The sequence below is a fragment of the Camponotus floridanus genome, unplaced genomic scaffold, assembly GCF_003227725.1.
Source record: "Camponotus floridanus strain SB8 unplaced genomic scaffold, Cflo_v7.5 scaffold319, whole genome shotgun sequence".
Lineage (NCBI taxonomy): Eukaryota > Metazoa > Arthropoda > Insecta > Hymenoptera > Formicidae > Camponotus > Camponotus floridanus.
The window spans coordinates 1-72,089 of NW_020229458.1; the positions used below are offsets into that span (position 1 = coordinate 1).

General features: G+C 31.0%; 4 protein-coding genes and 1 pseudogene across 7 annotated transcripts in view; 1 reads left to right on the forward strand and 4 right to left on the reverse strand.

The window, feature by feature from the left end:
- Positions 1-736: 736 nt before the first annotated feature.
- Positions 737-3,631, reverse strand: LOC112638526 (hybrid signal transduction histidine kinase D-like). Of its 2 annotated transcripts, XM_025410403.1 has the most exons (9): positions 3,468-3,631; positions 3,211-3,390; positions 2,947-3,033; positions 2,737-2,820; positions 2,371-2,598; positions 2,231-2,299; positions 2,004-2,072; positions 1,741-1,934; positions 737-771 (listed from the first exon to the last, which is right to left on the reverse strand). In XM_025410403.1, exons 2-9 carry the CDS (start codon positions 3,275-3,277, stop codon positions 763-765), a joined length of 807 nt encoding a protein of 268 aa, XP_025266188.1. In that variant the 5' UTR covers positions 3,278-3,390; positions 3,468-3,631; the 3' UTR covers positions 737-762. The 2 variants fall into 2 exon arrangements, with proteins under 2 accessions (XP_025266188.1, XP_025266189.1); XM_025410404.1 differs by lacking the exon at positions 2,737-2,820.
- Positions 3,632-3,655: 24 nt separating this feature from the next.
- Positions 3,656-6,819, reverse strand: LOC112638527. Of its 3 annotated transcripts, none has more exons than XM_025410406.1 (3): positions 5,746-6,819; positions 4,858-5,049; positions 3,656-3,684 (listed from the first exon to the last, which is right to left on the reverse strand). In XM_025410406.1, the coding sequence occupies exons 1-3, from the start codon at positions 5,926-5,928 to the stop codon at positions 3,673-3,675; spliced, it is 387 nt and encodes a 128-aa protein (XP_025266191.1). In that variant the 5' UTR covers positions 5,929-6,819; the 3' UTR covers positions 3,656-3,672. The 3 variants fall into 3 exon arrangements, 2 of the variants coding, with proteins under 2 accessions (XP_025266191.1, XP_025266190.1); XR_003123061.1 differs by lacking the exons at positions 3,656-3,684; positions 5,746-6,819 and adding exons at positions 5,133-5,317; positions 5,403-5,437 and having other exon boundaries at positions 4,767-5,049; XM_025410405.1 differs by lacking the exon at positions 3,656-3,684 and having other exon boundaries at positions 4,767-5,049.
- Positions 6,820-16,391: 9,572 nt separating this feature from the next.
- LOC112638525 lies at positions 16,392-21,918 on the reverse strand (annotated as a pseudogene).
- A 25,010-nt stretch (positions 21,919-46,928) lies between these two features.
- On the reverse strand, positions 46,929-52,046 carry LOC112638523. The gene has a single exon (XM_025410399.1). The coding sequence runs from the start codon at positions 52,044-52,046 to the stop codon at positions 46,929-46,931; it is 5,118 nt and encodes a 1,705-aa protein (XP_025266184.1).
- A 1,633-nt stretch (positions 52,047-53,679) lies between these two features.
- Positions 53,680-72,089, forward strand: part of LOC105258049 (putative fatty acyl-CoA reductase CG5065) — a 26,920-nt gene continuing 8,510 nt past the window's right edge. Inside the window, 3 exon segments of the mRNA XM_025410402.1 lie at positions 53,680-54,009; positions 64,897-65,099; positions 67,196-67,393. Of these exon segments, the coding sequence (XP_025266187.1) occupies positions 53,982-54,009; positions 64,897-65,099; positions 67,196-67,393 (429 nt within the window). The 5' untranslated portion in view covers positions 53,680-53,981.

A 72,089-nucleotide genomic window follows, 5' to 3' on the forward strand; every position in this document is an offset into this window, starting at 1 on the left:
CTCAATTAACGCTACTTCAAATAATCATATATTTAAATAATTATTATTTGAATAATTATTATTAAATAATTTTTAAAAAATGACATTAAATTTGTAATGAAAATTTTAATGTCATTAAATGATAACTTATAAGTTAGAATTTACTTTTACAGATTCCTGTAGAAAGAAAGCAAGCCATTTATATTAGAAACATATTAAACTAATTTTGTATCACTTATTTCAATAGCTATTTTGAAATAATATACTTAATTTATTTTAACAATTATTTATTATATACATATACATACACATACATACATTCATACATCCAAACATACATACATACATACATACATACAGATATAGATGCATATGTGTGTGTGCGTACGTACGTGCATGTATGTGTGTTACATATAATCACTTAAAAAAAATATTCAGATATGCTTGACATAAAATATGTAATTTGTATATTGACATAAAATATGGTAATTTGAAATTTATAGATTCATATTATTGATATTATTAGAATTATTATTAGAATATTTATTAGAATTTGAATATTTATTAGATCATATTAAGTAATATCATAATTACGTAAGTAATATCATATTAAGTAATATCATATTACTTAATATGATCTAATGAAAATCTAATCTTATCTTAAATGCTTATTTTTATTTTTTGCTTGTTCTTTCTTCTTTAGGAAGACGATCGCCAGCATGTTGTAACCATGATTTAATAACAGCTTGTATTTATCAATCGTAGAATCTAATCGAGAATTAATTATAGTCTCTGAAATAGAAAAATAAAATAATTAAAATATAAAATATTTTTTAGATTATATAGATATTTAGAACATATAGATAGAATATAGATATATATTTTATAAAGCACTAAATTTTTAGTCTCCACAATTTTTGAAATTATATTAACGAACTTCAAATAGAAAAATATATATGTACAACATTAATTTATAAAAAAATAAGAAAGAATTTCATTATAATCATTGTCATCATTATTAAATATGATGATAGTTATAATGGATAATAAAGGAGTATGCTTCAATTTTCTTATTGATTTTTTTTTTGAATATTGTTATATTCTAAAAATTTATTTTGTATAAATAAGTAGTTATAAATAATTATTTAACTAATAAAGGTATACAATAAAGATAAAATTTATATTATAGTAAACTATTCATATATAAAATAATATAAAAAAAGAAAATGTAAAATGTATCACTAATGATTACATAAATATGTAACATAGAAAAGAAACTATGTAAATTAGAAGCAAAACATCTTTGTTTTCATTAAAAGTTAATATGATATAAATATCTAAGCGTATAAATATCTAAATTTTAGTTTTAACATACTCCTTAAAGAAAAATGAAAAATAATAAGCAAATAATAAAATAGTATGCAAAAAGATAAATACCAATTATCAAATCCATAATCTTCATTTCTTTTACCATTAGCGAATTTTTTTGTCCTGTCCATGACATTTTATATGCCATTTGATCAGTTAAGGTAGCAGTTAAAGCATTTCGTACATGTTTTTGGAAAGTTGTACCACCGATATTTTTTATCATTTTTTCTGTGATGCAATGATATTTAACTTTAATTAAAATATGTAAGGACATTTTCAATGTAAAAAATTATAGCAAAATACATTAGAAATAATTGATAAAACATAGTTTAATAAGAAATATATACGCTAAAATGTTACATAAATTTTGAAATACAATATGAAATCACTCACATATTGTGACCGAGCTGCAGCATCTTCTTTTAGTAATATTTCAAAGTCTTTCAATTCTTTTTCTGATGTAATAGGCAAGTTTAAAGCAAGATTATTGGTAGCATCGCGAGGTGCTTCATTACTCATATCCAATACAAGAAGATAAACTGAATTTATTGTTTTTTTAATTGTCTGAATATCTCTACGACAGGATGCTATAAAAAGAAATCGGATATATTACAATTTAATCAACCAACAGATAAGAAGTTCATAATTATTCTTACCGCAACATAATTCATGATGTTCGAACGTACGTCGTTCGTTTTGTCGGTCAGTATTATTTTGTATACGTGCTGCAGAGAGAATTTTTATAGAGATTAATACTTGATATTTTTTTTAATACATTAATTTTTAGAGGTAATGATAATCTTACATAGAATAAGTTTGTTGTATGTAATTCATGTTATATCAATTTTCATTTATTGAATGTATAAATGTAAGTAATACCTACTAGTTTCAATGACATTATGAATAATTGAATTATTTTTTAATATTTTATCGTTATCCAATTGAGCTGAATCTACGAAGATAATTATTTTGTTAGTATTAATTAACATAAATTTATTTCAATTTTCGTTTTTTTTAACTTACTAAGTATATTTTGTTGCAACGATATTTGTTCGTCGAGTTGATTCGTGTCATTTAGATCATTTAATGTTTCAGATATATATATTTCATTATTTGATTCAACATTATTGTTTGTTGGTTCAGATTGTTTCGTTAGAAGTGGTTCCTGACTAAAGAAATTTCCATATTCCAAAGGTTGACTTTCAAAACCTATGTTATTGTTTTCATTGTCAACAAAACACTTTGCTACACCTGTGAAAAAATTGATTAAATGCATTTTTCCAAAATTTAAATTTTAAGTTTTATTGAATAAAGGAATAATAAATTTAATCAAAATTTTAAAGTGAATAATATTAAAATAATCGATTATATTCCAAATTTTGTTATTACATGCTTCATCTTCGCTTGTAAATTTCTTATTATTATTCTTTGAAATATAATTGGTTGGAGGTTTTTGGAAACTCTTTTGGATATCTATAAGAAAATGAGAGTCTATTAAATTAATAAATTAATAAATTAAATAAACTATTAAATAAACTATTAAATTAATATATTATTATTAATTTATAATTAATCAGTTAATTTCTTGTAATGATTTACTGTAAGGTTTTAGAATTTGTTCTGCAGCTTCATCAGATTCTTCATTAGAATTTTCATCAGATTTTTCATTAGATTCTTTATCTTCACCTAGAGAAATATTATTTTTTGAAGTTTCGGAAGTCTTTTATTTTTAACATCTATAAAAATATATACATATATGAGAAATAGAACTTTATAACATTTTAAGACAAAATATTAAAAAGTAAAATGTTTTTATTTCTTAATGTAAAATTTTGTAAAATTAAAATGACTTTAAATACTTACATGATTTCTTATCATATTCTTCATCGGAAGAACAAAGTCGATATGGTTTTTTGATTGCACGTTTCATGGGAAGTGGCTTACAATTAGTTGCTTTATTTGTGATTGTTTCAAATGCATCTTCGTCATTAGTCGAAATATTAAGAGCTTCGATTTCAATACTTCTAGCTTCATTATATGTAGCTTCAAAATTATATATATATTCAAAATAATATATACTAAAAATCTGAAGATAAAATACATTGATATTTTAAACCTACCAAATGGTCCTATAAACCTGTTATAATGAATTGTACTCCAATTTTCTTTTGGCAATGTTGCTTTAATGCTTTCAAGTGTAGGATTTTTAGATTTTGGTGGCCACTTAAAAATTTTAGACTCCTTAAATAACCAACAACTTGGTATGGTAGCACACTACTCTTTCCAAAATACAATAAAATACATATTTGTCGAATTAACAATTTTTTAAGAAGTAATCTAGAAAAAAAATTCATGTAAAATTGATAATTAATAAATTTACTTATGAAAAAGATTACTTTTTTAAAGTAATTTTAATCAGTTTTACATGATTTTATCAATGGAAATATTTTTTTTTAATTTATCACAATATCAATTGCAAACGATATATAGTGACAATTTAGTCATGTTAAATAAAAGTAATTTATACATAATAATCTACTGTTGAGTCAAGTGTTGAAGACAATTACAACGGTTCTTTATTTACTATGAATAAAATATTTAATAAATTGAAAACATATATCTTATGATTAAAATTAATTTTTAAAGAAAGAAATAGCACTTAATATTTAAAACAAAACTGTCTAAATATTTATATTAGGTGGTAAACTTAATTTCTGCCGCTAAATATTACATATACAATATTTAGCGGCAAAAATTAAGTTTATCACTTAATAATAATAAATTTGCAAAAACTTAAGTGTTAAGCATAACCTTAAATATAGGTTATTTTATTTATTCCTTCACTTTAATTAATCCGTTTCTTATTTGCATAATTGATTTTAGTTTTATTTTTCGTAATGACAATAGCACATTATAGTTTTATTTGCATATGCGTTTAATACCGATATTTTAAGGAAAATTATATTATTATAATTATTTGCAACTTTGTTACAGCTACACAAAAATACATTCGTAAAAGCACATTCATATATACCTGTAAACAATTAAATTATTTAAAACTACGGTTATCTCTCTAATTTTAGATCTATTTTTTTATCTGGATTGGTTCAGAATTTCTCTTTCTGGTTTCAACGTAGAGTGGAAAAAATACTAAACTAGTACATCTAGTTCAGTTTAAAACAACAGATTTTTTGATAGCAGTATGCCGCGTAAATTCAAATAATGATAAACAAAATTTGAAACTTTTATTGATCGATACATAATAAAAATAAAATGCAAATGCAAATAAACGAATATTGTTATATGTATTATGTTACATATATATTGTTATATATATTATGTTAATCAATAAAAGGAATAATTAATACTAATTTATAATAATATAATAATAAAGTTTTAAATTCTTAATTTTAGATCATTATTTTTTATACTGTGGATTGAAAATAATAATCAATTAGATGAATGTAGCAAGGGCAAAAAACAATAAGATTTGTTATATGGAATACATACAGCCTTTTTGCTAACGTTATTTGCATTGATAATTGTCTGTTGAGACCATTGATTCCCGACTGCAATATCAAACTCCTTTGAATCAATAGGATAATTTGGAAAAGCTACAGAATTCATCAATAATTCTCCAATTAAAATAGGTTTTTCATCATGATCTAAACAAATATTTTTAATGCGTACGATAGTCCTATCCTGCAAATAACAATATTGATCTGCTTTATTCATTATTGATAGTGTAAATTTATTAAAATGTATAATATTATATGAGGTAATACCAAGTTCTTTCGATATTTTATGATTTTTACATGTCACTGTAGGTTTTTCGAAAAATAAATCTTTCTTTTTTTCAAAATTACATGCAATACGTTCTACAATTCTATTGTGCAGCTGCTGTAAAGGTTTTTCTGCCTTTTTTAGTGTTTTTTTAATATTATATAAGTAACTCTCAAATGAAAAACAACTGAAAGAATCAAGATGACCAAATTTTAAAACATCACTGGCTAAATGAATTAAATTATGGATATTATATATCAAAAAATCGGTACCATATAATTCAGTACATTTCTCTACAAAATATTCCAATAAATCTGCAACATATTTATTATTATCTTTGCAATCTGTTTCGTGACAAAGAATCCTGATTGCACAGTGTAGAGAAATAAAATGGATGAAATATTTCTTTGGTAAATAATTTTGAAGAACAATTGGACCTACATACAATAAAAATAATCTCAATTCAGTCGCTTTCCATCGATCAAGATATTCTAATTCCCGAGTTTTTCTAGCAAATTCAGATGGAATCCATTTTGTTATGATTTTTAAATTTACAGATATTTCTTTTATCGTTTTAGCAGAAAATTTAATACATTTATGAGATCCTTTTGTTACCTTTTGTAAGATTTTTTTTACAGCTCCGAGACAAACAAGATGCATGTAATCAAGTGGGAATTGCGAGACCATCCCTAAATCTGCTTCTTCAAATAATGATGTTCCAGTATGATGATTTTCATCAATACGTTTAATGAAATTTTCATCTGTTCTTAAAGCTGCACTCGAATTCAAAAATAACATGCGATGATTGTAATAATTTCCTTCTTCTCTACATTTTCCACATCCAAAGTAGCCATTGTGACCTTTTGTACATGTAATGAAAGATCGTGCTGGACTGTCACAAATTACAGCTCTAATTGTACAATAACAGTAAAAATTTGATTGCAATAGTTAAATCCGCTTCTATGTAAAATGTTATATTCATCAATAAATTCTCTCAGAAATGTATTACAGGAGTTAGGCTTCTCATATCCATGATAAGCTCCGATTACAAATGGCTCGGAAATTTTTGGATAAATTTCTCCCAGAATGGGATAAAGTTCACTTTTTGAACTTTTGGCTATTGGCAATCCATCAATATTTACATTTATCTGGATATCATGAGATATTTTATTGATACCAATCATTCTCAATTGATCAGTTAAAGCATTTTTTAAACCATAATGAAAATATTCACCTGGTGGTACACTACGAATTATTGTTGATTTTGGTGTTCCAAGTAAAGTTCTTGGATCTAAAGGTAGATTGCGAAATTGATCTAATTCAGCATTTCTTAATATTTTTAGAAGAGCGCCAGTTGCTTCATGAGTTATGCCATGATTGCACACCCATCGTGCCATTATTTTATTAAAATTTTGAGATTTTTCCTGTAATACATTTTTATAAAATCCATTTGTAACCTGATTTTCATCTATTGAATTACTTTCACAATCATTGTGATTATTTATGAAAATATTGATAGTATTTTTGTTATTCGATTCTTTCAAGACATAATTCATAAATTTATCATCTTGAAATTCAGAATCACTTGTAGTTTCTTTTGTTACTGTTTTGCCACATTTAATACTTTTGAATGTAGATATTAGACTATTAATATCATTTCGATTATTATCCAAAGAATTACAAAGTTCCTTGAGGCGTCTTTTTTTGACTTTTAGATAAATATTTAAATTTTCGTTTTAACATTTTATTATTTAATCGCATCACCTAAAAAATAAAACAGCTATATTCTATTGATAATTGAAATGTTATATATATATATATATATGAGAGAGAGAGAGAGATTTATGAAAAGTTTAATAAATAAAGAATGAAAAATTGAATATAAATGTATTTAATCTTCTAAAGATAATAAATTTACCTGTATTTATAACCTTAAAACCTTCGAATTAATAATGCAGTCTTAATTATTTCTACATATACGTTTTTACATATTGTTACGTCGCGGGCGTAACAATATATGTAGAGTTCACTCCGCGACAACGATTCGTTCCCTGGTCCCTCTCGCGGGGCAAGGGAAGCGTAGCCTCTGACCAATCTAAAGCCACTGCCACGCTGCCAGCTGATTGGTCAATTCTACGCTCTCTTTGCCCCGCGAGAGAGGGGCTACGGAACGAATCGTTGTCGCGCAGTGTTCAACGTGCTGATTTTCTTTTATAGACACGAAATATTTAAACTAAAATATTATTATAACATTTCAATATATCTTTAATTTTGAGGATAGAAACATGCTTTCTCACTATACTGCTTATATGCACCGCAGTGCGCGAGTGTGCATACGCACATGTACTACAAGTTTACTGTCATTTTCAAGATGACATTTTGATATCGATTTAAAGAAAATACATCTTATATAAAACACTTCTTAAATAAGATGTCTTTTAGACCTCTTTCACCTTTTTATAACAGATATCTTAATATATTTATCTAGTAGATATCTTCCTTCATTACTCAAAAAGTTATCTTTAAAAAGATAGCTTAAAGAAATCTTTCTGACTTATATGCTGTGTGGGTAATAATTAGTAAAACTAATTATTAACTATTAATTATGAATTATTAACTATTAACAATTAACATTATTCAATTGCATAAACATATACACATAGATAATTAAGTAATTGATTTATACCGTAAACTATTATTATATCGATATTAGCGCCAATTATACACAACTTGTAGCTTAAGATAGTCGTTAGTCAATATTTGACTTGATAGTAGAATTGTGATAGTTGAACAAGTAACAATAGTCTTTAATTAATTGAAAACAATATAGAAAAGGCAATGTTTTCGCATAACCAGTATATACATAGATTTATTTGTTAAATAAAATTTTTAAAACCGATTTTTCTTATATTACATAATTAATAAAAAAATGTAGTTTATAAATATTTAAAAAAATTTTTGTTTAAAACATATATATACAAAAACATCAAATAATATAAATTAATAAGATAAATCAATAAATATAACAATGCATAACTAATATAATAATATAATAACGTCGATATAATTATGAACGATAATCGTTTACAACTAACACTCTAATAATTAAAATGTATATCAAGCTGAGATATTATATATAGTACTTTTTAGAATTATATATGTGTTATAAATGTATATCAAGCGGATATCGAGCTGAGATATTATATATAGTACTCTTAGTATATAGTACTCTTTAGAATTATATATTTTTCCATTTACTTGAAACATGTTAAATTATTCTCGGAAGAAAGTAAATCCCGAGATAAAGGAGAAGTATTAATTCCAACCATAAAAAGTATAATACTAAGAATTCCTATGATGAACTGAAAGTAAGTATCAAATAATATATTATAATTATCGCTATTATATATTTTTGTACATAAGCCTAACTTCTAAACTACATTTTGCTTGTACAAATATGAATAATATTAAAAACTAACCTTAAAAGTGAATTTGTATCCAAAGCAAAACAAACCCATTCCATCGAATTTTAATGGCTGAAGTAATAATTGAAAAATAAACTGGCAAATCTGCATTATAATATTTGTTATTTAAAATTGATTAATGAAAGCTGTTTAAAATCGAAAGATTTTAGGCTAGAAGATATATCTTACATCTTCGCGTATCTGGTCAAAATAAACAAGGTTTGTCAATTTATAGATTATGTCCATAGTTTTCTTCGCCTGAAATAATATAAAATTAATTTGACGATAAAGTTGGTTTTATTTAAGATTTATATTTTTATTCATAATAATTACATGAATTTCGAGAAATGCAAATTTATTTGAATAAATTATTAATCATTATAAAGAAAAATTTCTCAGATTTTTTATTAAAAAAAATGAGAAGTATTTATTTTCTTATTTCTTTTAATTTAAATACTTTCCTAAGATACTGTAGATTTAATATTATTTATTGGAAAGATTGAATATCAGACCAAATCAAAATCGTATACATATACATATCATAATAAATAATTTTTTTAATAATTTATCTAAAAATTACGACTTACCTTGATGCTAACGCTTTCGCAAATATAATTGAATGTTACGAACTTTATTACTATTAAGTTGCAACCTATGTTATTAATTACAAATAGTATTATATTGTGTTTACGAACTTCATTGTCTTTAGAAACTTTAGTGAAGCATAATAATATACGATATTCAAAATAAATTGATGTGGTCAAAAGAATAAAATGGAATATCGTCTGTAGGGTCATTTGCGTTCCAAAAAAATCATTTATATTGCGAGCTATTCGGCAAAGTTCCAAATGAAGATGCCTAAAAGATAGTATATTATTAGATAAATATATTTAAAAGACTTCAAGAAAATATAATCACTGATCTACTTCTTCTAAGAGATGCATGCATATAATGTTTATTTATTTAAAATTAAGTACGATCAGAGATATATAATCACAAGGATTATTAAAAATCTACATTTATTACTTACATTGAAATAATTATTTTGTCATAAAGCTCAGTAAAAGTAATGTTTATTCTTACATTACGTAAAAAAATTTGAAAATTTGCAATTATATATATTTTGAGAAAAAAACAGATTTTTTTTAATAGATACACAAAATTACCACAAATTAAATAGAAATTGTGTTAATAAAATTAATAATACATTAAGATGCAACATATTTATATATTTATACATTAATAAAATTATCCTCTTTTTTATTAAAATAATTTCTCCAATTTTGCTGATTTTCATTTTAAGATATATCAATTTACATTGAAATCCATAATATATGCTCGCGATTTTTACTGCTTTGGACATAGTAGCGATTAACAGAAGATTTTTTCCAAGTGCCTCTCAATCCACATTTTTCTATCTTTGACAATTGTTCAATACAATCATTGATTTTATCGAATTCAGTACCAATGTATCTGTAATTTAAAGAAATAAAGAAACATTCAAGAATATAAAATGCTTAAACTGTTTTATTTAATATATATTTATGTCACAAATTAAGAGCATGTTTCAATTCTTATTAAATTCACACTATATTATTTTATAAAAATAACATCTTTTACGACATTTTTACAATAGCACTTTTACACACAATTTATATACATTTAAAAATTAATAAAAGTAAATTATTCAAATTTTTTAATAATGCTTACATAATTAAAAAAATGGAACTTGTACAAACCTTAAAAGAAATATAATCATTATATCTATCAATTCATTGAGAAAGAAAGCATAATCTATAATGCAAGCCATAACTGCGAGTTGTGTATCTTGAAATTTTTTTATGTACCATATAGAAATACCTATGCACCAAATGCAAACTATCATAAACCATATAATCAATATCCATTTTACCGAATTTTTCATTTTACAATATTCCTTTGGTATTCTAAACAGATCCAACGTATCATCTATGAGACCGAGTTTTCTCACACTCATATAGAATTTCTAAGAATAGCAATAACAAGAAAATATATAATATTATAAATGTCTTTCTTGATATGTGCATAAAATATATATTAATGTATTTAGTAACAATATAATATATGTGTGTTATGTGTATATATTGTGTGTGTGTCATAAAATCTTATCAAATATATATTCTAGTTATTTATATGAAATATATAAGATATATACAAAATCTATTAATATACAAAATATATTAATATACAAAATCTATTAATTAAATATATGTAGTTTTGGTTTCTGATGATCCAATAAGTGAAAATAAAATTATATTTGAGAAACATAAGATTATTTTATACACATTACGCATTATATACATTATACACATTATATAAATATACACATTAAATAAAAAAAATAGATTATTTATTTCATATTTAATCAAATTAGATTTTATCAAATATAATTTAATTTGACTTTACCAGATAATTAATAACAAAATAACGAATAATAAAAATTATTTTGAATTTAGATAAATCGTATTTCGTGTTATTTACTTCACTGTAAATATTATAGTAAGTTATAATAAGACATTCATAAAGAAAAAATGTGTACCTCATGTTTGCAAATGGTGGTGATTGTAAATATTATTGTCATAAACAAAATTGTCCCTATTAAGAAAAATCTCAAAACACCTTTGAATAAACATCTGGTTGTAAGGAAAATCGACATATAATAAAAGGCATAGGCATAAACACTCCACGGAATTAGTACAGAAAAGATGTTCAAGCAAAATCTTAAATAACTCGAACTTTTCTTAAAGATTCCAAAAGGAAACAAAAAGTTAAAAAAAAGGTGTTAAAACGTTTTCTATAGTGTCGACCATGATCGCAAACTGTGACAATTCTATACGTTAATTATTATATAGATCCCAAGTTGAAGATGATATAGCGTGCTAACGTTACATGTACATACATTAATAATATAATAAGACGACATTTGATTAGACCATTGTTTGGACAGCGTTAAAATATTAAACAGCAATGTAGATGTAAATAATTAAGATAATCAATACTGCAATTATTATATTTTTAGTTTCTGTATTTTCTCTCTATTTCATATCTCCTTATTAGATACAAAATGTATCCGTATAAACGCACATAATACGTTATAATTAATATAACATAATTTGTAAGCAATTACAAATAACATAAAAATTACTACAAATAATTACTAACAATCCTAAATAAAATGGTATAAATAATTTAGAATCTTTGAAAAAATGTTTGCAACGTTCTTTTTAGTATTTAAATTATTGTATCTTGTCCTTCAAATGATGTCCTTCAAATGACGCAACTTCATATGAAAAAAAAATAGAAGAAAAAGAGAAACCAAAATAAAGAAAACGTAATAATCATATTGTTGCAATCTTTTAAATTAATTGATAGCACATCTGTCTTTATTTTCCGATTATTTTCCGATATTTGCTCAAAATTCATCAAAATAGCATTTCATTAAAATAGCATAATATATACATATTTGAATTACTGCATTACTAGCATACATTATTTATTTTCTCGTAAATATAATAAAAAATAACATAGTCAATCGATATCATTAGATAATAAACAATATTAGTTACAATAATTGCTAAGCAGCTTTTACTTTATTGACAGAGTTATAATTTTTTAAATATTTAATATTGAAATTGTTTAGTAAATAAAAGTTAAGCAGTAATATTTTTTTATTGTACCAATTGTACCAATCGTATCATTTAAAAGACCTAAATTAATATCGATATTTCTTTTAATCATTATGTGTATATGTTAATTATACAGTTATGATTCTTGCTAATTCTAACTGTTTGAAAACTATCTTCATCATCTTTATTTAATATCTTCATAACTTTTTTCTTTAAATACACATTCTGCCAGATCCTAAGCAACAAGTTTTATCTCATTTGAAGAAATATGATTTAACATTGCAATATTTAAAATATTACATAATGCATAAGTTAGAAATAAACAAACTGTATTTATTGGTAAGGTTTGCAAATAATTACATAATTCTTGTAATAAGCCGTCAAAATTAATTCCTCTAAAATTTACATTCCTGTTTCTAAAAAATAGATACATTTAAGTATGTTATCATTCCAACTCTAACTTTCGTTAATATAACTCAATAAGAATTATCTCCTTGTAGTCGTTATCTCCTTATAGTCATTAAATCATCATAACTGAAAAAAAGATAAATACCATTAATTTATAGAATTCACTGCACCAGTATATTTCTCAACTTCTAGTTTTGATAATTTAATAAAAGACGGATGTACTCATGTACAGGTGAAAGTTGCAACAAATCTCCAAAAAGAAATACATGTTTTTTGCCGAACTATCCATTATCACAATCCATAATATTAAATATCTCTGTTAATCAATGATATATGTATTAAAGTGATATGTAAAATATCTCATTGAAACTTTATCGATAATTATTGAAACAATATTCTTAAGTTGCTTTCATATAATTTTAAGGACTATATCAGAAAAATTATTTATACTTGGCAGTATAGCCATATTCTGTTGATAACTGAAACAATGAATAAGTCAATATTAAAAACTGTTATCAGTTGATGCAGTTACCGTTGTGTCTTTTTCAATATAATCTTTAACTCAACATCTAATAGTTTTTTATCAAAAATATATTTTCTTTAATCAAAGAAATATTTGTAAAAATTAATCTATTATTATAAAATAAAATAAAGTTAGCTGTGCATTAAATATCACCTGATATGCAAAAATCAATAACAAATAATTACAAATCACGTCAAAATTTGCGTACAGCGCTTTACGCTGCAAAACACCTATAAGACATCAAAAATGACGTTTTGACAGCCTAAATAACACGACTGAGAATTCTTGCGTGCAATTTCATTATTATTCACTTTATACTAGTTCTGTGACGTGCAACGTGTTTATGAAACCTATAAAATGTTTCGAAAATTAAATTTAGCAAGAAATATAATGTAAAAAAACATTTTCCACCCTCTTCAACAGTTGTCAAATCATTTAAGAGCTTTCATTCTATATAATAATTAGTGAAATTCGAAAGCATATTTTATACAAAGAGAGAAGTATTTAAAATATTTGCAAAATTTGTATTTTTGAAACATCTTAATGTTTTATAAATTCTTGAAAAGAATCATATTGTTAAATTTTATGCATACATACAACAAATAATTACTTTAAAAAATTGACGAAAGTCAAGGATCAATTTACTGCTAAATATAATTGATATTATATAATATAGTACTTAAAATTATTTTATATATAATTCTTGAAGTCAGAGAGAAAGAGAGAGGGGGGGAGAAGGGATGAAGGGGGAGAAGAGAGAGAGATTATTCGTTATATTTATAATTTGTGAAGCTAACTTTTTGTGAACAAAATTAATGTCTCCGTCTCTGAAGAATTCTATCATTTTCGAAAGAGTTTTATAATCTTTCTAATCGTTAGCAATGTTAGTTAATTCTTTTACAATCATATGTAAGATACATATTTCCGAAACATCATACGCGAAAAATCGTAATATTTTTTAATAATTCTTTTAAAATATATAGGTGTAGCAGTTCGATTAAAAGATATTTTTAGAATTCGTAGAATGCCCTAGAATCTAATGTAAATAGAATCTAACCAAAAAGTCAGAAATGAGAAAAAATTTTTTATTCTTAAGATAAAAAATAATTAGTAAAAAAAAATAATGTGCAAGAATTACAATATTAATATAAAATTTATTTTTATAGCAATGTTTATACATGTCATTAATTTTATTTTGTATTACATATATATATATATATATATATATATATATATATGTATATATATATATATACAGGGTGGGCCATTTTAAGTGATCCACCTCAATAACTTTTTTATATTTGAATGTATAACAAAATGTTTCAAATAAAAGTTGCTTGACTTCGAGGGGGACAGAAGATGGGTGGCAAAAATTTGACCTTGGATAGTCATTTGAAGGTCACATAAAGATTACCTTCAATTTTTTTAATGGAACCCCCTATTTTTCATTGCATATTCTTGTAGCTTATCTCGAGAGCTTTCTAAAACACTATAATTAAGTATCTTTTTATTAAGTACTTTTTGAGTTATAAGGCTTGAAATAATTTCTTAATTTTACATAAACCATAAAATATCTAGTAAACCATTTATTTTTCGATTATCTTACCTTCATACTTTTATATACAAAATAATGAGAGGAATCAATTGGTGTAAAGAAAACATACAGTTGTTTTTAAGAAAAAATATGGAATTGTTAATTGCAAATTACATATTTTTTCTTAGAAACAACTATGTGTTTTCTTTACACCAATTGATTCCTCTCATTATTTTGTACATAAAAGTATGAAGGTAAGATAATCGAAAAATGAATGGTTTACTAGATATTTTATGGTTTATGCCTTACGTGTTAAAAGCTACTGAAACGCGTGAAGTTTCACGTGTGAGTGTGTGTGTGTGGAGCAGGATAGGCTCACCGGGAGTCCAGGTTCGCATAAATAAAAAAACACGATTTTATGTTATAAATGCATGATAACTCGAATTCGGTATTGCTATTACCCTTATTTTCGGAGTAATTTGCGTGGTGGTTTTAAAGCTAAAGTAAGGTTAACACATGTAAGCAACAGCTTTTGAGTGCTTGTTGAATATTTAACCTTGAATTGATCTATTCAAGGTCACACCAACAAACTTTAAAATATTTTTTCTGACGTAAAATTTTCCGCTCTTTTCGAATCCGGTGTCAAAAATAAGGGTTTCCATTTATAAAACTCTCTCTGACCTTTAAATGACCTTGAAAATTGACCACAAGGTCAAAATGGTCATGGTCGTTGGCACATTTGAGCTTGATCTACCTGCTAAAGGTACCTTTATAACGTTTATTTCGCCTATAAATTTAAATAAACAGTCAGCAAGCAGTTTTTCAACATTTGACCCTGATTTGACCTTCTCAAGGTCACACAAAAAAAATTTAAAATATTATTTCTGACGTAAAATTTCCCGCTCTTTTCGAATCCGGTGTCAAAAATAGGGGTTTCCATTTTAAAAAATTACTCTGACCTTCAAATGACCTTGAAAATCAACTGCGAGGTCAAAGTCAAGGTCACCCTCAATTGGCCCCCTTTTAATCCTACAACGTTTGTTAAGGTCATTTTTTGCTATCACCCTTATCTTCGGAGTAATTTGCGTGGATGTTTTATAATGGGACACCCTGTATATGTATATTTTATTCCCGTAAATACATATATTTCTCGGATAACATAATAATACATTTATCAAAAGAATAACACATATATTTCATAAAAACTTGTATATTTATTTTAAGTATCTTAGGAACATTTATGTTATATTTATATTTTTATTGAGGAATTAAAAATATTTTAGTAAGGTTTACTTTTTTTTTTCTTTTTATAAGTGTCCGCGATATATAGAATCTAATCTTTGTCTTCATATTACAGCTAATATTAATAGTATATATTAATCGTAAGAAGATTTCTAATAGTAATTCTGATAATAATTAGTAGATTATTAGTAGATAGATAATATATTTTGCTTTCACTCTATAATTCATATTCCAAATCGATTCATATCCCTTGCGCATAAGTGTAAGTAGTTTAAAAATATAAATACGTACGACAGAGAAAGATAAATCGGGCAATGAACGATCAAGAGACTATAGTTTCTCGTCTTCTCATCTTCACGTTCCACAAATTACGTATAGTGCAATAAACAAAAATACAGTACAACGTTTGCTTTTCAAATAAACTTTTAAACATGCTTTATGAATCTGCCTATAAACGGTATCGATTTTATTTTTTCAGTAACGTAGTCCAAGAAAAATCTTACCGTTTCAACATTGTTGTAAATAAAATATAATGCACCAAAGTGAAATAATAATATCGTCGTGATATGAAGAATGTACATCCTATAATCTAATAAAGAAATAAATAAGCTTCATAGAATACGATAACATAAAAATTTTTAACAAAAATATATTTTAAATATAAAATATATTTTAGGACTTCCATTTCCGCCGGTATAGCTGGTGTCACATGTAGCGAGAGAGAGTTTATTCAAGCGATGAAAAAATGGGTTGGAGAGTATTAGTTGAAAGAAGGAGAAGATTTGGAGGAGGAAATGGAGACGAAGGAGCGTGTGAAGGTGAAAAAGGCAAGGGAAGGTGTAGGGGATAGAGGAAGAAAGATAGGAGAAAGTGCTGTGTGGAGTCAATTGGACGTAGACTAGCAGTGTGTAGATAGGCGAACGCAGGGACGGAGCAGCGACGGGCGACATAGATTAAGTGGTGGAAGTAAAGAGGCAGCGAGAGAGGATAGAGACAAAGGAATGGAGGAATATGGAAAAGATAAGAAGAGTAAGAGGAAACCGGGGTGGCCATGCAAGGGAAAAGAGATATCAGATAGAGAGAGGAGTGCAAGTATTAGTAGCATGAGAAGTATGGAAGAATTTGTGAAGAGGGAAAGAGAGGAGAGAAAAGAGAGAAGAAGGAAGGAGGAAATAATCTTCAAGAAAAATAAAGGGAGTAAAGGGAAATAAATGAGATAAAGAGAAGAATGGAAGGCAAGCGCGTTTATATACGCTTATGATGCAAATGGGTTAATACACAAAGATTCTGCAAATTTTATAATCAAATGTTATATATCCACTTCTTTCTTCTGCTTATTGAAACATTTATCTTACTGTTTGTACATGTTTTGAAGATCTCTATAAAATATTTAGCAGATTTTATTCCTGATAGTTTTTATTATTTATTAATAAAAATACAAAGTAAGTTTGCGATGCAGTAAGTAATGAGTGAGTTGAGGTTATACAATATATAGTTAGGTAACAGAACACGAAAAAAGTTATCAATTCACAGCGCCAACACGCGGTAATCCTGTGAATGCAAAGTCTGAGAAGCGCCAAATTTTAACAATTCCTAATATGGCAATGATATTGTTTGATTGTATGAAAATATCGCGAAATTTAATAAATTTAGGTAAAGAATACTTACATTTTTTGACGCCGACGGGCTTTCGGCAAAGTAGATAGATCTTCTTTCATGCAATATTGCCGTATGCCAAGGATTAAATGCTTAAAGTATTTCATCTTATCGAAATTATAAATCATAGTTGGAAATATTTTGTTATCTAATGGTGTTAGATCGTCACATAAAGTAATTATATTTTTATTATAAATTATCCATTGCCTCGTGATGAAATATCGCAATACTGCGAGATTGTTTAACATTTGTTTCTGGATTCTGACCATACTGTTTGTAAGAATAACGAAAAAAGATAATAATTATGGAAATTTATACGTTTACATAATATTGTGTAATTACATGTGTAATAAAGCAAAAATGTCAACAGATAAAAATGGATAAAACATATATAATGTCTAAAAATATTTAAACAGGAAACTTACAATCTTTCTTGTCCAAATATCAGCATCAGAAAGTCGATGAAGTATGCGGGTATGATTTGGAAGAATAAGACGATAATATTATGCACAAATTTATTGCACAAATTTATTGCATAAATTTATATAGTAAGGTGCCATCTGGATACCAAACTTGTCCCTCGAAAGGATATTCGTGAAAAAGTTGTTTATTTTTCTTCCATACCTCGCTCCATGTGATACGCATTGTATCGATTTGCGATGTCATATTGACTACGAGTATACTTTTCGAACTAAAAATGATAAATCAAACAGAAAAAAATTAATATTTCTTTCTTTATTTATAAATGAAAGACAATTGTGCAAATATAAAATAGTTAAAGAATGCAATTCAGTTAAAGAATATATAAAAAGCTTCTGAACATTTCTCTCTATTGCATATTATTAAATAATTTAAAAATTGTAGTAAATTTATTTTTAATAAATCACGACAATAAATTTAAGAGAAGTTTAAAATTTAAAAAAAGATGAGATACTTTAACAGTTTACGATACTTTAATTTAGATATTTTATAACAATTTAAAACATTACATAATTTTGATATCAAAAATGTTTTAAGGAGCACTAATGACAAAAAGATTTGTTTATATTACGAGCATATTAGATGATTAAATGTCACTTTAATTTAAATTGTAATATATTTTACTATTGCAGAAGAAAAGTTTGAACAAAATGAAAACTTACTTTCTCAGGCTAGTGGCTATTTTGTATGCAATTATTATTAAATCGTTAATTGCAAGATCAACTGGTATAATTTCGATATTAAGATTGCCGTTGCAATGTATTCGATTTCATAATACCCTTGCCTACACCGACAAATAATCTTATAGGTCCATTTAAATTGTTGACCCATCCTGGTAACGGTTCCTTGTAAGAAGGGAACACTGCGACGAGATTCATTAATTTTTATATTTTTCTTTGTCTATACACAGTCTCCGGGATATTATATTTAAAAATTTTTGTAATTAATAAGATACACTGATAATTACCGATTGATAGTCTAGCAATGCAACAAGGCAGTTCAGGAAATTCATTGGCTACCAACTTTTCAGTCAGATGTTTCGAATATGTATAAATATTTGGGTGCGGATGTATTAATCTAAAAGAATTGCAAAGATAAACACGATAAAATCTTATATATTTTTCTATGCACAATTAAGAGAGAGAACTTAATTTAATTAAATTAATTTAGTCATTTAATTAAACATTATAAACATTAGTTATAAGCATTATATTTACATATTACTAATACTGTTTTTTAATATTCCTTCATCAATATATAGTTAATTTATTTTATTAATTTATATAATTATTACAATAATTTTTAAATATTTAAATATTTAAAATTTCAAATATTATAAATAGTTGAGAAAAATTATAATTATAGAATATATTATTAATAAGACTAAATAAAATATATTTGCGCAAGTCACGCTTATACTGAATGTTGTTAATTATTAAAATCGATTTTAAGATGTCGTTAATTATTAAAACCAATTTTTAATTACTTTGGCGTAATAAGATCGATAGTATCTTCATCTAAGCATTGAACGAGTCTCATGATATCCTCAGGGTCATTAGAGATGTCATATATACGCTCGCCTACTTCCTTTTGATCAACGTGACAGAAGGCTGTGCTTAGATGTATAAAAGCTTGTAGATGCTTCATTTCGTTTCCCAAGTTTAGTATCCTTTTTGTACCATTCTTGAAAAGTAAGTCAAAGTCTTATGTCTTATAAATCATTAAGAATATTATAATATGCAAAATTAAGTCTAAAAAATATACTATGTCTCATTATTTATAAAGGATTCCGCTCAAATCTTATAGAAAAGTGGTTTCAGTGAAATTGTCTGAAAGTTGGATATGTTTTAATTTATGACTTCTTGATCAAAAGTCCTAGTGGGCACGATCTTTAAAAATGGGTAAATTTTTCGTTACAGACATTCAAAACGGACAATTTAATTTACGCTGGAGATGCTCTTCGACATTACATGTGGAAATATGTTGATATATTCGCGCGTATATACATACAGTCTATGCGGATGTATATGCATATACAGAATGTGCCGTTTTAATTGTATCTCGATTAACATCGCAGAAAGTGGTCGGATGAAAAAATAATTCGAAAAGTACTTAACAAAGAAATACTTTATTTTAATGTGCTTTGGAAAGCTTTCGAGATGTGCTATAATAAATACGATAAAAAATGAGGAGTTTAATTTAAAAAAACAAAGTTGAATTCGATCACTTTCTACATTGTTAATTAGGGTGTGCAATTAAAACGCTCTGTATATACATACGAGTACACACACAAAGCTCATGTATACGCGCGAATATATCAACACAATTTCACATGTATTGTCGAATACATTTTTAGCGAATCTAATTGTCCGTTTTGAATGTCTGTAACGAAAAATAATGTTTAAAGATCGTGCTCATTAGAATTTTTGATCAAGAGATCATAAACTAAAACATATCCAACTTCTAGACAATTTCACTAAAACCACTTTTCCATAAGGCTCGTACGGGGTCCTTTGACTAATTTTTATATTGCTTTAACACGCATACACACATATAAGTCTTTCTAAAAATAAATATCTTTATCTAGATTTTTATATAAAAATCTATTGCGTGAGCAAACAAAGTTTAAAAATAATTATACTAATCAAGTATTTTACATCCAATGCAAACAACTAATAACACGTTATAGAAAATATAAATTCAATTGTTCAAATCGACTAGATTGATAATTGACTTAAATTGATTAGATTTAAATTTCTTTATGGAAGCTAATATCTCACCATGTTCATTTCGACGGCATCTTTCAATTTTGCATTCATTCGAAGACACGCGGCGCAATGAAATATTATGTTTACTTCATTTATTAGTTGCTCACGTTTTTCATCAGTAAGGCCCAAGTTGTCCGAACATATGTCACCATTAAACGGTATCACTTTCTTCAAAACTTGAGGCTGCTCAGTTCATATTCTTTGAAATAACTGCATAAAAATATCTGTTCTATTTGTTAATCTCGTGCATATATTACCATTCATTGTTTATAAACATTTTATAAACATTTTAGTTGAATAACCTTAATTAATATTAAATCTATTTATATTTAAAACTTAATATCTTTATAAAAAAGGTTATATGCATTTTTTTCATAAACTTACTATTTTAGCTGTTATATGAAAAAATAATAATTTTAAATACAATTAAATTTATATAAATTTAAATTTATATAGAATTTAATATAATTTAATGCAATTAAAATATATCACAAATGTATGTGTATGCACAAAATTTTTTTTCTCAAATCAATATTTTCAGAGATAAAAAGCATTAAAATTGTGAAGTTCTTTTGTTAATATGGTTTTTTCTTATTAATATTTTTTAATAAACAACGAGCGACGGCTAAAATCTTTTGAATATTACTCAGGACAGTGACCTTGACATATATATGTCAAGCTCAAGGTCATCAGAGGTTGCTCCCCTAAAGTAAATAATTACCTAAAATATATAGCAACATTATCTTGTAAAGGATAACAAAGATAATATGAGTCACACAATATTAAGGATAACAAAGATAATATGAGTCACACAATATCTTACAGGTAATTTGAACATATCTTCAAGTCGATTGTCGCAATTATAACTCTTCTTGTCTCGCATTAAGATATAGATTTTATTGAGATCTGAACAGCTGTATAGCAACTTTTCTATGAGGACCTTGCCCATAAAACCAGAAGCACCAGTAATGAAGATGGTCTTGTTTTTGTAGAAGGATTGGATCTCAGACTTTGATTCATTCATAGCTGAAATTGATCATATATTGCAAAATTTGTGATCACGACAGACAAAAAAAGAAAATGTATTTTACTACGCGGTAAAATATATAGGAAACCACACAAATTTGCTTTGCAGTATAATATTAATAGTGTTCGTATTATTATACAACTTGACGCGAAATGTATATTATTACATTATTTTCAAATCACCGTATTACATCGCAACTCATAATTTTCATGGAAAAGCTTGCGACGTAATATTTTTACAATCCTCGGATGTTCAAACGTCGTCAAAAACACAAATAACGAAAAAATAATATTACCGCTTGGAGGAACAGAGATGGAGGTTGTACTACGTTAACCGCGGCGAAAAAAAATAATAGTAACATAAATTAGAAAATTTTTGAAGCAACGAAATATAACAATATGATTATGATCCGCTATCGAATTATTAATTATATATAATTAATAATTCGATAGCGGATCATAATCGTAAGATAATCTATCAAAATTCGCAAAACGTGAAAATCAAGAAGATCGAATATTCACGATACCGAAAATCTAAGGCAATGCTATCACATTCCTGATATTTCTTATCCTTTTTTATGGCCAGACTTAGCAAGACCGAACGACCTATCGAAAAATGTATAACGATATTTTGACAATCAAATCGTCGCCTTACTTTATTTTTCCGTAAACGCACTTCTACTTGCTCTAATTTTTAATCTCGATATTCTGAAAGCATTCGGTTCGAAAGAATACCTAATAATCGAGCGAGAATGATTAATTAATTCGCGAAGACGTGATAACTCGCTTGCGATGAACACAGTTAATGCGATCGATAATCGATAGCCGTCGAATGCCGCTTACGTCTCTCTTACTTTACTTCTCGATATAACGCTCCTAACATACGCAAATCTTTCGAAATTTAGCAGTTTCATATTTTGCCGTAATTTATCACGCACCAGGACACGCTCACACACGCGGCATATCATGAATTAAGCACGAATCATACAATGTAATAAGCGCGGAAAAAGCACTCACTCGCAAATTCACGAAACGTAAAGCTCACACACACACGCTAATTATCACACGAAAATTGCACGAAAATCTATTTTGCAGTAATATGTTTGACAATGTATGTTAAATGTTAAAAGTTTAAATTTGAAGCAATTTTCATGAATAGCAATGATGATGTTTCAGCGGTTATACTTCCCACTTGTTTGCATTATTTCAAAATAATGGTGATAAAAAAAGAGCGAAAAATTTGACTGACATTGATGATACAGTGTCAATCAAACTTAAATATATTCAGAAATTGCGAAATAGAAATTTCTTATGTTGTGTAATTAGTATGCGTCAGTTAAAGATACATAATCTACATTACGTTTTGCTCATAATACACCTTTCTTATTATACAAACTTTCATTTTCAATTAGTTTTGTACGAACCAAATTATTCAAAATAATGAATGATAAATGAAATTGTTTTAAATCGTAAAACTGTATTTTGTAAAATGTACCGTTCCTTTAACATATTTTGTTCAATTGCATTTCGATTCGAAAGGAAAAAGAAGTTGTATCTGCAAATAAACGTTTAAGGTTTTTATAAAATCAGAAGTGACAGGTCATAATGACGGTGATGGCGTAAAAACAAATATTTAATTTAGAATTATTAATAATATTTTTCCCTTACTTACTTAAAAGAATGTAGAAGCATAAGAAATATTAAAATCAAGTAAAAAGATTGTAAACTGAACACTAACAAGTTTAAAAATTTATAAAAGTTATAAAATTTAGTTATAAATTTATAAAGTTATAAATCTATAAAATTTATAAAAGTTTACTAATTTTTTTAATCGCAGAATTTCTATCATCTAATCCTATTTGTTTCGAATGATTAATAGTTATCATTTCTTAGATTTATTCAAAAACACAATAAATATATGTATAAATTAAAGTTGTGATTCTCATAATTATAATACCATAAAATAATGAAATTTTTTGTGCAATAAATATTATGTGCATCACAAAAATATGCATGCAATTTAAGCGTCACATTCCCTATTAAAATTTGTACGTAGCGTAACGATAGTTTACAAAGAAAACAAAAATATCATAAAGTTAGCGAATTATTCGAATAGATAAATTAATACACGCATGTATAGTATCATTAATAAACGAACAAACATTAACATGATTAAAATACACCATTATTCATACACATTCATGTATTAATGTTTAAAATAAATTAATTAAATTAAAGCAAATAAAAATAATAAAACTGCAAAAAAATATGTGTATGTGTGTGTAAATGTGTGTGTGTGTGTGAAACGTGTCATGGAATAAAAATAAAAATTATTTGATATAATTATTCTTATTTAAACGAAAAGTATATAAGAAGATATAATATCAGATCAGAGACATTTAATTTGATACCATTTTTGAAGCAAAAACTCCAATCAGCTTTTATAGAAACCCAAATAATTATGTAATTTATATTGCGCATAGCGTCCTCTAAAGGTGCCATTCAAGAGAAATATTGCATACATGAATTCAGCTTGACAAGACCTTTCAAACGATATATAACACATATCCATTCGCGATTAACACTTCGTGCACTTCCCTTGTAAGGAACAACTAAACACTTATATGAATACTTATATGAATAAGAATCGAGAATACTACAATTCATGTTTATATAGGTTATATATATTATAGTTCCATCTACATGGTATCAATAAAATTTACATTCCATTTATAATCCTTCTTATGTTGATAACTTTTCAACGAATCACGAGCGACGGCTGAAATCTTCTGAAGGTTACTCTTATTGTTAGAAGGATGACCACTACAACATATGTCAAGGTCAAGGTGATCAGAGGGTGCTCTCCTAAAGTAAATAATTACCAAAATATGTTATGGTGTTTAATGGTACGATGTTTAGAAAAAATTATGAAAATATTTTTTTCCAAAAAAACCGACTGAAAAAATTTTCAAAATATTTTCGTTTTTTTATGGGATGTACTTGAGATACTATTACCATTTTTTACTAAAAAAATCCTCAACTCATCTAGTATAACATATTTAATTTTCAAAACGATCGGAAGGGCACATTATAGTTAAAAAAAAATTGAACAGTTTGAGCGTATAGCGTATGGTTTGCCGAGCGCTGCCTGTATCTCGCTTTTATCACTAACAGTCACTTACGACCCATAGCGAATACTATATTTCAAGCAAAAATTGAAGATAGAATTTAGTTTTAGAAGAAAAAAGGTTTTTTGAAACTTGACAAATCAGAATGCTTTATTGTGAATTCCCTCGCCTGTTACAAATTGGGGTGCTTGTTTAACGTGGGTCTCCTTGCCTCTCACTAATCGGAGAGCTCGTTTATCGTAAATCCCCTTGTCTCTAATAGCACAGTGTACAATTGCAATGTATCCAATTGTACTGTGCGCCAATGAACCACTCCCATTTGTAACAGGCGAGTGAACTCACAATAAACGAGCATCTGATTTATCAAGCTTCAAAAAACCTTTTTTAATATTGCTATTTGCTTGAAGTATAATACTCGCTATGGGTAAGCTACCGTTAGTGATAAAAGCGAAGTACAAGCAGCGCTCGACAAACTATACTCGGCACGCTCAAACTGTTCAATTTTTTTTAACTATAATATACCCTTCCGATCGTTTTGAAAATTAAATATGTTATACTAAATGAGTTGACGGTTTTCTTTTAGAAAAAAATGGTAGTAGTATCTCAAGTATATTTCATTAAAAAAACGAAAATATTTTGAAAATTTCTTAAGCCGGTTTTTATGGAAAAAATATTTTCATAATTTTTTCTAAACATCGTTACGTTTTCTAAACCATTAAATTCCATAACATATTTTTTTTTGTCGGCTTATCCATTGAAGAGAAAATTCTTTTTTTCGATTTTCAATTTAACTTTCATATAAAATGTTTTTCAAACATGATATTTTGCAAAATTCATTTTTACATCACTGCTAACTTATGATAAAAATCTCAACGAGATTTGTGCGGAGGCAGCACACAGTATACTCATCCTGCTATGACCTATCGTTAATATGTATTAAATATACGTAGATATGATTTTATATGAAATTTTTGTATAAAATATTTTTCGATATTTCGAATAATTTTTTAGATATATTGAAAAAAGCAAAAGATTGCTCTACATACAAAGAGTGATTTCACTCCTTAGAAATGTTTTCAAGCAGCAAGTGAAAATTTCCTATTTACCTCTTTACTAATTTATCTATTTACCTCTCCACATATGTGCAGTTTCATCGAAATCAAAATTTCCGGACTTTTCGGAGAGATTATCTTGTTAGTTTTATTACATTCATCAATTCGACGGATATTTAAAAAAATATTTGATTTATTATTATTTTAAATATTTTAATGTCTTCGACATAATTACAAAGCCTATAGTATTTTACATTTATTTTTTTTTTTTATTAAAATAAAATATTATTCAGAATTTTTATACATTATAACATATTTTTCTAATAATTTAGCATTTTACGGAATACATTTTATTCTCTCTCTCAATTCTATCTAAAAAACCTTGCAAAGATAAAAAAAAATACGCCAAGTACTTAAAAAATATTTCGCTTTGTATGCAACAAAACGTTTAATAAAAAAGTGTCTAAAAATAAAATATTTCGCTTTGTATGCAACAAAACGTTTAATAAAAAAGTGTCTAAAAATAATTTACAAAAATTTTTCCGCAAAAATTAATTTGTAGAAAGGATATAAAATTTTACAAAAAGATGTGATATTTCTCTAAAAAAACCTTACAAAGGTTAAAAAAATACGTCAAGTACATAAAAAATATTCTACCTTATATGCAACAAAATGTTTATTGAAAAAAGTCCTTAAAAATAATTTATAATAATTATTCCTTACAAAAAAACTATTTTTCAAAAAAACAAAACCTTAGCGAATTATCATAAAAAAATATAAAAAATAAAATATCAAAACTAAATAGGAAATCAATAATTACTATTATACAAGAACAATTTGTAAATTTGATATAATATTTGCCATGAAATCAATTTTACATTGCAGAAATATTATACACAAATTCTTCCTAAAAAATTAAAACGCATTTTATATTTATTCAGAGAAACTTGATTTTTAAAATATTTAAAATCAACACTAAATAAGAATTAGGATTCTTTTAATTCCTAAAACATTTTTCATATAATGTATATACTTAAAAAAAAACGTTTTACGCAAGTTTTAAATCGCACAGTCTTTAAATCCAAGTAAGTTATGAAAACTTGGCGTGTCCGGATCGTTTACATTATAAACAAATATATTCCCAACAAAATATAAAATTTTAAACATTATACAATTAAATATTAAATCTGTGCTGGATTATGATCCGGGCACGCCAAGTTTTCATAACTTATTTCGATTTAAAGACTGTGCAATTTAAAACTTGAGTAAAACGTTTTTTTTCTATAAATTATATTTAGGAATAACTTTTTTATTTTTGAAAATTGTTAGTGTACGGTTAATTAGTTTTTCTACAAGTCATAATTAACAGATTTTACATTTTTGTGGTGCACCGTTTCTAAAATAATAAATTTTGGTTTTTAAATGATGTTGGTTAAATTAAATGATGATGGTTTTTAAAAATTATTATTATACGCTAAGTTGGTCTTTGTAGAAATCTTAACTAACACAGGTTTATATTTTTGTGGTATACCGTTTCTGATATTAGATTTCACCTCCAAGGGGTGGTTTTTAAAAATTGTTATTAAACGCTTATTTAGTTTTTCTACAAGTCATAACTAACTTACGCTTAATTAGTCTTTGTAGAAACCTTAACTAACGGTACAGGTTTTATATTTTTGTGGTGCATCGTTTCTATTAGATTTCGAAATATTAGATTTCAAGGGGTTGTTTCTAAATTATTACTATTTTTCAAAATTGTTATTATATGACAATTTTTTTTAGAAATTTTTTTAAATGAAATGAGTTCCATATTTTTACGTTCCGAGGTATTAACTTCCATCTCCCAAGGGGTGATTTTTGAAAATTATACGAAATTAAATTAATCTCTCACACGTATGCACATACATACACACGTGTATGCACGCACATATACATATAATCTTATTTCTTAAGACGTATTTGCACATTCGACACAGTAATCGACATAAGCGCTGTAAACGTGCTTTGAACGACAAACTCGCTTTACGTGTGTGCGTGCGAGCATGTACGTGAGTCTGAACCTGGAAATGAACATGATGAAAAAAGAAAAATGTCACAATTCTGATATGAGAGCATTATTTCTCGGGATTGACTGCACCAATCTTATTCAAACTGGTCGCAATCAAAAGTCTTTACTCATATTATAAAAGTGCCGTTAGATTTATGATTACAGCTTTAATTCTTGAAATATTTTAATCGAAAGTTTATAGGACCCAAAATTCCGGATAAGGTACTTGGTAGCGCCGCGTCGAGAACAATAACTCTCAATGCTCGGATCCAATCTTTTATTTAAGAGAACAATGACTCTTAATGCTTGGATCTATTTTTTATGTACTTGGCGTATTTTATGTATTTAAAATAAATAAATAAAAAGATATAAATATATATTTTGAAGTATATAAAACATAGTATTTCTTTAAAAAATTATATATACTATATATTATATAGCATCTCTTTAAAAAATTTTTTGTTGTGTATTCTACAAAAAGTAATTTTTGTCTTACCATATTTTATTCATATAAACGGGCAATCACATGCTATTAAGTTTCCAAATAAATTATGATGAAATATGAAATATTAAGTTCATAATTTTGAATTATGATAATTATGATAATTTTGAATTATGTTTAAGTACTATATACTAGGTACTATATACAAAATTTCAAAATTAGAATGATTGATGGAAACTAAATTAGCATATACATATAATCAGTTCATTTCATAAATGAATAAAATAAAAACATTTTAATAATTTCTAAGTAAGTTAAAATAAAAAAAATCCAGCATTTTTGATGGATTTGCTTGTTTTAATGTTATCAAAACATTGACATTAAAAAATATTAATAAAAATTTATTTTTTAATAATAATTTCAAATTTGTTATATAGTATTAGTGAAGTGTAAATAAAAACATTTTATGATTACGGAAATACAAATAAATTATGTTATAAAAACAGCTTTCTTATAATTGTTATTATGTAACTTATGTTATTATGTAACTTATGTTATTATGTAACTTAAATATACTAATATGGTTATAAAAATAACTTTAAACTTTATTTTATTAAAAATATCGTTCCAGGAACTGCGATTAATCCTTTGCCGAAAATTGGTTCCGTAAGTTTATATAGTATACTAAACTTTTATCCACACTGTTTTGTAAACTTGCCTAGAATGTTGTGTAAATATTTTTAAACATTTTGAATATATATCTGTTGCGTTATTTAAACTCACACAATTAATATATACTTTAGAAAATTTCTTTTTCTTTCTTTCTCTTTGACTCTTTCTCTTAAATTAATGATATAATAATGACATGCGTAGCATAGTTTGACACGCCCTACGGCGTGCAATAAATTTTTATCGCAAATCTCATACTAATTACAGTAAAATATGGACTTCTCCCTACAAATAAAAAAAGAAATCTGTACGATTTTTTTCGCAGAGTTATGGCGTATCAAAGTTACCCTTATTTTTTCAGTTATCGCTAGCATTAGCATTATTCAATAAGCACAACGAAGAAGTTGCTAGTCGGATTTGGCGCATCATGTATGTGTGTGTGTGTTTTGTGCGCGCACATTCATGCGCATTTGTCACAGCAGAGATAAGGATCTTCTGGTTCGTCACTTTTGCGGTATTTAGTGACTTCAAACTATCTCTGCTATGATTAATACGCACGAATGCGCACGGTGCACGCACACACGTATTGAGTAATATTAGTACTAGCGGTAACTGAAAAAGTAAAAAAGTAATTTTAATATGTCATAACTCCATGAAAAAAATTGCACGAATGTCTTTTTTTTATTTGTAAGGAAAAGTTTCATTTTATTATAATTAATATGAGATTTGTGAATTAGAACGTGTCAAACCATGCAAATTTTTAAGGACAGAACATGCTCTTTTGGAAAAGTGGCGAGAGCGGGTGAGGTTACATTCAAAATTTCACAAATGTTTCTTAAAGTGCAGACTTCAAGCAGTTTTGTAAAGTGCAAACTTGAAAATGAAATAAAAATTTTTCAAATACAATAATTTTTGATGGAGTTATGCTAATTTGAATTTATGTGAAATTTTTACATAAAGTTACCTACGCGATAATTTTGTTGAGCAGTGTATATAGGGTGATTCAAAATAACCCTATTGTCCTTGAAATGACACATTCTTGAGTTAATTCTAAGACGATTTTTCTTTTGGCAAAATGTCGTCCGACGCTTAATTTTTGACTTATTAAAAGAAGTAATATGACAGGTCGGCTACAAAAGGCAGGCAAGGGTGGCGTGATCCATCGTGAGACGTGGGTGCTTACGCGGAGCGCCTGCTGCGATCACCTGATCGCTACAGACATACACCCACATACGAATACGTACATTCCCTCTCTCTCTCTCTCTCCCCCCCTTCCTCCCCCTCTTTCTCCCTCTACTTTTTATTATTATTTATTTTCGCTTTAATTATTTTTAAAAATTTTAATGTGTTTTTTTTACGAGAGAAGGGAAAATGCATTTTATGCATACTCACCGGGCGATCCGGTGCATTATGTGGGACTGGAGTACTAAGTCGAATTAGCAACTCGGTACTCCCTACCCACTAAAAACCCAAATCTTTCGCAAATTTTCTCTAACACTGTTTATTTGACATCCCGAAATCTGTTTCCACACAACACCAAAGCGTAACATATTACAGATTCGAATTAAAAAATGCCTTGTTCTCCTAAAAGAATTCAACTTCCGATCTGGATGGCGTATTTCTAGTCGGAATCAAAAGTTGAAAATATCATTTGATAAAGCGTACCCGATTTACTTAAAAATTGTTCGTGATTTTTTATGAAAGCCATTTATTTTCATTTTAAAAGGGATGTACGGGTGGTCTGCGACAATGGTGACCTTCATTATTTTATCACAGTTGCTTTCAAGGTCAATTTTAAGATTGACAGAGGCACTTTTAGAAAAAACGTTTGATACAAAAGTTTTTTACTCTTTCACGTATAATTCGAATCTGTAATAGAAAGTGCTATGTTTCCTTACAAAAATTCAACTTCCGATTTGGATGGTGTATTTCCGGTCGGAATCAAAAGCTAAAAATTATCATTTGATAGAGCGTATTTACTTAAAAATACGATTTATTTAAAAATTGTTAGCGATTGTTGATAAAACCCATTTATTTTCATTTTAAAAGTGGTGTACGGATGATCTGGGACACTCTGTACATATACAACGTCCCGCATATCAAAAAATCACAACTTTTTGTATACGTATTATAGTTAGAATTTTCAGAAATCGATTTTTTGCTTTTAATTTACTAAAACTATTATATTATATATTAGTATATTTGACGCAGAATTGCAGAACTATTATAAAATAAACTACAATTCTAAAGATATAATTGATTTTCATGACTTGCAATGCGTGAACTTTAACGCACTATATTTTTGGATTTGATTTTTTGTATTTAATCATCACAATTATTTAAAATGTTTACATAGAACTCTAGAACTATTCAGAAGAATGTTAAGAATTTGAAAAAAAAATTTGATTTTTAGGTACGATGTCTATAAGTTTATAAGAATCACTTTTACTTCGTTTTTCGCTGCTGCCCGATATTCACCGTCGCGAGCTGTCGCTGTTTCGGATAGACGGTGGGCCGTCCTCGCTAATGCACTAGAATGATCGATTACCTATCCATCTGGTTCGCACTCTTATTGGTTAATCTTCTTTAATTAATATCTTGAAATTTTACGTAGTTGTTTGCAAAATGATACAGGACCTTTTAGTTCAGTTTAGCGAGCTCTACTTATGACTTTTTTAACAAACGATGGCTGAGACATCTTGTATATATTTATATTTATAACAAAACACAAAGTTATCTTTTTACCTGTATTTGATCTGCTTCATATATTACAATGAATAATTTGTTGCCTATCCAAAACTTAAATGGAGACGAATAATCTCTTGTCAATTTAATTATAATATCTAAAAATTCTGAAAAATGTTTTATGACTTATAATATGTGATAATTTTATATATTATAATATGTGATATTTTATGCATGATTATAATTTATCAACATATTATTTCGAATTAATGCAATATTAGTAGTGGTTAATTTTTGGTAAATGTTTTTATCTCTTCATTATTACCTTTAGAACTCTGCCGAAAAAAATAATAGGTTTTTCCAATGAGCGGATATGATTTTGGACCAGACATGGTATTTCATATTTTAATAGAAAATTGTTCCCGCCGGTAATTTAAAATGCAGCATTTTATGGCCATGCATGCCAGTATAATTAATAAAATACTTACAAATGCCATTATATTGAATAATGATAACGAAATAATAATATGTTGTACACGAATGAAACTGTTGTCTTCAGATTTTATTGATGCTTTTATAATGTCTCTCCTACCCAAAAATACTGACTTAGCTCCATCCAGTAAAGAGTGGGAGTAAGTTGATTAGCTTATTGTTCTTGATGATTTAACGATTCAGAGAACGCTTGAGACCTGTCGAATGAGTGCACTATCAATTTCAAGAATATTACTGTATGTTTAGATTTTGACAATCTTCCCGAGAACCAGATCTTCATTTTAAAAATTCTTTAGATAGAGAGGCTGCGAACATAAAGCCGTACCAATAGATATGGGACAGTTGGAATTTCTTATAATAACTTTTCGTCTTACAATTCGCGAATTTATTTAGAATTTCGTTAACGCTATCTCGACTGGGCATTCTCAGTATTAGATTTGTTAGGTTTAAATGGTTATATACGCGGGTTAGGTTCCGTTTTTCTATGCGCTATCATTTTTCTGAAGAAGGATTGCTTTGTGTTTCAAATGCAAGCCGATCCTTGATTTTTTTTCTTCCACGATATCGTTTCGAGGAAAGAAAAGAATCATGGAATCCACCGGATGTAACACTACATTAATATTGGTATTTTCCAGGGCTTCCCATAATTTTTCTAGTGGTACGCTGTCGTATGCCTTTTTGAAATCCACGAAGTAGTAAGTGCAATTCTTTATTGACTGCTGTTACCTTTTTTATTACTTATCTCACAGTGAATACATGGTCGATCGATCGTTGATTTGTTCGCTTAGAAACCCGTCTGTTCTTCTGCTTCTGCTTGTTCATATTCCTTTTCCATCTTTTAATTATTTTTCAACCTTTTAGTTGTGTTGGTTACCGCGATCCCTCGATAATTCTTGCATCTCTGTTTGTCCCCTTTCTAAAAGATAGGTGATATGTAACTTTTCATTCTGCCGGGACTTCCCGTCCGTTTAAACAGTTCTTAAATAATTCCGTCTATCGTAGAGGTGGCCACAAATGCGAATTATAATTAAACCGACAATAGGTGGTCAAGACATGGTCATCATCAAACGTCGCGGATGACACTTGCGCTCGCAATCGATGTCGCACGTTAACGAATTCAAAGTTTTAGACTCACACTAATTAGTATAAAAATACTACTTTATTGCAATGACACTTTCCACAAAATCGTCTCTCGCACTGGCACTCTTCGGTCGTTATTTTAATCGAAAAGAACTCTCTCACTTAGAACTTGCGGTTTGAAATTAAATTTCTTTGTCCTCAATCTTACGCAGAAAACGAGATCTAACGACCGTTCGTAGAGAAAATCGAGAGCTTCTTTTTTAAGAGGGGTGAAAAAAATACGAGTTGCGCAATACCTTGATTTTCGGTAGTCTCGCCCAGACTTGTGACAGACAATTATAAAAGTTTGAGGCAAGACGATTACGCGATTACATAAAATTAGCAGAGAGAAAAAAAAGAACATAAATTTTCTTGTAAATTTAAACAGATGTAAAGTATTATTAACTAGTATAAGTTAAACTTTAGACTTGTTTGTGCTACATTTTTTGCTTCATTAAATTATTACGATACACCTTATGCTTGAATTATATTTAAATTGCATTGGAGTTCTATTTGATCTTGCATTGGATAATCATTAATATCACATTATATTTGAGAGATGTATTATAAAATCAACGACATATTTATATAATTATTATTTTTTAAAGTATTAAAATGTTATTTTTTAAAGTTTTTAATTTACAATTACATAATAAATGTAATACGTATTAAATCTATTTCTTGCAGTTTATGAACGTTGATTAGTATATATTTTGTAATCGTTCTCTCGCATGTTATAATTTTTTTTTACAAATTGCATTATATATATAATATTATAGCCTGGAATGTATTTATTAATATCGAGCGAGTTATTTTTAAGAATATTAATATCGAGCGAATTATTCTTAAGAATATATCTCTCTCGAGCCTCGAATGCATTTATTAAAATTTTTTACAATTTTCTCAATAAAAAATAACTGCGAATTATTGAATATATATTCTTAAGAATAACTTACTCGATATTAAAAATCATTTATATAAGTGCAAATGTATTCTTAAAATTTCATGAACATGACCTGACACAACTGATCTTAATTAATCTTTTTTATAATTTTTTAAATCAAAAAGTAAGCGTATAAGTAATATGTATATATGTATATTTGTGCGTATTTGTATATGTATATTTATAATATGTATATTTGTGTACGAATTGATATTGAAAAGCTTAAATGGTCAGTATAGATTATAACAAGTGATTATCGAATTAGAAATGCGAAAAAGGACATCGAAATTATAAATAAATACAATGATTTAATATAAAGATTTTTGGAATAAAACAATCATTATTACTTTTAATAAGAATTTATATCATCATGTACAGAAATCGCGATATATTTTAATTAATTTCTCATTCTATTTGACTAAATTCCTATCTATTGTCGTCTTCACTAATAAAAAAATGAAAATCGTTATAAAATGCAAATTAGATTGCAAAATTATAATCATTTGAATACAATAATCGATCTATCGTCAATTTTCTTTTATTATGATTCTTATTTGCGCACAGATTTCTGTAGTTTGTGACCAGAAATCAAATCTTGATGCTGTTTTTCTGCAAGTGCAGTTTTTCTGCTAACGGCCGAGCGTCACGAAAAGCAGTATCGTCTATGCCGATCTAGTGAGGGTAGCAAAGAGGGCACCGTCGCGTAAAATATATATATATATATATATATATATATTAACATAGAATATTATTTAATATTATACATAATATATAAAATAATATAATAAATTATTATAGTTTCTTTTTCTACGCGACGGTGTCCTCTTTGCTTTTCGCGACGCTCGGCCGCTAGCATGCACTTACAGTGGAAAAAGCGGCACCAAGATCCGGATTTAAATTGTGATGCGCGTCCATCCGCCCCGAAAATCTTAACGAGGCGCGAGCCGAGCTGCCGCGCTAGATAGGATTGCGAGAGTCATATCGAGATCTCCGGAGAGACGAACTATTATTATTATTTCGCGTTCTTAATTGTTATTTTTTTATGTTATATTCATTTCGTATATTAGGCAAACCGTCGAAGCATATCGGGAAGAGGACGAAGAGGAATCTTTCACGACAACCGAAGCGGCGCTTCCATTCCAGCCACAGATTCGAATGCGGAGATAGCGCCCGAGGATCTTCGAGGATAGCGCAAAATCATGGGTGGCGTTCGCTCCAGCAAAAGGAGAAAGAACATCCCTAAAAGCGGCTGTCTAGACCCGAGATTACAGGGCTCGGTCGGCGCCTCCGAGGACGGAGACAAAAGATCGGCTAGAGAAGATCATCGATAAAGAGTCCCCAAATTTAGAAAATTTAAATTATCGGTGCTGTTACAATCTCCGAGACGGCGTTGTCACAGGGCGTCGCGAAATCTATCATGTAGCGGTGCGATTGGTCGCCTGCGCGCAGAATTGACACTGTTATCGATCCTGAATCGCGAGATCCAGGGAGACACTCTGGCGCGGGCGCTAGTCTCAAGTGGTTGTGTTGTCGCTATAGTTTTGTCGTTGTCGTGTGAATTTCGCAGAAACTGAGAAGACGGAGCCGAGGATCATCCCGTTCCACGACAAGAAGCGAGCATATCAGTGAGGTTGCCCATCTTTAATTTATGTGCTATGCCAATTTATGTGTACGCGATTCTGTCCGTTATTTCAACGTTCTGTCATCGTCTCTGACGATGTCCTCTTTGCTACCCTCACTGGACCGACATAGACGATATTGCTTTTCGCGGTGCTCGGCTTTTAGCATGCACTTGCAGTGGGAAAAACAGCATCAAGATCTGGTTTCTGGTCACAAGCAACATAAATCTGTGGGCGAATAAGAATCATGATAAAAGAAAATTGACGATAGATCGATTATATGTATTCAAATGATTATAATTTTCTAAACTAACTTGCATCTTATAACGATTTTCATTTTTTTTTTATTAATAAAGACGACAATAGATAGGAATTTAGTCGAATAGAATGAGAAATTAATTAAAATATATCGATTTCTTCAGATTATGATATCAATTCTTATTAAAAGTAATAATGATTGCTTTATTCAAAAAATCTTTATATTAAATCATCGTAGTTTATTTATAATTTTGATGCCCTTTTTTGCATTTCTAATTCGATAATCACTTGTTACAGTCTCTACCGACCATTTAAGTTTTTTCAATATTAATTCGTACACAAATATACATATTATAAATATACATATACAAATATGCACAAATATACATATATACATATTACTTATACGCTTACTTTGTGATTAAAAAAATTATAAAAAAGATTATTTAAGATCAGTTGTGTCAGGTCATGTTCATGAAATTCATGAAATTCATGAAATTTTAAGAATACATTTGCACTTATATAAATTATTTTTAATTTCAAGCGAGTTATCCTTGAGAATATATATTCAATAATTCGTAGTTATTTTTAATTGAAAAAATTGTACAAGACTTTAGTAAATGCACTTGGAGCTCGAGAGAGATATATTCTCAAGCATAACTCGCTCGATATTAATAAATGCATTCCAGGCTCGAGAGAGATTTATTCTCAAGGATAACTCGCTCGATATTAATAAATGCATTCCAGGCTCGAGACAGATTTATTCTCAAGGATAACTCGCTCGATATTAAAAATCATTTATATAAGTGCAAATGTATTCTTAAAATTTCATAAAAATGACCTGATACAATTGATCTTAAATAATCTCTTTTATAATTTTTTTAATCACAAAGAATTTTTATTTAATCTGTAATCTTAGCAATAAACTTTTTCGAAATCAAAAAGATCACGAATATCTAGGATAATTACATTTACCAAAAGATTATGTAAAAAGATTTGGTAATTATTTACTTATATGGACCATCTCCCGATTTCAATATATCTCACATATGTTATAAAGATCATCACTCTGAGTAATGTTGTAAAGATTTTATTCGGTCATTGTTTATTAAAAAGATATAAACAAAAGAAGTTTCAGAAGTTCATTAATACATTCACCCGAAAAAAAACGGGCCACTAAATTTTAATGCAATTTTTTCACATTTTCAAATAGCGATAAATCAGCAAATAATCACCGATCAAGATAAAGTAGAGCTCAAATTAAAGCTTGAACATTTTTCTTAACAACCAAGAAAACCAAATTTAAATTACAAAAAATATTGTATAAAATGGCAGACGTTGAAGATAACCTTCGAAAAATGGGAAACAAATTATTTTTTTCAACTGTTGCGTTACTCAGAAGAATTTACACGCTAATACACAAATGTATGAATTTTAAAGCTCATTTATTTCTTAACAAATCCACATTTTAAACAATTTTCTACGACCTTTTTTAATAAATCTTTTTTTATACATCTTTTTTTAATAAATCTTTTTTTATACATCTTTTTTGAAGAAAATGTTGCAAAATAGGTCTTTTCGCCGCAACGATTTGCAAGAGGAATCAAACAATTTAAAACAAGAACAAAATTGATTAAGAGTATATTCCAACAAATCGAAGGATTGATAAATGCGAAAGGAGGCAATACGCATTACTAAACACACACGCGCACGCACGCACACACACACGCACGCACGCACGCGCGCGCACACACACACACACACACACGTGGGATCAGATTCCTTTCACGTCCACGTCATTGACCCTGGATAATGCCGAGAGCAGGATACATACATATGCATATGTACACGCATACAAGATTTAAATCCAACCATATCTCGGATCATCTTGGATCGAGTTATACTTTAATTTCTTTTATTGAAAAAGTTTTTCTCCATAATTTATTGTTGAATTGCAGATTTTACAAGAAAAGTCCCATTTTGCAACATTTTGTTCAAAACGGTATAACTTTATTAAAAAAGGTCGTAGAAAATTGTTCAAAATATGGATTTGTTAAGAAATAAATGAGCTTCAAAACTCATACATTTATGTATTAGCGTATAGATTTTCCTGAGCAACGCAATAGTTTTTAAAAAAATTTGTTTCCCATTATTCAAAAGCTATCTTCAACGTCCATCATTTTATAAAAAAGTTTTTGTAATTCAAATTTGGTTTTCATGGTTTTTAAGAGAAATGTTCAAGCGTTAATTTGAACTTCGTTTCATCTTGATACGATGATTTTTTGCTGATTTATCGGTATTTAAAAATGTGAAAAAATCATGTTAAAATTTAGTAGCCCTTTTTTTGCGGGTGAGTGTACATTTATCGAAAGAAAAGTCAGTTGTTACATATTTTCACATAAATTTATAACTTTCTATGCAAGTGAAGTGTATCCTGCATCACAGGTTGGGTTAAGTTATCTTCTGAAAGAACATACTGTACCTATGCATGTACTTCTCAAGATGAAGCAACATTTACTCTTAATGGAGATCAAGATTAAATGAATGCTGCTTTGCTTTATCTTGGAAAGTACATGTGTGGACAGTGTGCTCCGCCCTCCTGCGGGAGGCTTCACTTTTAAAAGATATAAGCTAACCCATGTTTGTGATGCGGGATACACTTCACTTTGCATACACAGTAAAAAATTTTGTGTTAAATTTAACATATTTTACATGTCCCAATTTATCCACTCTAATTTTAATGTTAATTTAACAGAAGGAAAGTATGTAAATAAATAACACAAGTAATATATTTAAAAATTAACACAAAAGTGTAACACTTAAACTTTATCTGGAAATAAAGTTTATGTTAAATTAACATATTTATAATGTTAAATTTAATTAAAAGAAAATGTTATTCTTACATTTTTATAATAAATACCAGAAGAGATATATCGATTTAACATATGGAAACTGTTATAGATAGAAAAATAACATAACTTATCTGTTCATTTTAATATATAACATATTTCATCAAAAAAATTCGTGCATTTAGATATTAATTGTGTTGTTTTAACTCTTAGAAACAGTGAATATTAACTCAACGCACAAATGTCAAAATAACGCAACGATAATATGTTACATTAACATAAGAGTATGTTAAAAATTTAACAGAAACATTTTTACATGAGAAAATTTTAACAGAAATACAAAATGTTTTTTACCGTGTACAACAATCTGTCTTGTACTAATTCACCTTTTTTTAAATATTTTTAAAGTTATAAGAAATATCAAATACATAGAAGCTTATCATTGTTCCACTGATTTCAATACAAGAAAGATAAACAACGTCAAGTGACAACAGTTTCTACACAATGTCATAAAATTACATGTTATTCATTAGACATTTTTTGTTTATAATTTTTTAATAAACAATAACCGCCGACTAAAACCCTCACAACATTACTCAGAGTGATGATCTTGATAACATATGTGAGAATTATTGAAATAGGGAGGTGATCCGTATAAATAATTACCAGGACTTTGAAATTGTAATTTTAACAAAGGCATCTGAAATTAATTTTAACATTGACTGAAATGAATAATGTTCTTTTATGTAGTATCCATTTAAAAAAAATTTAAACATAAGATATAATCTCAAATAATGATAATAGTAAATACTATAAATAATTTTTACCACAAACTTATGAATAACATAAAATATCATTGCATGCTATTTTCTTCTTTTTTCTAGTCCTTCGTTCAATTCTGAACATGGTGATTTCTCTTTCATATACCTGTGTTGCATACCAGATCACATGTATATGGGATCTACAGTTTAATGCCGAACGGCTAGATTAGAGAAATTCTTTATTTTTTTAATAAAATTAAAAGCCACGAATTACATAATTTATATTTTTTTCTTAATAATATTTATTCTGTAGTAATATGTTTGTCAATGTATGTTAAATGTTATAAGTTTAAATTTGAAGCAATTTTCATGAATAGCGATGATGATGTTTCAGCGGTTATTCTTTCTTCTTGTTTGCATTATTTCAAGGTTGTGATAAAAAAAGACAAATAAGACAGACATTGATGATACAGTGTCAATCAAACTTAAATATATTCAGAAATTGCAAAATCGAAATTTCCTATGTTGTGTAATTAATAGTATGCGTCAGTTAAAGATACATAATCTACATTACGTTTTCGTGCTCATAACGCACCTTTCTCATTATACAAACTTTCATATTCTATTCTTTTCGCACTAAACAAATTACTCAAAGTGATGGGGCATTGATAAATGAAGTCGGTTTTATAAGTCATAAAACCGACTGTATTAAAATGTACCTTTGTAAAATGTACCGTTCTTTTAATATATTTCCAATTGCATTTTGATTCGAAAGGAAAAAAAAGTTGCATCTGCAAATAATCGTTATGAAGTTTTCATAAAATCAGAAGTGTCATAATCGGTGATGACGTAAAAACAAATACTTAGTTTTGAGTTATTAATAATATTTTTTCCTTATTTACTTAAAAGAATGCAGAAGCATATGAAATATTAAAATCAAGTAAAAAGATTGTGAACTGAACTAACAAGTTTAGAAATTTACAAAAGTTAGAAAATTTAGTTTTAAATTTATAAACTTATAAATTTATAAAATTTATAAAAGTTTACAAAATTTGGTAAATGTTTACTTTATGTCATACAGGTTGAAAAATTTTTATTTTCAGATATGTTGTAGACGACACATTCCTAAGTAATACGTTTGAATTTTGTAGCGATCTTTCTTCGTTCCTGAGATATGCAATTTTGAAGTTTCATATTTACTTGTATCTTTTCGTTACTTTCTAAATATGTTTATATTTTTGTGTTTACATTTTCCGAAGTCATCTTTTCGAATAACTTTCAGAAGGTTTCAGCCGCTTATTGTTTTAAAATAATTTTGATAATTTAAATTTCATGTTTTAAATATTTTAAAAAATAAATTTAATTTAATTTTTAAAAATAATTTTAATTTGTTACGAAAAATTACACGAAAGTCCAAAATATATGTATAATATAAAATTTATAAAAAATTTCTATATAATACAAATAAAATTAGCAATGATTAATTAGGCGATATTTATTATTAATAATTGACATACAATAATAAAATTTAAGAATAGAAATTAGTTTTATATAAATAACGTAACGTAAGTATTAACGTAAATAATCGCGATTAAAAGATTATTAAAATTATTGATCGTTTCTTCAATTGTAGAAGAAACTATTTGCATTACTGGTACATTTTGCGATAAATTATCAAAGATAATATTTCAAAGGTAATTATATTCAAAACGCAAAAAAGATAGAGCAAGCTTTGATATAAATCAATAATTAAAATACAAGATAAATAGCGATTTAATATTCGCAAGAAAATGCAACGAATAATTAAATCGATAATATTAGGAAGATAATTATGACATGCATAATCAAAATTAATAAATAACGCCCGACATATAATTATTATCACACAAATGTGAAGATATTTCGAAACATTTGCTGTAATATTTGCGGATATAAAATTTGTTGTCCGTTATATTTTATATAAATGTCGCGATTGAGAAAATACATATTGCATCTCATGCATGATTAGTTAAAGGAAATAAAATGAATCTTAAGACTCTACAATTTTAAATATAATTAGTATATAATTAAAAAATTGCATTATCGCTTTTAATAGAAAATAACGAAACGAAGCGCATATTTCGCGTAATTTATTTATTTAATCAAATAAGAATCGTAGAAATAGAAATTTAAAATAATAAATTATAATTTTGATGTAAAATCAATTTTTAGAAGAAATTATTACTTTAATGATATTTATAAAATCAAATATAATTCGACCGCGAAGCTTTATCTTTTATTTTTCAATTATTTAAATAGAATTTAGATTCAAAACGCATAGAGCAAAAAACAATCGAATCATAAATCGAAGTAATTAACATAGAAAAGCTTTCTGATACATCAATCCTTTAATAAATATTATTTAATTAATCTATATAATCTAAAACACTCCTATAAACTTTAATATTAAATGTAAAGTAAAATGTAAAGTACGTAAAAAAATATTTCGGCAATAAATGGACAATAACACGTTCGGACCATTGGGGGCGTATGACGCGCTGTGTTTACATGTCACAGCCTTGATATCATTCGCACAGCAACATTTGAAGAGTAAGGGGGAGGGAGTGCAAAATACTACGTATATTTTCAAATTTTCTTTTAACAATAAAACGAAATCGCGATTAGTATTGAAACATAATTCGCTATAATAATTATAATACTTTATATAATAATTAATACTTGCTAAACTTTTAATTGTAATTATTACGCGATCGGGAATGTTGTGCAAAGTGCCTCACGATCGTGGCGTATATAACTAATCTTTATTAATCTTGTTTTCGGGAGTGAATGTGAGTGCAACGAAGAAATAGCAAAGGAGAGGAAAAGCAAGTCTGAAAAAGCACTGGGTAATAGGAGCAACTCATTCCTTTGTTCACTCCTTTGTTCGATTTCGAACATAATGATCTTTCTCTTTGATAAACTGGTGTTGCGCACCGTATATAGGACCTACAGTTTAATGCCGATTAGAACCCTAATGGCTACCCTGGAGAGATGCTCTTGGCAAGATTTTTCAGTGATTTGCCATTGGCTTCCGAGAGAGGAGTGAACGTATACAATTTTTCGGTTCTACCCGGAATTGAACCCAGGACCTGGAGTCTTTGGCTTTATAGATTAGTGCGTTATCTACTATGCCACGCTTCCCTCATTTATATTAGATTTATATATATATGGATTGCTTAAAAAAACAAATCGTTCTATCGTCACGGAATTCAACTTTTGTAAAAAAGATGGGAAAATAATATAACTCGTTCTAATCCCACGATGAAATGTCGCAAATTATAAAATCCATTCCAAAAAATTAAAAGAGTCGTATTGATAAAATTCGTAGTAGCGTCGTCCGAAAGATAAAAAGCGTAAAGGTCCTTCCAAAATTCCTCAGATATAGAGGGAGAGAGAGTTATTTATTTATTGATAACGAGGTGAAAGCCTGTAAGAAAATTAAGCAAAAAAAAGCAAGCACAGTCAAGATAAAAAAAAACTCATATCAAGCATATTGTACAATAATTTAAAAAATAATTCTTAACCTCTGATAAAAATTTTAAAAATTTCGCTTACAGTGTAAAGAAAAAATAATCATTATAAAAAAACACAATGGAAATACAATTTTAAACAATACTGTGAGTAATTGAAGGCAGGTGTAGAAATTATGGTAAAATACGTATATCAGAATAGAAGCGAAAGGAGAAGACAAAGCTATGCGTAAAGAGTGAAGGAGTGTGGTCGCGAGAAAATCTGAAACATTACTGGCAATGGGAGATGTAGGAGGCATAGGAAAGAAAGGGAGGAGAAGAGAGAGGGAAAATGACAAGCGGGAAATATGATTAAAAATGTGAGGCATTTACAGATAATATGAAGACAGAATCATCTAAAAATCAGTGTCATTCTGAATATTCAAATCATTTTTTTGATGGCAGATATACAGTATATTTACTATAAGGATTTGGTTAGTATTTTCTGGTTGGATCTATAAAATTTCTTGTTACATTAATTTCTTTGCTTGCCGCTAGGCGGCGAGCCACTCTTAACTTAACTCGTATTCAATATTTGCCATGAAATGTATATAAAAACCTAGTATTAACATTAAATCTAAAGTATATTTTTTTTCTCTTACGAGCAGTAGTACCAGAAAGAAGACGCTAGCTCTCTCTGATTGTGCGTGTTTGAACTACATCCTCTTCTTGCATCACTGTTTATCAGTTTAATTTCTAGCAAACTAAACTTAAAATAATTTATTTAATAATCTGGATTGAATTTATGCAATAATCGTGTTGGAATTCAGAATATTAAACAGACTTTTGAGATTAGATGGAAAAAATTTTAGACTACTTTGTGCTGGTGAGTTTAGTATTATTAACCAGAAAATTTGGTAAATTTGACAGAAAGAAATTAATCAAATTCATCTGGTAATTCCTGACAAGAATTCTGATTCGTCCATTTTCCAACAGACATACAGTATGTATCTACCAGAATTCTAATTAATGCAACCAGATTTTTTTCTCAGTGTGCTGAAATTTTTTGCTTTATTAATTTACATAATAGTGTTTTTTTAATTTACGTAAATAGTGTTTTTTGTGATAGCAATTTTATGATAGCATCAATAAATGTAAGGTATCATTAACTGGTATATAAACTGGTTATTATAAGAGACTTTGGACTTGTTTGTGCTGAATCCTTCTGTTTCATTAAATTATTACATATTCATCCTATGCAACATCCTATGCTTGAGTTGCATTTTTTTAAATCGGATTTAATCATTAATATTATATCGTGTATGACAGATGTATAAGAAATGGAAATTTTTAAGCGCTTGATATTGAGAAATCATATTGCTGTAATAGTTATAACCAATTTTGTCTTTATTAATTATACAAGCACTGCCAATAAGTCAATATTTAGATTATACAAGAATTAAAAATTATTAAAAATTATTAAATTATTAAATTATTAAAAATTATTTAAAAAATATATTAAAACATAATTCACATTTTTACTTTATAATCAATTTTATATAGAATTATATATAATTATATATACATTTTTTTCGAATTATATCATATAGCAGAAGGAAATCAATGGCTCGCGCGAAGTTCTCGCAATGTTATGTTTTTTAGTTAAAGGATAGTTCTTATTAGGCACTTTTTAATTTTGTTTGATTTTTGGCTAATAATAACCTCACAGACGTTCCCATATTACATTGAAAATGTAAAACATAGGAAAGCTATTTTCCAAGTGAATGCTGATTATTAGCTCAAAGTTTCTTGGTGGAATCATATGTGGAATTCTCTTAAAAAGAGGTAAGTCTCTATTTAAAAAAATATTCGTATCTATCTTTTTATGTGGTATCTATTTACTTTATATTAACTTCTTGACATATGATGGAATTATTATTATATATATAGTGTAATTTATAAAAAGTATATATATAGCTTTATTGTTTATGCAAAAACTTAGTATAATGAGATTGGAAAATTTTCAAAATTTTCAAAATTCTTTTAAAATTAATTATACAATTAAAAAGCATTTCAGATTCTAATTATTTCAACGTCGATATATGCATTTTATTAAGTTTTTGCTTTACAAGTATGCTTTAGATATTTTACTTCTTTTCTTTCATTATTCTTTAAATATCTTTCTGATAAATAATAATATATTGATATATTCAAAAAAAAATATTTTTATGAGATATTAAAATATTTTATTTATTTTTATTTATTTATATATTTGTGTTCGCGAGTAAGCGCGGATTGCTGCGACAGCGCGAGATTTTGAAGACGCGGCAGACGGATAGTCGCGAACAAAGTATTTGACACAAAACTTCACACGACACGTAATTCTTTTTTTGATTTTGATTTTTTATTTTAAACCACACAATTAATAATTTACACCAAAAAAATGTACATGTATTTTAGGCACAGAAAGAGTAAAGAAAAGTCCGAGAAACAAAGCGGTCGACGTAATTTGCGGTTGAACAATGCGGTTTTCTAAGCGGTTTGAAATACTGCGAGCAGCGATAAGTACGAGACTTCGAAAAGTGCAAGACTTGCTTGGTCCACGCGCGGTGCCCATTATAAAGCGAGCGGATTTTGGGCCCGCTTCGACGTGGACCAATTAATTTCATAATTTAGCGGTGACACTGTTGCGGCGTGTGCCATTGGTCGTTAATGACGTCTCACGATGGATGTCGTTTGTTTTTCGTGTGCGCAATCCTTTTAGATCAGCTGATTGGCGATCAGCTGATCGTGACGCATGGGCGCGCATGCCCATGAGCGGAGTAATTTTGACGGCGGTTGACAATAATATTGTCAGCGGTAATAACGCGCGTTTTTTCTGGTGGCAAAAAAAACGAAAACTCGAGCGTTCGAGGTTTTTTCCTAATAACAGATATTTCGAGAAGATTCTCGACGCCCGTTAATTTTAAATTCTCGTAATTTATTAGCGAAAAGATGCGAACTTCGATATGCGTTTTTCGAACTCGAATGTTCATTTTAATTTTGAACATCCCGCCCGCCTCGTCAGTACGTGACGAAATTTTCGAGTGTGTGCGGTTACAAACAGGTGTCGCGAACTGTGCTATTGAGAGATGTGAAATGAGTGATGAATGGAATGCGAAGTGACGTAAAGAGAAGACACGTGTTAAATAGTTGTGATAAGTCTTTCGCGAGAATAAGTAGTGCGGTGTATGTGAGGTATATGAAGTGATACTGTGACTGATTTTGTGAGTGCAGTGAAAGTTGATTTTGACGCGGAGTCCGAAGAAAGAAGAGTTAATGAAGCGGCTCGGCAGTGATATAAAAAATGTGTTGATGAATGTGATAGCGCGCGGCGCGATTATCGGAAGTAGCGCACGACGGCCGTGATAAACAATTCCGTGGACGGACAATTTTGCAAAAAAAAATAAACTATGAATAAAACACGGTGCTCTGTTTCGCTCACGAATCCGGGCGTGTTGATGCTGCGGTGTCGGCTCCAGGCAGGAGGACGATCTTGATGAGAGGCCGGACAAGCTCCGAAGATGCGGTGCGTACAGTGACCACGCGCGTCACGCCGTCGTCCCCAGGATGCAGCTTGGTGATCCTAGCGAGTGGCCATCGGGTTGGTGGAGTGATGTCCGACCGCACTAGACACAGTCCGCCGACGGCGGGACTTGCTGTGTCCTTCAACCACTTTGGTCGGGAAGCCAGTGAGTTGATGTACTCCCGCGACCACCTTTCCCAAAAGTGGTCGCGCATCCGTTGGAGAAGTTTCCAGCGGGACAAGAGGTTGACGTTGACGTCTGCCAGCAAAGGTTCGGGCACTGCCAGCAGAGGAGCCCCGATTAGAAAATGACCCGGAGTGAGCGCCGTTAAGTCGTCGTGGTCATCGGACAGCGCCTGAAGTGGACGAGAGTTGAGGCACGCCTCCACCTGAGCGAGGAATGTCGACATCTCCTCGAAGGTGAGGGTCGTGTCGCCTAGAACTCTTCGCAGGTGGTGTTTGGTGGACTTCACCGCTGCCTCCCAAAGCCCGCCGAAGTGAGGTGCCGCCGGCGGATTGAATCTCCACCGTATTCCATTGGACGCTGCTGTGTGGGCGATGCGCCGGCCGTCGGATGACGACGCCTGGAACAGGAGTCGCAATTCTCGGTTGGCGCCGACAAAATTTGTGCCGCAATCCGAGTAGACCTCCTCGCAGAGGCCCCGACGGGAAGTGAAGCGCCGGAATGCAGCGAGGAATGCGTCCGTGGAATAATCCGACGCGGCTTCCAGGTGTACGGCCTTGGTAGTGAGGCAGATGAAAACGGCGATGAAGCCTTTGAGCGATTTGTGTCCTCTCCCCTTGGTGGTTCGGATCAGGATCGGCCCGGCGTAATCGACTCCAGTCCGCAAGAATGGACGTGCTGGAGCGACTCGCGCCGTCGGAAGGTCGCTCATCATGGGCTGCGGCACTGCAGCCTTCCATCTTGCACACGTTACGCATCGGTGGATGACCCTCTTGACGATGGAGCGACCTCGAGGAATCCAATACCGTAGGCGGAGCAGGCTGAGAGTGAGCTGGACCCCGCCGTGGAGAGTTCGTCTGTGGTGAGCCCTGACGAGAAGATGTGTCAGCCACGAATCTGAAGGTACGATGATTGGGTGGCGCTCATCCTCTGAGAGCACTGCGTGCTTCAGCCGGCCCCCAACTCGAAGGATTCCATGGATGTCGAGGAAGGGGGTCAAATTAGCTAGCTGACTCTTGACTAACCCTTTTTTCTGTTTTAGAGCGGTGATCTCCTTGGAGAAGTGGTGAGATTGCACCAAGCGGAGCCAACGGAGCAGAGCCGCCTCCAACTCGTCGGCCGTGAGGTTGAGGTGAGCCTTGGAGCTCGGTGGGTTGCCTCTCCATCGGCAACACCAAGCTGTGACTCTCAGGAGGCGATGGAGGTCGGAGAACCTGATGAGCATCTCCGGTTCGGTCCTCCGTGCAGACGTCAAGTGAGAGGTGATTGCTCGCGTCTCCGGCGCCTCGACGTCGTGGGTGGCGTGGTCGTTCTGTGGCCAGAGCGACGGATCCTCGACGAGCCATGGGGGTCCCGTCCACCATAGAGAGTGGTTGAGAAGATCCCGTGGCTCAATCCCTCGAGAAGCGCAGTCGGCGGGGTTGACTCGTCCTGGGATGTGTCGCCATCGTGCCTCTGGAAGCTTCGTCTGGATGTGGGACACCCTGTTGGCCACGAAAGTCTTCCATCTGGAGGCATGACCCTGGATCCATTGGAGAGTCACCCGGGAATCCGACCATAAGGTGACTGGAGCTGAAACCAAGCCTAAGGTCTTGCGGAGATGGGAAGTCAGGTTAGTGACTAGCACTGCGGCGCACAATTCTAAACGCGGTAGAGACACGGGCTTAATGGGTGCAACCTTGCTTTTTGCAGCAAGCAGACTACTGATTGAAGCGGAGGAGCCCGCCACGCGGAGGTAGACGGCTGCTGCGTAACCTCGCTCCGATGCGTCAGCAAACCCGTGGAACTCAACTTGTGGCCGCTCGTCAGTATTCAGCCATCGTTTTAGCCGAAGCTGCTCCAACAGCGGAAGGTCGTCAAGGAGGCGTCTCCATAAGGTCTCATCTGTCTTAGGCAGTGGGGAGTCCCAATCCAGGTGCTTCATCCAGGCTGACTGAATGAGAATCTTGGCACGAGCAACGACTGGAGTTAACCAACCTAGAGGGTCGAAGATCCGAGCCGTCTCTGCCAAGACCTGTCGCTTCGTCAACGGTCCAGTTGCGCGAGGCTGAAGGCGGAACGTGAAGAAGTCGCTGCGGGGGTGCCATCGCAGGCCCAGCGTTGGATGAGCGTCGTCCTCCCAGTCGTGATGAGGCTGCTGGAGTTGATGCTCCCTTGGGATGTCCTCGAGGATGGTCTCGTGATTTGAGGCCCACTTCCTCAACGGGAACCCGCCCGCCATGCAGAGCCGGCGTAACTGCTTCTGCGTTTCGACTGCCTCCGACAGAGTACTGGCACCGGTGACGATGTCATCAACGTAGCAGTCGCGCCGCAGAACTACAGCCCCCTTGGGATTTCCGGGCTCTTCGTCGTCGGCTAATTGGCGAAGAGTTCTGATCGCCAGGAAAGGAGCACAGGCCAATCCGTACGTCACGGTGTTGAGCTGATACTCCTGGATGTTGTCGGTGCCTTGCCGTCTCCACAGGATCCGCTGCAAGTCTCGGTCTTCGGGGTGCACGAGAATCTGCCTGTACATCTTTTCGATGTCAGCTACGAAGACGAAACGGTGCCAACGCCAGCGAAGCAGGACATCAGCGAGAGTTGGTAGAAGGTTGGCTCCGACCAGTAAACTCTTGTTGAGGGAGTCTCCGGCAGGCGTGCATTGGGATCCATTGAAGACAACCCTCAATCTGGTGGTCTTGCTCGCAGTTCGGAGCACTCCGTGATGCGGTAAGTAGCATACTGGTGTATTGCTCACAAGCGGTGTATTGATCAAAGTCATGTGCTTCAATTTAGCATATTCTTCTAGGAAGTCGCAGTAGAGCATGTCGAAGTCATCGTCTCTGGAACGACGTCGCTCCATTGCCGCGAGAAGTCGCTCGGCGGACTTTCGTGTATGGGTGAGAGGTGGCAGAGAGCCAGCCAGCGGCAGTCGTACCTGGTACCTCCCGTCTCCTTGGCGCTCGTGAGTGCGACTGAAGATTTCTTCGCATCGTTCTTCATCTGGTGTGAGGGCGACGGAAGCAGGCTGTTCCCGTTCTTGCTCCCAAAATCTTAGAACCAGATCGTTCAGGTCTTGGTCGAGAGCACACTGGAGGGAGCTGACGACGCCATTAGATGTCACCACTCCGCAGCCTCCTGACAAGATCCACCCGAAAGTCGTCCTCTGCGCGACGGGTTGGTCCTCGCGACCCTTTCGGAGTCCATCGAGAAGGATGGAGGAAAAGACATCGGCGCCGAGGAGAAGATGAATCGGGTCTCGCTGCAGATAGTGTGGATCTGCCAAAGTGAGGCCGTGAATGTGCCTCCACGTGGTGGAGTCCCGAACTGCTGGCCCCTGGTAGGAAGACAACCTTGGAAGGACGTAGGCGACTACACTGAGGTATGCTCCAGTCGTCTTGGACTTTAATACGAGCGTGATCCTTCCGCGCGTGGATCCTGACCGTGCTCCAACACCGATTACCGACATTGAGCAGCGAGTGCGCGCCAACCGCAGGCGCTGAGCTAAATCTTCTGAGACGAGAGACACCTCGGATCCTTGATCGAGCAGAGCTCGCACGTCGTGAGGTTGTCCCGAGCGGTCGTTGAGGATGACGCGCGCCGTGGCGAGAAGAGTCGCCTTGTGATCGTGTGCAGTGTGTGTGGTTGAAAAAGTGCTTGCCTCGTGTGTCGATGTTGGTGTCGCGTACGCGTCGTGCAACAATGTGTGGTGCCGCGATTTGCAAGTAAAGCACGTTTTGACGGACTGACATTTCGCCATCACGTGATTTCCGAGGCAATTAAAACAGAGCCCGCTTGTGTCGACGAATGACTTTCTTTCGCTCGCGGACTTGGCCTTGAACTCAGGGCACTGCATGAGTGTGTGCTTGCCCTTGCACGCGACGCACTTGGAAGCGTCGAACCCGTTCCTCACGAAGTGAGACTTAGCGGACCGTGAGGTTTCCCCAGCGTTCTTCGTGGCGTTCTTCGGTTTAGCGGCGTTTAAGGTAAGGATTCTTTTGCTCATGAAGTTTACGAGAGCCTCGTGCGTTGGCGGGTCGAGAGAATCGCTCGTGGAAGATTCCCACTCGAGACGTGTTCGCGAGTCGAACAACTCAATCACCAGGTGATTGAGGAGATCCATCCCATGCGAGTGGATGGGTCTTCCTATACTCTCCTGCGCGTTGACGGTGGCCGTGACAGCGTGATGGACGCGACTCAGCTCTTCAGCGGACTCAGACTTCATCTTTCCGACGGCAGAGAAGGTAGAGAAATTTAAACGCATGAGTTCCCTTTTATTTTCAAAATGTTTAGCCAGGATTGCCCACGCGCGATCGTAATTCTCGCTTGTGACAGTTAATGACCTAATTAACTTCTCCGCAGATCCTTTGACGCAGGAGCGAAGATAGTGGAACCGCTCAATGTTTGAGATCGACGAATTTTCTCCCACGAGAGACAAGAAGAGATCCCGGAAGGAAGGCCAATCTTCATAGGCGCCTGAGAACGGCGGCAATTTTATACGAGGCAACGCGGTTTTAGGAGAAGACTCCGACTTCGGCTCGATTCGGTGTGCGACACCTGACTCGGCGCTCAGCCTGTCAGCATAGTCGCTCAACGTGCTTCGCTGAGAAACGTACGTACATTCCGCGGTGTCTACAAAGTCACTTTTGGCGTACTCACTCTCCATGTATCTGTCTTTAAGCGCCGCTCGTATCAGCTCATGTTGAGCCTCGAATTTCGCCCAGAGGTTGTCGAGGATGCTGAGGCGAGCCTGGATGGCACCTGCGGTGATGTTGGTGATGCCCATCTTCCGGAGGTTATCCACGGAGCGAGACATTCGTCCGTGGATGTCGGTCTGAGCCTCTAACAAGGCCTTCAGGTCGGCACTCATTGGTCACTTATTTGTTCGTCTGTTTCAGCACTGCACAGCACTGGAAATGTCACCCACGAAACTGCGGATGCAGATATTATCCGGCTCGAAGGACCAAAAATGTTCGCGAGTAAGCGCGGATTGCTGCGACAGCGCGAGATTTTGAAGACGCGGCAGACGGATAGTCGCGAACAAAGTATTTGACACAAAACTTCACACGACACGTAATTCTTTTTTTGATTTTGATTTTTTATTTTAAACCACACAATTAATAATTTACACCAAAAAAATGTACATGTATTTTAGGCACAGAAAGAGTAAAGAAAAGTCCGAGAAACAAAGCGGTCGACGTAATTTGCGGTTGAACAATGCGGTTTTCTAAGCGGTTTGAAATACTGCGAGCAGCGATAAGTACGAGACTTCGAAAAGTGCAAGACTTGCTTGGTCCACGCGCGGTGCCCATTATAAAGCGAGCGGATTTTGGGCCCGCTTCGACGTGGACCAATTAATTTCATAATTTAGCGGTGACACTGTTGCGGCGTGTGCCATTGGTCGTTAATGACGTCTCACGATGGATGTCGTTTGTTTTTCGTGTGCGCAATCCTTTTAGATCAGCTGATTGGCGATCAGCTGATCGTGACGCATGGGCGCGCATGCCCATGAGCGGAGTAATTTTGACGGCGGTTGACAATAATATTGTCAGCGGTAATAACGCGCGTTTTTTCTGGTGGCAAAAAAAACGAAAACTCGAGCGTTCGAGGTTTTTTCCTAATAACAGATATTTCGAGAAGATTCTCGACGCCCGTTAATTTTAAATTCTCGTAATTTATTAGCGAAAAGATGCGAACTTCGATATGCGTTTTTCGAACTCGAATGTTCATTTTAATTTTGAACAATTTGCTATAAAAAATGGAATAAGATAATATTAAATAGAATTTGCCCCGTTATTTAGTAATAAAATAGAGAGATTTAATAGTAAAATATAATATAATTTTATTCTTCCTTTTTTTACTCTTTTTCGGCTGTTTATTTCCTTTTTATCTTATTTATTTATGACACTAAACGACTATTTCAGCTGTTAATATTTTAAATTTTTTTATATTTATTTTAATGAAACTTTTTATATTATGATATAAACTTTGTTAAAAGTATGAAAAAAATTCAAAGTTCAAAAATTTAAATATTATATTTAAATAGTTAACATTTTTGTAAAGTTTTTCGTAAAAAGTATTAGTATTTTGTTTGTTAAGATCACAAAAATTCATACATTCCACATTTCAATTATATTAACTATACGATATTGTATAATGTTTTTGCTTTATTTCATGAAAATCTAAGAACGATGCAGGTCTATTAACTCATAACTTATATTAACAAAAGAGTGAGAGTAGGAGAAAATCGATATTTGCTGGATTCATTCAAAAAGAGAATATCCTAACGCAATTGTAACAATTTATTATCAAGAATATATATAAAATATTATTTGTCTATCCCAAATCTACGAGTAGAGTATATAAAATCAAAGACATATTATATAATTCTTGTTTTTTAAAGTTTTTAATCTATAATTATATAATAAATATAATACCTATTAAATCTATATTTGACATTTAATGAAAGTTAATTAGTTACCTTGTAATCGTTATTTTGCATCTTATAAGTGAACAAAAAATCTTATTTCTTTTATAAATTGCGTCTTTAGTCATTTAATACTGAATGACGCAAAGGAAATAAGATTTAATAACCTATATAATTAATCGACTGGGATAATTGACTAGTAATAACTGCAGTATAATATTCAGAACGGATTACGCAGAAGCTCAGTACGAACACGGAATACGTGCAATCCATTCTCGTAAAATAACAAACGCAAATAGAACAGAACATCATACTACTACTCGATCGTAATCACGATCGGAAGAAATTAAATACAAAGAAATTAATTAATCAATAAGAATGTGTGAAACATCATCAACGTCAACAGGTATTTAATATCATTCTCGGCTTATTTTTATCATTATTTTAAAACAAAATCAGTATCAATTTTCAAATTATTTTTTGCCAAACCTGTAAATATACTGATGAAAAAGATTTTAGTTCGATAATTAAACTTGTTGATAAATTTTAAAATTTTTAATCGAAAAATTGGCGCATTTTAACATAAGATAAGAAAACTGGCGTCTCCGAGCCACAGCGGATGGTAATGCCTAAAAATTCTTCCCACGTGGGGCTGAATAGCTCAGTGATAAGAGCAGTCGCCCGGCAAGCGAAAGATTCGGATTCGTTTTCCGATTCAGCGATTTCGCCCCGATATTTTTCTCATCTACGTCTTTCCAGGGGGGTAAAGAGGGTTTTTATAGAATTTCTCAAAAATGAGAATCTATATATCTTGGTAAATGCACCAAGTAAAATATATGCATATGCCTCGTTCTCGTTTTAAAAATTTTTGCGTACAATTAAAGAATTTTTAGGCATTATCATCCGCTGTGGCTCGGAGACGCCAGTTTTCTTATCTTGTTGTTTAATACATAACGAGCCTAATTCCTTTCGATTCATTTTAACATACTTTGTCACTTGTCACATTCAATTTCCATTGATGAAGTAAAATATATATTTCAAATTTTTTATTATTTCTTTTCCACACATTTTTATTTGTATACAACATATCAAGAAGTTTTTTTTATAATTTGAATACTACAATAATACGGTATTTAATCTTGAAATTTAGAAAAAAGAATCTAAATAATGATTTATAAATCAAACGATAGAGTATTTTTAAAATCTCTACTTATAAATATTTCTAAATTTATATAATTTTCATATTGTCCCATAGTATATATTTTTATATACTTGTTTCGTTTAAATAGGAATAGCTATGTATATCAAATCATTTTTATTTCCGCGATACATTTCACACACATTTTCTTTTATTTTTATTATTTTTATTTACTTTAATATAATTAACTTATTTTAAACATTTATATATAAATGTGTATGAATGATGATGTATTTTTATCGTGTTAATGTTTGTTTGTTTATGAATGAGACTATAACGTGTATTAATTTATCTATTCGAATAATTCGTTAACTTTATGATATTTTTGTTTTCTCTGTAAACTATCGTTACGCTACGTACAAATTTTAATAGGGAATGTGACGCTTAAATTGCATGCATATTTTTGTGATGCACATAATATTTATTGCACAAAAAATTTTATTGATATAAGTCCATTAAGCTAAAAATAGATTGAAATTAAAATTGAAACTTCTCTCTCCCTCTCTCTCTCTTTCTTTCTCTCTTTCTCTTTTTCTCGCTATTTATTTATTCAATAAGAAAAAAAAATTTAATTGTGTATATAAAATACACAGAAATGTCTTAATATATAAATTTAAATATAGAATATATATGGACAATACACATTTGCTCTAGTAAAGTTATATTAAATCATTCTTGTTATTGAACCTCTTGTTGAGGTATTATAATTTTTCTTGTTATTCTTGCTATACAAAATATCAAACTTTTAACTTAAAACTTAATCAACTTTAGCAGGTCCCTATGTAATAAATATGAATAAAACAACATTTATTTTATTATAAATTTGTTGATCTATTCAAATTTATTTTCTTTAAAAAGTAATGTTTAAACATTAGTAACTTAATATAACCAAATCAATATAATAAATATAATTTTATGCTAAACTAAATCTGTGCGATGCTAATGATAATATAATTGTGTTATGTATTATAATTATGAGAATCACAACTTTAATTTATACATATATTTATTGTGTTTTCGAATAAATCTAAGAAATGATAACTATTAATCATTCGAAACAAATAGGATTAGATGATAAAAAGTCTGCGATTAAAAAAATTAATAAACTTTTATAAATTTTATAGATTTATAACTTTATAAATTTATAACTAAATTTTATAACTTTTATAAATTTTTAAACTTGTTAGTTCAGTGTACAATCTTTTTACTTGATTTTAACATTTCTTATGCTTCTACATTGTTTTAAGTAAGTAAGGGAAAAATATTATTAATAACTCAAAATTAAATATTTGTTTTTACGCCATCACCGTCATTATGACCTGTCACTTCTGATTTTATAAAAACCTTAAACGTTTATTTGCAGATGCGCGCGCAACTTCTTTTTCCTTTCGAATCGAAATGCAATTGAACAAAATATGTTAAAGGAACGGTACATTTTACAAAATACAGTTTTATGATTTAAAACAATTTCATTTATCAATGCTCCATTATTTTGAATAATTTGGTTCGTACGAAAGTAATTGAAAATGAAAGTTTGTATAATGAGAAAGGTGTATTATGAGCAAAACGTAATGTAGATTATGTATCTTTAACTGACGCATACTAATTACACAACATAGGAAATTTCTATTTCGCAATTTCTGAATATATTTAAGTTTGATTGACACTGTATCATCAATGTCAATCAAATCTACTTACTTTATATTAAATTCTTGATATATGATGGAATTATTATTATATATATAGTGTAATTTATAAAAAAGTATATATATAGCTTTATTATGCAAAAACTTAATATAATGAGATTGGAAAATTTTCAAAATTTTCAAAATTCTTTTAAAATTAATTATACAATTAAAAAGCATTTCAGATTCTAATTATTTCAACGTCGATATATGCATTTTATTAATTTTTTGCTTTACAAGTATGCTTTGGATATTTTACTTCTTTTTTTCATTATTCTTTAAATATTTTTATATTTTCTTTAATTATATTTCTTTAAATATTTTTAAATATATAATAATGTATTAATATATTCAAAAAAAAATTTTTTATGAGATATTAAAATATTTTATTTATTTTTATTTATTTATACAATATATTTGCTATAATGTTAGAATGGGAGTTAGTGGATAAGAATCGTGTGGAACTAGTAAAATGATATTTTGTTACAAGTTTAAAGATAGACGATATTTATTATCAGCTTGTGGCACAGTAACGAGGATCGGTTGTGTCTCAACATAAAAAGCGGTTCACAAATTACAGCCATACAGATGGCGCCCGCATGTCGCAGTCATAGGAACTAATGGTTCCAACACTTCCCCTCGAGAAAAAGGCGGGCGAATCTTTTAACTGTTGAACTTCGTTCCATCAAGACCAAGTTGTTCAATGCATTTTAAATGCTTTGGACGAGATAACCCTTTGGTCAAGATATCGGCTGTCATATCGTCAGTAGAAACATGTTGTATCTTTAGGAGATCGTTTTCTAAGGCCTCCCGAACGAAGTGATGACGAATGTCAATATGCTTCGTTCGACTATGGAACATTGGGTTTTCTGCCAATTTTTGTGCTCCGTTGTTGTCACTCAACACCGTGACGTCAGCTAATTTGTTAAGATTGAGTTCTACTAGAAATTTTCGTGTGCATATGGCTTCTTTCGTCGCTTCAGTCATAGCCATGTACTCCGCCTCCGTCGAAGAGAGGGCCACTGTCCTTTGTTTCCGGGATTCCCATGCGATTGGAGAACCTGCTAATATGAAAACGTAGCCAGTATATGATCTTCTGTCCTCCAAGCAATTTCCCCAATCGGCGTCGCAGTAGCCTTTGAGTGAATTCGTGTCCTTTCTGAAATATAAACCTAAATTAGAGGTGCCCTTCAAATATCGTAAGATTCTCTTTGCTGCGACCCAATGGGTCTTGTTGAAACATGAGTTGTACTGGCTTAGGTAGCTAACTGCATATGCGATGTCGGGTCTGGTGCAAATAGCTAAATACATCAGTGATCCGATAAGCTCTCTGTAAGGTAAGTTTCGATCCTCTGCAGTTTGAGTTTCGATTCTTTTGAGTTTTAAACCCAGATCCATTGGAGTGGATACTGGTCGTGAATCGGTCATTCCGAATCTCTTTAAGATATCATTTATGTATCCCTTTTGATTCATTTTTATTCCGTTTTCTTCGTGCGAGAACTCAATGCCTAAACAATACTTTGATCTTCCTAAGTCTCGTACTTCAAATTTCGTTGACAAATATTTCGCCAATCCGGCGATAAGAGTGTCGTTCCGTGAAACAACCAGTAAGTCGTCTACGTATATAGCCACTAGGAGTAAGTCTTCCCCTTGATTCATATAGTAAATGCAAGGGTCGATGTTTGATCGATTAAGTCCAAATTGTTTTAATTCTTCGTTCAATTTGACGTACCAACGTCGTCCGGCCTGCCGGAGGCCGTATAACGCTTTATTCAATTTGCAGACCTTGTTGCCTGCTTCTAAATCCTTGAGCATTTTATTCGCTTTGTTGCTAATTTTACTATTTATTCCTTCCTTGCGGGTTAGCAGCTTTAATGCCTCTTCTGTGAGTTCCGGGATTTCCATGAAAACATCTTCCTCTAATGTGCCGTTTAAGTAAGCGGTAGTGATATCAAATTGATTTATTGACATGTCATGTTGAGTTGCAATAGTTACGATCGTGCGTATTGAGTTTAGTCGAGCTACCGGGGCGAATGTCTCGTAGAAGTCTACGCCGTACTTTTGAGCAAAACCTTTTGCGACGATACGTGCCTTTCTCCGTTCCAGATTTCCGTCTTGATTGAATTTATTCCTCAACACGACTCGGCTTCCGATCACTCGTTTGTTGTTAGGACGATCCACCAGCGTCCAAGTGTCATTCTTGACAATCGACTTCATCTCTGTTGTTATGGCTTGTAGCCACTCGTCGGCGTCTAAACCTTCGATAGCTTCCTGAAGGGGTATTTCGGATATGCATGCGAATTCACTGATTTCATGATTGTTATCCTCGTGCGCTTCGTTTTCCTCACGATCTTGTACCATGCGATATTGTTTCGCCGGCCTTCCTTTCCGTCCGGTCAAAATCTTCCGAGGTCTACCCGCGGCTCTTCTTAGATGAATTTCATCTTCGCGTTCGATGTGATCTTCTTCGTTGTCTATATCCTCGACTTCTTCTCGCTCGTTTTCCAATAAATGTTTGTCCTTTTTTGCTTTGATCGGCAGATCAATGTGTGATTGATCGGTTTCTTCATCGATTTCTGTGGTGAAATCTTCAAAGATGTCATTCGATGACGAGTTTTCTCTTTCTATGAATTTTACGTCACGAGCGATATCGACTCGCCTCTTATTTGGGATCCAAATTCTAAATGCTTTGGATTGTTCTGAATATCCGACTAGGACTCCTTCTTTAGATCGTGGTTGAAACTTGTCTCTATTTCCTCCTCGAATCAAGACGAAAGTTTTGCATCCGAACTCTCTAAGGTGTTTCACATTTGGTATACTTCCGTTCCATCTTTCAAAGGGTGTTTTTCCGTTTAATGAGCTCGATGGGCATCTATTTCGGATGTAGTTTGCCGTGTTAATGGCTTCCCCCCAAAACGATGGTGATAATTTCGATTGGATTAATAAGCATCTTGCCATCTCTACAAGGGTGCGGTTTTTCCTTTCCGCTATTCCGTTCTGTTCGGGAGTATGTGTAACTGTTAGTCGACGTTCGATTCCATGTTGCTTCAAGTATTTGTCGAATGTGTCATTTCGGTACTCTTTACCGTTGTCGGATTGCAAAAATTTTATCCGTTTTCCTGTATGATTTTCGGCAAATGCTTTAAATTCCTTAAAGGCCTCGAAAAGATCACTTTTCTTCTTCAATATTCGGACTTCGCACCAGCGCGAATAATCGTCGATGAATGTCGCGAAGTATTTTGCCTTTCCATTCGACTCGATTCGCATCGGTCCACATATATCGGAGTGAATTATCTCCAACAGATTTGAATTATGTTCGCTCCTCTTTGGAAATGGAATTCTGTTCATTTTTCCATGAATACACGTTTCACAATGAAGATCTTCGTTCGAATACTTAATGTCAATTCCTAGGATATTCCCTCTGCGATGACTTTCCACGAGATCCTTGATATTCAAGTGTCCCATTCTTCGATGCCAAGTCTCGATTGAGGTAAAATGCGCCTCTTCCGAAGATGTTCCTCTCTTCATTGTTGATTCGTACTTGTGTCCCATTTCAGGTAGGTAATATAATCCATCGATTCGTTTAGCCTTCAGTATCGTTTTTTCTTCTCGATTAATGATTTTGGCAGATTTTTCTTCGAACAGTATCTTGAATCCCTTATCGGTGATTTTCCCTACGGATAGTAGGTTCATTCTTAAGTTGGGGACATACAGTGCTTCGTTTAACGTTACGTTCCTTGTTTTACCGTCTAAGACCGTTTTCATCGATGCAGAGCCCTTTGCATTTATTTTAGAGGCATCACTGGCTAGATTTAATGTGCCACATGCGTTTTCTGTAAATTCATTGAAATATTTAGTATCTTTGCATAAATGTGACGTGGAACCACTATCGAGACACCAATTTTCAGTATATAGATCGTCTTTTGAGTTAAACGCTTTCTGGTCGATCATATGCTTTGTATATAAACTCACGTCTTTGTCTTTATCCTTTCTCCTTTTTGTTCCTTTACAGTCAATAGCTTTATGTCCTACCTTCTGGCAACGATGACATTTGAATTTGAATGGCTCTTCGTTTCGTGATTTGTATCCTTTATTACTCCTGTCATTTGAACTTTTGTCTTTTGCGCTTAATTTCTTTGCAACCATCGCATTCGTTCCGTTGTCTTGTGCACTATCCTTCCTTGCCTCATTTTCTTCCAGGATTTTTACCCGTAAATTATCTGGCGTTGGTAAAGTATCGCGAGATTCGATGGTGCAACGAAAATTTTCGAAGCTTGGCGGTAAACTGTAAAGAAGCATAATTGTCAATAAGTCGGGATTAATATCGATGTCCATTTCGCCTAGTTTATCAACCGTGTCGAAAAATTTGCGAACGTGATCAGATATATCGTCATTATCGTTCACTCGATGTAACGTTAATTGTTTTAATGTGGCCTTCCTAGCTGGTCCTTTTGACTGATAAATTGATTCCAGCTTTTGCCAAACTTCCATCGATGTGATGCATCCTTTTATTAATTTTAATTCAGATGGACTTATTGATAATATTATATCTGACCTTGCTTTCTTGTCTTCTATTTCCCATAACCTTACCGCTTCGATTGAGTCCATGTTTCCCGCAATGATTGTGGGTTTAACCTTTTCGCCACTTACATACGGCCATGCGTCGTTTTTTAACAGCAGTGCTTCCATTTGTATTTTCCAGGTGTCATAATTATTCTTGTTCAAAGTTTCAATTCTTACAGAGTTTGACGAAGACATCGTTTTCTTTTGCTCTTACGTGATGCGTTATTCTAATCTCAATTTTTACGTTCACTTTCCTCGATTCTTAATTTCGATGCCCTGGGCCCATAACCTGTTAGAATGGGAGTTAGTGAATAAGAATCGTGTGGAACTAGTAAAATGATATTTTGTTACAAGTTTAAAGATAGACGATATTTATTATCAGCTTGTGGCACAGTAACGAGGATCGGTTGTGTCTCAACATAAAAAGCGGTTCACAAATTACAGCCATACAGATGGCGCCCGCATGTCGCAGTCATAGGAACTAATGGTTCCAACATATAAAAAAATGGAATAAGATAATATTAAATAGAATTTGCTCCGTTTTTTAATAAGAAAATAGAGAGATTTAATAGTAAAATATAATATAATTTTACTCTTCCTTTTTTTATTCTTTTTCTGTTATTTATTTCCTTTTTATCTTATTTATTTATGACACTAAACGACTATTTCAGCTGTTAATATTTAAAATTTTTTTATATTTATTTTAATGAAACTTTTTATATTATAATATAAACTTTGTTAAAAGTATGAAAAAATTCAAAGTTCAAAAATTTAAATATTATATTATGTAAACATTTTTGTAAGTAAAGTTTTTCGTAAAATGTATTAATTTTTTTAAGTAAAGTTTTTCGTAAAAATTATTAGTATTTTGTTTGTTAAGATCACAAAAATTCATACATTCCACATTTCAGTTATATCAACTATACGATATTGTATAATGTTTTTGCTTTATTTCATGAAAATCTAAGAACGATGCAGGTCTATTAACTCATAACATATTAAAAAAAGAGTGACTAGTAGAAAATCGATATTTGCTGGATTCTTTCAAAAAGAGAATATAGCCTAACGCAATTAACAATTTATCATCAAGAATATATATAAAATATTATTCGTCTATCCCAAATCTATGAGTAGAGTATATAAAATCAGAGACATATTATATAATCCTTATTTTTTAAAGTTTTTAATTTACAATTACATAATAAATATAATACGTATTAAATCTAATATCTTGTAGTTTATGAATGTTAATTAGTACATTATGTAATCGTTATCTTGCATATTATAAATTTTTTTTCTTTTACAAATTGCCTCATTTAGTATTAAATGACGCAATTTTTAGAAAAAATAAGATAATCATACGGCTGGAATAATTTATTAGTAGCAACTGCAGTATAATATTCAACACCGATTACGCTAAAGCTCAGTACATTCACGAGCACGGAATACGCACGATCCATTCGTAAAATATAATATAAACGCAGATAGAATAGAACAAAACATCATAGGATTACTCGTAATCCCGATCGAAGGAAATTAAATCGAATGTCTAAAATATCATCAACAGGACATATCCAATGTCATTCTCAGCTATATTTTTTATCGTTATTTTAAAACAAAATTATGTTTTTATCATTATTTTAAAATAAAACTAGTTTCAAATCAATTTTTGAATTATTTTTTGCCGACGTGCAAATATACTGATAAAAAAGATGTTAATCTGATGATTAAACTTGCGGACAGATTTTGAAATTTTTAATCGAAAAATTGACGCATTTTAACATACTTTGTCACTTGCATTCAATTTCCATTGATAGATTAAAATATAAATATCAGACTTTTTATTTCTTTTCGACATATTTTTATTTGTATACAACATATTAGGATGTTTTCTTTATAATTTGAATACTGCAATAATATGGTGATAAATCTTGAAATGTAGAAAAAGAACAAAAGAAGTATCTAACCATCATAAATCAAACGATAGAGTATTTTCAAAATCTCTACTTATAAATATTTCTAAGTTTAATTTTTATATTGTCCTATATTATATCTTCTTATATACTTTTCGTTTAAATAAGAATAGTTATATCAAATAATTTTTATTTTTATTCCATGACACGTTTCACACACACACACACACACACACACACACACACACACACACACATTTACACACACATACACATATATTTTTTAGTTTTATTATTTTTATTTGCTTTAATTTAATTAATTTATTTTAAACATTAATACATGAATGTGTATGAATAATGGTGTATTTTAATCATGTTAATGTTTGTTCGTTTATTAATGAGACTATACATGCGTGCATTAATTTATCTATTCGACTATACATGCGTGTATTAATTTATCTATTCGAATAATTCGCTAACTTTATGATATTTTTGTTTTCTTTGTAAACTATCGTTACGCTACGTACTAATTTTAATAGAGAATGTGACGCTTAAATTACATGCATATTTTTGTGATGCACATAATATTTATTGCACAAAAAATTTTATTGATATAAGTCCATTAAGCTAAAAATAGATTGAAATTAAAATTAAAACTTCTCTCTCCCTCTCTCTCTCTTTCTTTCTCTCTTTTTCTTTTTCTCTATTCGCTATTTATTTATTCAATAAGAAAAAAAAATTTAATTGTGTATATAAAATACACAGAAATGTCTTAATATATAAATTTAAATATAGAATATATATGGACAATACACATTTGCTCTAGTGCATAAAGTTATATTAAATCATTCTTGTTGTTGAATGTCTTATTGTTGAGGTATTATAATTTTTCTTGTTATTCTTGCTATACAAAATATCAAACTTTTAACTTAAAACTTAATCAACTTTAGCAGGTCCCTATGTAATAAATATAAATAAAATAACATTTATTTTATTATAAATTTGTTGATTTATTCAAATTTATTTTCTTTAAAAAGTAATGTTTAAACATTAGTAACTTAATATAACCAAATCAATATAATAAATATAATTTTATTTATGCTAAACTAAATCTGTGCGATGCTAATGATAATATAATTGTGTTATGTATTATAATTATGAGAATCACAACTTTAATTTATACATATATTTACTGTATTTTCGAATAAATCTAAGAAATAATAACTATTAATCATTCGAAACAAATAGGATTAGATGATAGAAATTCTTGTTAAATTGTTCTTCTATTTTATTTTCTTTTTTTTATTGAATAAACTTGTTATATTGTATTTTTTTATACTAAGTCCGCGCAATTCGAGTTTCGACCTTTTGTGAACGTTAGATTTTGTCGTGATGGTCGAATATTTGGATTTTCGTAAAGCCTCGTGTAAATTCATTATAATATTGTCCGTAGATCCACTACCGTTAGACAAGCTAATCGGCTTGTGGCTAATAAAGCAAGCGTTTGTCGCGTTATTTTGGCGTTTAGCGAATTGATACGTGACAGACCGAATCTGGCGCCCAATTTCGAGATCTCGATACGGCCTTCGCTTCGCCGCGGTTCACGTAGTACAACCTCCATCTCTGTTCCTCCAAGCGCTAATATTATTTTTTCGTTATTTGTGTTTTTGACGACGTTTGAACACCCGAGGATTGTAAAAATATTACGTCGCAAGCTTTTCCATGAAAATTATGAGTTGCGATGTAATACGGTGATTTGAAAATAATGTAACAATATAAATTTCGCGTCAAATTGTATAATAATACGAACACTATTAATATTATACTGCAAAGCGAATTTGTGTGGTTTCCTATATGTTTTACCGCGTAGTAAAATACATTTTCTTTTTTTGTCTGTCGTGATAACAAATTTTGCAATATATGATCAATTTCAGCTATGAATGAATCAAAGTCTGAGATCCAATCCTTCTACAAAGACAAAATCATCTTCATTACTGGTGCTTCTGGTTTTATGGGTAAGGTCCTTATAGAAAAGTTGCTATACAGCTGTTCAGATCTCAACAAAATCTACATCTTAATACGAGCCAAAAAAAGTCGCAGTTACGACAATCGACTTGAAGATATATTCAAATTACCTGTAAGATATTGTATGAATTATATTACCTTTATTAGATCTTTAATATGAAGAGAATGTTGCAGGATAAAGTTGCTACATATTCTGAAATATTCTTATAAAAATCATATTACATGTTTGTATTTTCTATTTGTACATTTGTATTTAGATTTTATTAATTTTTTTTTTATACAATTAATTTTTATATTAAATTATTAATTATAAATTGATTCTTAGTTATCAAAATTTGCAGTTAAGAAAGCTATATAAACTTTATTGACTTATTAGCTAATAATACAATATAATAGTAGGGGAGATCAGGGATAAAAATAACAGCGTCATGAAAGTAACAAGCCTCTTACTAAACTACACAATATATTGAATAATTTCTACTATATAGTCAAACGCGTACACTCTGATTCTCTTCCTTTTCAACTAATTGTTGTAAAACGATCGCGTCGGTTGTACATGCAGGAGTGAAATTAGTATATTTGCATTATTCACCTAAGTATTTCTACCTGAGTAATTGTATCAAAGTCGATTCTTATTACATATGCCATAATTGTAGTTCGGAATAGATATCAATCTCTTTTGTATAAGTAGTTATATAATTTTTACATTATTATTTAGAATAAAACTATTATTTAGACTTAAAAAAATATAAAACTGATGTTATATTAAGCAAAATTATTTTATGATATTACTTATAATTGTTTTGTTTAACAAAGATTTTTTTTTTAAGTTTTTCAAAGATGATAACAATAAATATTTATTTTATTTTTTATTTTAATATAATATAATACACACACACAAATTTATAATAAAAATTATCTCGCTTAATAAAAGATTATAATAAAAGTTGCCTTAAATTGAAAAAAGTCATATTTTATTTTCCCGAAAATAAAAAGAAACTGATGCCTTTATCCTTAGACTATGTTACTTTCGTCCCAGCCCCCGGGACAAAAGTAACAATCAACGTACTTGCGAAAAGCTATAGTAGCTCTTTAAATATCTATCATTTGAGATTAAAATATAGGTATAATAATAAAACAATAAATGGAGTTTTTAACATATAATTTTTTTTGTTATATGTATCTCTAACGATAATTAATTAGTGACTTATAATACAAAAAATGTTACTTTTATCTCCGGTCTCCCCTATAATACATAAAGAATATTTTAGGAATACTTTAAGAATAATCAAATAAGTAGCGTCTCTTATAAGAATTTTTCTATTTAGTGACTTTTCATCTTTTCTAAGTATATTTCTAAGTATATTTTTTAATAATTTTTAAAAATAATATCAAATTTGTTTTTAGGATAAAATGTATTATACACACACAATTTATTATATGTGTTTCTCTTTTTCTCTCTCTTTTTCTCATTTTGATAGTTTTTCCATAGCTTATTATACAGGGTGTGTCATTTTAAATGATGCAGCTAAATATCTCGAAATCATGACGGTTTCGGTGAAAATGTTTTAAACAAAAGTTGTTTTAAGAGGGCCATAAGATGGTGTCATTGGTTTTACTTTGAAAAGTCGTTTGAAGGTCATGTGAAGGTCACTTTCAATTTCTTAAATGGGACCCCCTATTTTTTATTTGTTGCTTATCTCGAGAGCTTTCCAAAACACTATAATAAAGTATTTCTTCATTGAGTAATTTTTGAGTTACGAGGCTTGAAATAATTTCTTAATTTTACATAAACAATAAAATATCTAGTAAAATATTCATTTTTCGATTATCTTACTTTAATACTTTTATGTATAAAATAATGAGAGAAATCAATTGGTGTAAAGAAAAAACATAGTTGTTTCGAAGAAAAAATACGCGCGCGCGCGCGTGCGCGTGTGTATAATTTATAATATTCTATATAATTTTTTAAATTAATTTAATAGTACTTCAAAATATTATAAGATTTCGAAAAATTAATGATATTATTCTATTATTCGACACATAATGGAAATCAAACATACAAATAAAAATATTACGAAAATTTATTATTAAATTTTGCATGTAAATAGATTTAATATTAATTAAAGTTACTCAAACTAAAATGTTTTTAAACAATGAATAATAATATATGAAGGAAGTTAACAAAAAGAAATGATATTTTTATAGTTGTTTCAAAGAATATAAACTGAGAAGCCTCAAGTTTTGAAAAAAGTGATACCGTTCAATGGTGACATATGTTCGGACGACTTGGGCCTTACTGATAAAGAACGTGAGCAACTAATAAATGAAGTAAACATAATATTTCATTGCGCTGCGTGTCTTCAAATGAATGCGAAATTGAAAGATGCCGTCGAAATGAACATGGTAAGATATTAGCTTCCATAATGAAATCATAATAATAAATCTAATCAATTTAGGTCCATTACCAATCTAGTCAATTTAAACAATTGAATTTATATTTTCTATAACGTGTTCTTAGTTATTGGTTATTCTTGATTATAGTACAATTATTTTTAAACATTGCTTACACGAGATAGATTTTTATATAAAAAGGTAAATAAAGATATTTGTTTTTAAAAAGCCTTATGTTAAAGCAACATGAAGGATCCCATACAAATCTTATGGAAAAGTGATTTCGATTAAATTGTCTAAACGTTATATATGTTTTACTTTATCACGTCCTGATCAAAAATTTCAATGGGGATCACGGTCTTTAAAGATTTTTTTGTTACAAATGATGTTCATAACGGACAATTAGACCACATACATTGGAGATGTATTCGATATTACATGTGGAAATACATATTTTTTATATATTCGGTTGATATATTCACGTGTATGCATGAGTCTGTGAGTGTCTATATGTATATAGTAAAGTATAGTGTAAAGTATTTTTTTGTTAAGTACTTTTCGAGTTATGAGGCTCAAAATAATTTTTTAATTTTCCATAAAATATCTCGTAAAATATTCATTTTTCGATTATATTACCTTAACATTTTTATGCACAAAATAATGAGAAAAATCAATTGTGTAAAGAAAACACACACACATACATATACAGGGCGATTCCGATAAATCTTCCGTCTGTAAAATGATATATTCCTGACACCATTTTAAGACAATTTTTCCTTTACCAAAATTTTATTTGAAGCGTAGTTTTTGAATTATGAGCAAAAATAGTTAGTAAATCACGCGTCGGGTACAGAAGGCAGGCAAGAGCGGCGCGGCGTGCCGCGAGCGCGGGCGCAGCTGACCGCCGAACGGGTATTACCACCGCATGAATCGCTAACTATTTTATCTTATAATATAAAATTATATTTTAAATAAAATTTTGGTAAAAAAGAAAATGTCTTAGAATTACGTCAGAAATACGTGTTCCTTAAAATAACGTTATTATAATAATGAGAAATTGTTTCGGATCGCCAGCCGTCCGACGCTGCAATCAGCTGATTGCTACACACGATGTGTGTATGGCGGAGTGTGTGCGTGAGAGAGAGAAAGAGAGAGAGAGAGAGAGAAAGAGAGAGAGAGAGAGAGAGGGAGGGAGGGTAGGATGGACATTCATACGCACGCACTTTTTTTCTCGCCTTCTTTCTCTCTTTTACGCAACACTCATACACTCTCTCATTCAGTCTCTCACTCACTCCCTCACTCACCTGTTTACTCACTTGCTCACTCATCTTGTAGCAACTCAGCGAATCTTCATGCTATGTATTGTTGTTATCTGCTGCACGGTTATGATTGCGCGACACATCGAAACTTTCTCGCTTATTAGTCTCACACAGATTATGCGATAACGAGTTTATTGTTTATTCACTAACTATCGATTTATCGATACCAAAAATTACTTTAAAAGAAACGCGAATCTAAACAGCACATGACTCGACACGAAGCGACGGACCGCGGAGACTGCGCGACCACAAGAGTTATGTTGCCAGAAACGTGACACGCAACATCTAACAAACGACTTGCGCGTGGCGCATGATTGACGCGAGATAAGACGAACGATCGGCTAAAACCTTCGCATTGCAAATGCGGTAGAAAACATAAAACGTATAATGACGTACTTAAAAAAAGTAATTATTTAATATAAATAATAACTATTTCTAATTATAATAATTATTATTTTAAAAAGCATGTGTTATACGTTATTACGTTTTTGAAACTATTGCATTCACGATGCGAAGATTTAAGTCAATCGCAAGAATAATGTAATTAAAATTACGTTTGGAAAAATTTATTTTTATTCTGCTCACAATGAAATGTTCCAACGTGAAAATGTATTGGTCGCTCTGAAAAGAGCGGATTGACTAAAAAAAAATTTTAAAGCAGATGTTCAAAATGCCCGCCATCCAGAATACAAGCTCTCATACGTTTTAATAAGTTTTTTTCGATATTTTTCATTATTTTTTCGTCAATATTTCAAATAGCGAATCGTAATTTTGTCTCCAGATCTTCAATATCTTCGGGAAGCGTTTTATAAATTACTTCCTTGCAGTATCCCCATAAGAAGAAATCGAGAGGATTGAGATCCGGAGATCTTGCGGGCCAACGTATCGGGCCGTCCAGCGTCCGGGAAAATTCTCGTTTAAGTAATTCTTAACGATCCTGGCGTTGTATGGCCAGCACCGTCTTGTTGGAAGATAATGTCGTTTCTTTCAAATAATGGAACATCTTCTAAAAAATGTGGTAGATTTTCTGTTAATAAATCGACGTAGGTTTTTTCAGTTAAAATATCTGGAAGAATAACTGGACCAAGTATTTCAGTGCCCATAATTCCAGCCCATACATTAATCTTCCAACGAGTTTGAAAATTTCGAAATCGCGTGACTCTAAGATTTTCTTCGCTCCAAAAGTGCATATTATGCACATTAAAAATTCCTTCTTGTATGAATAGCGATTCATCACTGAATATCACACGAAAGGAATATTTGAGATCTCGATCGACGTTTCGCAGAAAATTTTCGCAAAACGTTCGTCTTGCTGGGTAATCTGCTGGTCGTAAATGCTGCACGCGTGTATAATGAAACACGTGCAACTTTTCTTCTTTTAATATTCTTTGTACGATTGTATATGATAAATCATGTTCTCGAGCAACTACCCGAATACTTGTTTCGGGATTATCCTCGAAAGAGAGTCATACGTACTTACTAATATTATTACTACCGCAATCTACGAAAGAAGAAAAACTTTCAGTTAATAATTTAGTGTGGATTTCTGTCTTGTGCAACGTGATATCTACGTTAAATTTGAGAACGTACGATCTATCGGAAAATTCATTTCTCCTTCAAGCAATTACAGCAATACATCAGAAGTCATCGAACAAGGTAATAATAACTATTTTTTAACGTTATGTGGAAACGGATCTCGGGAAGGACAGTATGTCAGAGAAAATTCGTGAAAAGAGAGGGGTTTTTAGTGAGTAGGGAGTACCGAGTTGGTAATTCGACTTGGTACTCGAGTCTCAACTCACTGGATCGACCGGTGGATATGCATAAAATGCATTTTTCCCTCTCTCGTAAAAAAAAAAATTACAGGTGAGTGAGCGAATGAAAGAGAGAGAGAGAGAGAGAGAGAGAGAGAGAGAGAGAGAGAGAGGGAGAGAGGGAGAGAGAGGGGAGGGAGAGGGAGGGAGAGGGGAGGGAGGGAGGGAGAGGGGAGGGAGGGGAGGGAGCGGGGAAGGAGGGGGAGAGGGGAAGGAGAGATGGGAGAGGGATGAAAAGGGGTGGGAGGGAAGAGGGGATATAGAGAGGGGCGAGATGGAAGTGGAGGGGAGGGAGGGGAGGGGAGGGAGGGGGAGGGGGGAGAGAGAGGGACAGCAGACAGAGAGAGAATGTATGTGTTCGCATGTGTGTCTGTATGTTCATAGCGACCAGCTGATCGCAGCAGGCGCCCCGCGTAAGCGCCCGCGTCTGACGGTGAATCGCGTCACCTTGCCTGCCTCTTGTATCCGACCCGTCATGCGTTAACTACTTTCTTTAATAATTCGAAAACTAAGCTTCGGACGAAATTTTGCAAAAGGAAAAATCGTCTTAGAATTGACTCAACAATGTGTCATTTCACGGACACAGGGGTTATTTTGAATCACCCTGTATATACAGGGTCTACCAAAAGTGTGGAAACCCCTAAATATCTCGGAAAATATACGTTTTACAGAAAAGTGTTTCCAACAAAAGTTGTAGGGTTTAAGAAGATCTATATACTGATTCTATCAGTTTGACCTTGGATGGCGTCGTCAAGGTCAGGTCAAGGTCACATTGACTTTTTTAAATGACACCCCCTACATTTGATTGCATATTCTTATAGCTTAATTCAAGAGCTTTCCAAAACACTATAATAATGTTCATTTTTATTAAGTACTTTGCGAGTTATGAGGGTTGAAATAATTTCTTAATTTTACATAAACCATAAAATATCTAGTAAACCATTCATTTTTCGATTATCTTACCTTCATACTTTTATGTACAAATTAATGAGAGGAATCAATTGGTGTAAAGAAAACACATAGTTGTTTCTAAGAAAAAATATGTAATTTGCAATTAACAATTCCATATTTTTTCTTAAAAACAACTGTATGTTTTCTTTACACCAATTGATTCCTTTCATTATTTTGTACATAAAAGTATGAAGGTAAGATAATCGAAAAATGAATGGTTTACTAGATATTTTATGGTTTATGTAAAATTAAGAAATTATTTCAACCCTCATAACTCGCAAAGTACTTAATAAAAATGAACATTATTATAGTGTTTTGGAAAGCTCTTGAATTAAGCTATAAGAATATGCAATCAAATGTAGGGGGTGTCATTTAAAAAAGTCAATGTGACCTTGACCTGACCTTGACGACGCCATCCAAGGTCAAACTGATAGAATCAGTATATAGATCTTCTTAAACCCTACAACTTTTGTTGGAAACACTTTTCTGTAAAACGTATATTTTCCGAGATATTTAGGGGTTTCCACACTTTTGGTAGACCCTGTATACACGGTGGGCCATTTTAATCGATGCACTCGAATATCTCGAAAACAGAACTCTTCAGAAAGAAATGTTTCAAACAAA

Coding starts and splice junctions, on each gene's coding strand:
- LOC112638526 (XM_025410403.1), bottom strand. CDS start 3,277: ATGAAACGTGCAATCAAAAAACCATATCGACTTTGTTCTTCCGATGAA. Junction 3,034..3,210: donor AGAATATGATAAGAAATCAT/GTAAGTATTTAA, acceptor ATATTTCTCTAG/GTGAAGATAAAGAATCTAAT. Junction 2,599..2,736: donor TACAAGCGAAGATGAAGCAT/GTAATAACAAAA, acceptor ATTTTTTCACAG/GTGTAGCAAAGTGTTTTGTT.
- LOC112638527 (XM_025410405.1), bottom strand. CDS start 5,928: ATGTTATTTTTGAATTCGAGTGCAGCTTTAAGAACAGATGAAAATTTC. Junction 5,050..5,745: donor TAAAAAAAATCTTACAAAAG/GTAACAAAAGGA, acceptor TGTTATTTGCAG/GATAGGACTATCGTACGCAT.
- LOC112638523 (XM_025410399.1), bottom strand. CDS start 52,046: ATGAGTGCCGACCTGAAGGCCTTGTTAGAGGCTCAGACCGACATCCAC.